Source organism: Cupressus sempervirens, chromosome 7, assembly GCF_028749045.1.
Source record: "Cupressus sempervirens isolate cs-2001-9-10 chromosome 7, ASM2874904v1, whole genome shotgun sequence".
Classification (NCBI taxonomy): Eukaryota; Viridiplantae; Streptophyta; class Pinopsida; order Cupressales; family Cupressaceae; genus Cupressus; species Cupressus sempervirens.
This window is the reverse complement of record NC_143124.1, coordinates 416,004,673-416,076,761: the sequence shown is the minus strand read 5'-3', so window position 1 is coordinate 416,076,761 and position 72,089 is coordinate 416,004,673. Positions and strand designations below refer to the sequence as shown.

Genomic DNA, 72,089 nt, shown 5'->3' with positions numbered 1-72,089 from the left:
CATTATGAAATGTACCATCATCAATGTCAATAGAACAATTCCTACATATAGTCATAACAATGTTTTTCCCCATAAAAATGTGCAGTAGGAGAAGCCTCAAATGAAGAGAAGAAATCTCGAGAAGATTTCATATGGTGTGAACCATCTGAATCTAGTAACCATTTAGAAGAATGAGGAATAGTAGTTGCACATAATGCATGACCCTTTCCTATATCTTTACCATCTAACTGAAATGATGATGATGATGAAGATCTATGAGAAGTAGAAGGAATATCAATGTTGCTCTTCTAAAGGAGAGTTGCCAAATCTAAAACTTGTTTGGCATAGGCATCTAACTTTTTCTCATAGAAATGTGATTCATCGTGATTAGGCTTATTACAATAAGAACACTTCAATCTTTTTGGCTTTGGTTTACCCCCCTTAGGATGAGGTGGCCTTGATGAACTATGAGTGCTAGAATCAATTTGAGACTCTGTAGAATGATATTTTTGTGCCTTCTCCTTCATCCTTGAAGATGGTTGAGTTACCAATGCACAAGTCTATGAGCTCGTGAGAGAATCCAACTAAGAAAGCTTAGCTTGTTGTTGAGTCAAATGATCACAAAAAAACTCAAAGGATGCATGGAAAATCTATTACCCAAAGCATCTTTGGTGAAATAGAAGGTAGAAGAAAAAATCTAAAAGTTTCCAAAAAGCTTAGAAATAATAAGATAAATGCACTCAACATCAATCTTGGTCTTCCCACAACCTTGCAATAAAGATTTCTATTAATTAAACTTCATCAAGAAGTCTTGAATGGATGGAAAGGAATCAAGTACAAGAGAGGTAAGCTCAGCCTCTATCTAAAGTGCCCTAAACTCATTCACACTACCAAACAAGCCATGAAGCTTGGTGCACATAGCTAGATGAGTATTGTACCCATCCAGATGAAACTATAGATTGTTTGATACCTATAAAGAAATCAATCCTATTGCCTCATCCATCTTTCTCTTGTGTTGCATGACCTCAAAAGTCCTCTATAAAACTAATTGCACTACATCTAAACAAGACCACAACTTTTTTGACTGGAGAAGCCATGTCATCAAGGCCTTCCATGTGTCATAGTTATGAGGGGTTAGAAGTTCTAGATAAGAAGAAGTATCGACCATTGTTTTAGAAGGTGTTAAATTATTTTTGAATGAATTTTTGGATTATATAGGTAAATAACATAAATAATATGGAAAAATACCCCCCACAGTGCAAAAAATTGAACCCTAGTTGCTAGTAGGAATATGTAAATGAGAAAAGAGAAAAAGAAGCTTCAAATATGAAACAAAAATAATATTTTTTTGTAGGTCCAAAAATGGCCAAATGTTGAAAATACTATGTCCACTCAATATTACTCCAAATTGATACTAGATCTACAAAGTAGACAATAAATCATGCACTTTTTAAAAAGATAGGACTTGAATATATGTCCATATAAGCTTGAATAAAGCCTTTGAAGTTGCCAAAAATGGGATTTGCAATTTTCAAAAACAGAGATCACAAACAACCTCCACGAATGTGTAGATCACGAAATTCTACCCCAAAACAAAAACATTGCTTGGAAAAAGGAGACCATATGAGTGAAATATTGTTGTTTGAAAATTGCCTCTGTAATTATATTTTCTAAATCACCACCATCGCACCTCTAAAACTTAAAGAAAAATGCCCAAAATTTTTTAGATTTGTTGTTTCAAACCCTTGTTCTTCTTTTTTCCAAATATTGAATAGGTTACAACAAATTTGGCTCTGATACCATGAAAGATTTGAGCAATACAAATCCACAAAGCTCAAAGAATACCTGCATGTAAAAACCTATTACATAGAAGAAATAGACAAGAAGAGGCAAGTTTTTGGTCTAAAAAATATTTCAATTGTATTCTCAGAAATGAAAAAGATGAGAGATAATTACAAAAGACCAATCCTTATAGAAGGAGATCGAAACCCAAAAAAGGGTAATCAAAAAGGTAAATGTCATTTAATAATTACTAATTAATTATTAATTGTAAATGCAAAAGTGCATAAAGTGAAATCTTAAGAAGAGAGTAAGGTAATTTAATAAATGAAATTAAATTAACACTTACTCTAACAAGCCCCCCATCTTTTGGCTATTATATAATACTTCAAAAACATAGTCATGATTTCCATCCATGCTAACATTTTACCAATGTCTTGAAAAAACCATGATTATAATCAAGAAAATCGACTAATTATAGGGTTTATTAAGGGAATTAGTGTATAAAAATGGTATTTAATTACTTCATATTTCTATTGAATTTAACAAAAAGATAAAGGGTGTTTTGGTGTGAATTATTCCATCGCACATAGGATTTTTCTCATTCATTAGTGGCCTGCTACCTCTCTTCATTGATAAACTTCTTGAAGGTCTTTTTATTAGATGCAATATTAATTCCTCTAAAGAAAATAATACTCAAAAAGAGGTACAAGGAAAGATAACATTTTATAAGATAATAATTAAAACATCAATCCTCTAGACAAAATTTAAGCATATAGAATGCTTGACAATAAGTGAACACTCTTCTCAAATGAAAAACATGAGATATTTGTCATTATATGAGGGTAAGTGCACCAAGTTGTGGTGCCAAAAGGGGGGTATAAGTGGACACCTTTTTCCTAAAATCTGCAAATTTTGAACTTCAACAAGAGTTTGAAGATAGTTACATTCAAAATTTTAAGATATGACAAAAACAAAAGTCATAGTCCTTTGAATCTAGTTTCTAAACTACTATTTTTTTTTCAAAATGGTTTAGTTTTAGGTCCTCAAAAAAGGGGGCCACAAAAACTGGTATTGTTTATTCCAAAAAAACATAACACAGTACAAAGTGTGGCCCCCCTAAATTTTAACTTTTTTTTTGAAATTCTTTAATCGCTCTGATCAAAAGTTACTTAACACTATTTAGTTTATCCCAGATTTTTTGGGTAATTTTATAATGTGTATTTTTTTTAATGAATTTTTTAACTAGACACATCCCAAAAATATGAAATATTTGTGTGCTCCCCCTAGAAATAATTGAAAACTAATCTAAAATCAAAACCTTTTTTTTTCAAAGTGTCTAGAATGGAGTCTAGTTTCTAAAAAACTAAGTTGTTGCAAAATTCAATGAACGAGCTAAAATCTATAGCCCAATTAGTACATGGTGGTTTTTGACGAACATACATTCAAAAGAAATAATAGATGAAAGGCTTGAAATAGTTCAAATTAAACATAAATTATATGGTTAAATAGCTAACATAGAGACCTATAATGCTATGTAACTTGATCTTATCAATACCCAACCACGAGGAATCTTGAAGGGGAGCACACAAGAAAAATCAATCATTTTTGGTATGTTTGTTGCAAAATGCATCTTAGACCTATTTATAAACTCCAAACCTTTGGGTTGGATCTCCAAGGAAAAACCAAGCCTTAGGCTTGGTTTTAATACTAAGCTTTCAATAGTGCATGACCCAAGAGCAAGAGAGATCTAGGTGGGGGGTGCCGGGGGGGGGGGGAGGGAATGGCTATGTGGGTCTGTGAGAGAGACAAAGAGATAGAGAGAAAGTAGGGTATGGGAGAGGGGAGAGAGTACAGGATTGGAGAGAGTAAGTGAGAAAGAGTAGGGTGGTAGAGAGAGTACAGGATGGGAGAGTAGAGGTGGCAAAGAGAATACAAGATGCGAGAGAGAGGAAGTGTGAGAGAGAGTACGGGTGGCAAAGAGAGAGTACAGGATGGGGGAGAGAGATTAAAAGTAGGGGATGAGAGAGAGAGATTGAGAGTAGGGAACGGGGGAGAGAGAGAGAGAGTAGGTGGTGGGAGACAGAGTGGGAGAGGAAGAGCGAGAGAGAGGAGGATGGGAGTGCCTGTGTGCAAAAGAGAGAGTAGGGAATAGTAGAGGTGGAAGATAGAGTAGCACGAGAGAGAGTAGGAGATGGAATAGAGAGTAGGTGATGGGAGAGGGAGAAAGGGGGGGATGGAAATGTGTAAGAGAGAAAGAGAGAGAGAGAGAGTAGGGGATAGGAAAGAGTGTGAAAATGTGAGAGAGAGTAGCGGGTAGCAGAGAGAGAGTAGAGAGGGAGAGAGTGAGAGTGAGAGTCAAAGTGAGAGAGAGTGAGAATGTGTGTGTGTGTGTGTGTGTGTGTGTGTGTGTGAGAGAGAGAGAGAGAGAGAGAGAGAGAGAGAGAGTAGGTTGTGGGAGAGGGAGAGAGAGTGAGAGACAAAGTAGGGGATGGGATAGGAGAGAGCAGGGATGGGTGTGTATGTGAAAGAGAGAGAGTAGGGAATGAGAGAGGGGAGAGAGAGATAGAGAGAGTAGGGGATGGGAGAGAAAGAGAGTAGGCAATGGCAGAGGGAGAGGGAGAGGGAGAGAGAGGGGGGATGGGAGTGTGTGTAAGAGAGAAATTAGGGGATGGGAGAGAGTGTGAGAGTTTGATATAGAGTAGGGGTGGTAGAGAGAGAATGAGAGTAGGGGATAGGAGAGAGAGAGAGAGAGAGAGAGAGAGAGAGAGAGAGAAGGGGATGGGAGAGAGTAGGTAGTGAGAGAGGGAGTGGGAGAGAGAGAGAGGGGGGAATGGGAATGTGTATAATAGAGATAGAGTAGGAGATGTTAGAGAGTGTGAGAGTTTGAGAGAGAGTAGGGGGTGGCAGAGAGAGCTCGTACGGGATGGGGCACAAGAGAGAGAGAGTAGGGGATGGAAGATAGAGAGTGAGAGTAGGGGATGTGAGAGAGACAATAGAGAGGGAGAGAGAGTACTTGAGAGAGAGAGAGAGAGAGAGAGAGAGAGAGAGATAGTAGGCAGTGTAAGAGGGAGTGGGAGATGGACAAAGAGGGGGAATGGGAGTGTGTGTGACAAATCTAGAGAGTAGGGGATGTGAGAGGAGAGAGAGGGGGGATGGGAGTGTGTGTGTCTATGAAAGAGAGAGAGTAGGGGATGTGAGAGGGGAGAGAGAGAGTAGGCAATGGGACAGAGAGAGTAGGCGGTGGGAGAGGGAGTGGGAGAGGGAGAGAGAGGGGGGAATGAGAATACGTGTAAGAGAGACAGAGTAGGGGATGGAAGAGAGTGTTAGAATTTTTGAATATTCCTTGTATAGAAAAGGTTAGTGCAATCCATTTTAAATATTGTTTGTCGATATATAGATACAAATTTGATTATAATTTGACATGTTGTTTAATATATAGTGAATTCATTGAAAATTGTATGTTTGAATGAAATGTTATTTTGAAATGGTTAGAAATTTGACAAGTCGTTTGATATATATTGTGTATTCATTCAAATAATTATAATTTTTATATGTATTTGAATAATTTGACATGAAGAAATCATCATCATGCCCAGGAAGAAACCAAAAACTCAAATAAATGAAGATAGGGAGAGAGATTTGGCAATTAAAAGAGATAAAATCAAATTACTACATGAACAAAGAAAATTGCAAAGCAATAATGAAGAATTAAATTTCAAAGAGGATCAAGAACCACCAGTACAAAGAAATAAAAAGGAACAATTAGAAAGACAAAGAGAACGAATGAGACTGTTATGCTCAAGAAGACAATTGAATTGTGAAGCTACACCATCTTCCAATGTTGAAGTCATATCGTCCGCTACACCATCTTCCAATGTTGAAGTCATATCATCCTCTCATGTTGAAGAGACACTAATTTGTAGATCTGATGATATACACACTCCATCATGTCATGTTGAAAGCCCAACATCAACACATTAAGTAGGTGACATTACATCTTTTGAATCTTATTGCCAAGGCACATCATCTTTGGTTCAAGGTATGCAATACACTTAACCTTATATTAATGTTGAAAATGTTGAGAGAATTGAAGATATTAGAACACCTTCTAGAATTCATTTTAGAAGACCAAAATATTTGATTGATATTGATACTAACATTTTGAACTCAATGCCTGACAAGATTAGCAAGCGTACTTGTCAAAGAAAAGTTAATCATATGTGGAGATTATTTTTTGAAGAATTAAATATTACAGGTCAATACCAATTATTTGTTTAAATGATGAGGAATTTGAAATTTAGGCCTATCATGAAGATTCTTGGGCTAAGAATGATGGACAATTCAAATGAAAAGAGCATTGTAAAGAATCTAATGAATGCTTACGACGAAGTGGGTTCTAAATCACGCATCAAAGATAGTAATATCACAAGACGAGTACTTACATTGACAATAGTAAGTAGCCAAATGAAGAAAGCTCGACTCATGAGAAAGACAAGAAAAATATTAAAAATTGGTAGAGGTACTCTAAGGAGAGCCATGCTAAGGCGTGAGAGATTGGAAGATTCTACAAAAAATGAGTTATGGATATTTAATGGTAGACTACCATGAAAGGATAAAGAAATTACTGATCACAAAATTAGTGAAGCCTTGAAATTGTTGATTGAAGATTTTTCAAAAAATAACACACGTGTTTCCCCTAATCAAAGAGATGTTGTAAGAAGGAGGATTGGTAGCCAAAATTGCAACTCACATGCAAAACATTTATTGGTATGTATCCTCAAATTAGAATAAGTCAAAGAGTTTTTCAGATGGGTAAACCTTTTTATGTGAAGATAGATCACACACGCACAACTTGTTGTTGTAGGATACATATTGAATTTTCTAACTATTTTGATCTTTTTAGGCATATATGCATAGTTTTGCATTCTTAGTTTGTTTTGTAGGATTGCGACATGAATGAGCCACCAAGATCTTCAAGGGAATTCATATCCAACATTTTATGTGAAATAGAGGATGGCCAACAATTTTACAAGACATCATGCTTGGATGGTACGTGCCTATTTTGTGGTTCTATGCAACTTTTATCAACTTGTCAACATATGGATAGTACACATGCAATTGGAAATGAAATAGTAGATTACAAAAAATTTAAGATAGTGACATATGCTCTAAAAGGTGGGAAACATGGTAAAAGATGTGATTTAGTCATTGAAAAGATTCCAGTGTATGAGTTCATGAAGATTTTTTGTGAAAAGATTATTTACAAGTATGCAAGGCATAACCATAGAGCTCAATGGTTGGATTTTCATTTCAAGTTGTGCAAGGATACGTTTCCACTGGATACCATTCTTTTAGTTGTAGATTTCACAAAGAACTACACACTACAACCACAAAATGAGGTGCAAGAAAAGTATTATACTTCTCAATAGATTTTCATATTTTTTCACATAATATTCATGCATTCACCTACAAGTACAAAGGATGATAGGAAGATTTTGAGGGAGTACCATTTTTACATTAGTGATGATCAATCACATTCTACAGAGTTCGTGCATGGTTGTTTTCAACTATTTTATGGAGATTTGGCTAACAAGGGAAAAACATATCATCACCACATTATTTGGTCAATAAATTGTGCATCTCAATTCAAGAATGCACAGATGTTCTATTGGTTGAGTAGGATGCACAAGTTGTGTAGAATTCAATGTATGTGGAATTTCATAAAGGCTAGTCATGGTAAGGGAGAGAACGATGGTGCAGGAGCATGCATTAAAAGAGCCTTGGCTCATGAAGAACTAAAGTACAAAGATGGAGCAATATTGATAGATGCAAAATCCATCATCCAATGGTGTAATGCTACAATGGGTCTAGGTAAGAAAGGTGAGTCTATGGTTCATAGATTTTTTTGGTTGATAGATAATACTAACATTGCACCATATCAGGATTGTTCCACACTAATAGGATCTAGTGAGTTACACTCTTTTAGAAGATCTGATGTAGGTTCATGAAGTATCTGTTGGAATAATGATACATTTGTCATTAGTTACAACATTTATTTGATTTTGAATGCTTACCGATTTCATCACTCAGTTTACAGTTCATACCGAGCATTCGTTGGTTACCAAGTATGTTCAGCAGTGTTTACCAAGTCAAGAAGGTAAACAAAGGTTTTAGTGTTTATCGCGTCAGAAAGGTAAACGAAGGATTTGGTGTTTACTGAGTCAGAAAGGTAAACGAAGGTTTTAATGTTTACCGAGTCAGAAAGGTAAACGAAGGATTTAGTGTTTACCGAGTCAGGAAGGTAAACGAAGGATTTAGTATTTACCGAGTCAGGAAGGTAAATAAAGGTTTCAGTGATTACCAAGTGAATCGAAGGAGTTAGTTTCTACCGAGTGACACAATGTTTACTGAGTCACCAGTGGTTACCAAGTTCCAAGCTACTCAGAGTGATTAGTATGGACCGAGCCCCTACCTCTACCGAGTGCATGACGATGCCGTGTAATGTAGTGGATGCCAAGTGTCAGAAGGTCATTGAGTAAGTTTGAGGAACCTGAGTTTTCTACTATCTGGCCGACTCAGTAATGTTTTGTCCACTTGTGTTTGGCCGACCTTGTTGCTGTAAATATTGGAATGGTATATATGTAATGTATTGTGCCATTTGCAATATAGAGAAATGATGAAGAGTAGTAATAGTGAAGTAAGAGCGAATTGAAAGAGAATCAGCAACAGAGTATTCAACAAGGTTATCAAGGAGCAACAAAGATATATCCATCACATCAAGTGATCAATACATAAGATCTAATCAGCAAACCAGTTGCAAGCAGATCGACTGCTTCATCCTAACAGGTGAATCAGTTTTGTAAATCCTTTAACAAGGTAGACTTAACAGTCTTTTGTAAATCTCCTAACAGAGTGCGTATGTTTGTAAATCCTCTAATAAGGTTGATCTAGCAGTCCTACTTGCTCCTAACAGGGCAGATCACCAGAAGTGATCATTGTAAGCCTTAACCGGCCAACTTTATACTGCAGTATTGAAGTTTCATGGGCATCATCCCCACCCCAGTTTTACTTTTAATTTGAAAGGTTTCTGGGTCACCAAATCAGTGTGTTAATCTTTTTCATCCGTTCAGTAAAGTAGATGAATGAATGGTGAATTTGTTATGCTGAATTGGTTTAAATTTCAAAGCTTACTGATTCACCCCTCCCCTCTCAGTAACATTGTTAGTCCTGAATATTTCCAACAATTGGTATCAGAGCTTTGTGGTTCTCAGGACAGAGCTTGACAGCTTGAGCAAAGATCAAGGACAATGGAGATATTGAGACTTGACAAAACTATTGAGAATGAGAAGCTAGATTTGGAGATGGCCATGGTTCAACTCAAAGAAGCAAAGGAACATCTTTCTCAATCCCTAAAAAGAAGAAAGGAACTTGCAAGACAAATAAATGACCATTTTTATGTTGAAGAAAGGATTGAAGATTTGTTACCATCAGGTAATTCAGAAGAAGCTGACAAAGCAATCAAAGAACTTTTAGAAAAGAATGGATCTTTGCAAGAAGAGGTAAGAAACCTTAAAAGAGAGCAAGAAATATAGCCAATCAGGCTATGTGAAGTTTTGGAACAAAGAAACAAAGCACAAGAAGAATTGGAAGATAGAAGTCATGAAACTCAAAATCAATCCCTTGAACATGAAGATTGAGTAGATCAACTATCCAATGCAAATGAAGAAATCAGGATTCTCAGAGCACAAAATGAAACTCTACAGAATGACTTAAGAACTGAGAGACAAACCAATGAAAGCTTGAAAAATGATCTAAAAATTGAAAAACAAGTCAATGAAAGGATGATGAAATCTCAAGCAGACATGAATCAATTGAATCAGCAAACTGAGCAGAATTTCTATAAGCAAAAAGGTAAAGCTGGTCTTGGATACAAGGAAGAAGGTGAATCTTCTGACCAAGGTACTCAAAGGAATCAAAGACCCACTTGTAATCATTGTGGCAAGATAGGTCATACATCTAAAAAATGTTGGAGTAATGGTAAAGGTAAATTCAATGGCAAATGTTTCAATTGCAATCAGCATGGTCACAAAGCCAATGAATGCAAGGAGAAACCAAAGTTTGAAGGCAAGTGTCACAAATGCAAGAAACAAGGACATAAGGCATCTGAATGTAGATCAAAATCACTCAATCCAGCAGAACAAATTGTCAAAGCAATATTTGGTTGGGATTACAATACTTGGTGTAGATGTCACTATTGTGGAGAATATGGACACATAGGAACAAACTGTAGAAGGCATCACCTAAGGAAGAAAAATACAACCATAAGATGCTATACTTGTACTGAACTTGGTCATATAGCCAAGAATTTCATGAATATAGGAAAGGTTGAAGATGAAAAGAAAACTAGAGCTGATAATATTCGAAAGCAAATGAAACAACAGTGGATTCCTAAGTCTACCGAGCAAGACAATTCAAATGATGGAAATGTCACTCTAAGAATGGGTGACTCCACCATTCCTAATTAGACATATCAAGAAGGATAAGGGACTGCATCTTCAAGCCATATCCTAAGCAGTTCCAAAAAGAAGTGGAAATGATAAATCAGTATTGCAGATACAAGTCATAATTCACAGTGTTGCATCTACCGAGTAAGGTTGATTTTCAGACTTTACCGAGCTTGGTCGGGAAAATAAGAAAGGTTTTGTGTGTTCACCGAGTTGCAAGGTTTATCGAGTAAGTCGGTGACTATTTATAAAACCCTAATTCTCAGCTACCTTCATACCCGAGCATTAATGACAGGATTTCAATCAAAAAGGCAGAATTTGATCTCATTCTTCACCACGAATTCAGAATTCACAGAGAAAATATATTTTCAAGTGCATCCAAGCGAGTTCAAGTGATTTGAGGCAATTTTTCAGCAAAGAATTTGTGTTACAAAATCATTCTCTCACCAAGCAGCAATGGCATCTGCAAGCACCAGTGGCAGCAAGGCAAAGAGAGGTTCTCAAATGCTTGTGAAGGGAGTCGAATGGGAGGCGCCCAATTTCAAAATTGTTCCTGCCATCGCTGAATTAATCGACCCGCATGGAGCTCAATCGCAGATCCCTCCAAAGGTACTTCTTATCAATGATATTCGTACTCATTTCAAGTGTACTGTGCAAGAAATAGGGACACTAGATATGGATAGTACTCTAGTTGAGTTATGCATGGATGGAACCCTAAAACCTGAGTTTAAACATTTGGAAACCAAAGGTTTAACCCATATCCTGCATCTGCCAAGAAGTTTCCAAGTGAAATGGGTGAGGTATATCTTAAGCCATGTGCATAATGGACAATTATGGTTAGAGCAACCCATCCTCATAACAAAAAAGATGATCCACAAGATCACGGGCTTACCAATGTTGACCAAAGCCAAAACCACCAAAACCCTAGGTCGAGATGACCTCCAGAAATTAACCCAAGCTGAATGGGATGGCAGAGGTTTAAAGCTCAACAATGTTTCAGATATAGAACTAAAATTTGGTATTTGTGTTATTGCATACAAACTGTATAGTTCCAGCAAGCTGAATAGTGTACCCTATGAGGCTATAGATTTGGCATATAAGATTGTAAAGAAAAATATGGAGTTTGACCTAGCTGATGTGCTATTAAAACAATTGAATAAAAAGATGGATAGCATAAGGACTGCAAAGACAAACCCTTGTAAATTTGGCTCTTTGCTAGTTTGTTTATTTTTCTATGTACAGAAATTCTTTCCATCTAAGGGTGCAGTTGTATGGAGGAAAGATACTCCAATTTTGTATCAAATAAACGAATTCATAGCAAAAATGGGTATGAATTTTGATAAGGTTATGGATAATTATTTTGAAGATTTCAAGGAAAGGATGAACAACATATTCAGAATACCTCCAAAACTTGTTGAAGAGTATAAGGATGATGTCTGTTTCATGGTTGACTATGACAGAGTCTACATCCAGGCAGTCAAACCCTGAGTGGCATGGCTAAAACCATTACCCTATGAACTAAATATTGATGATGCCAGAGATATCATTGAGGCACTGGTAAATGAACTAGTGGATCCCAAGTTGCCTACATTTGGAACCTATGAAGAGGCAAAGGTTAGAATAGAGCTTGAAATCAAGCTTCCTCAAGAAATCTCTAAAGGAAAGAGAAAGATAAAAAAGCTAAAAACTGATACTGGACCTCTCATGATAACAGAAGGGAGAGGAGAAGATGAAGAAAAGGAAGAAGAAGAGCCTCAACAAAAGAAAGGTAAGGTGACTATAACCAAACCTACAAAGCAAACCACTACAGTATTCTCTAGGAGAACAAGACAGGGAAAGAAGGAACCTGTATTTGTTAAGCCTCCACTCACCTTTGAAGCAAGAATAAAGCAATTAGATGAAGGAGGTAGCTTCACAAACTTCAAAGCATTAAAGTTCGAAACCAGAACAGAACAGGAGAAAATGCAAATTGAGGATCTGGTACTGAACAAAATGGGTAAATGGAAATACTCCCTAGACCAAGTAGCCTCTCAGATCTCCAAAGAGCTATTGGAAAGATTGCAACCAAGATGGGAAGTTGCAACCAAGACTATCAAAGACATCTATGAGCAGAACCTGAGGAATCTCCTGCCAAGTCTCTCTAATGCTGAAGTGAAGAAATCACTGAAAGATCACGAAGGTAATATGATGATTAGATTCCACACTTGTTTGATACTTGTCAAAGACATTGAGCATGTAGTAAATGATGCAACAAACATGTGGAAAAATATCTATCATCTACACAAACCCAGTGAGGATACTGTTGAAATCACAGACAATGACAGTAGTGATGATAATGATGATGATGATGAGGGTGATGACATTGAAGACATACCAGAAGACTTGCAATCAATAATGTTAGAAGTTAAAGAAGAAGCTAGAAAAGAAATTGAGGAAGAAGAAGCTGAAAGAGAAATGGAGGAAGAAGCAGCCTCTACTGGTGAGATTGTGAGCTCAATAGCCTCATCAATTGATCAATCTCCACCTGTCTCCTCTCAGCTCCAAGTTTCTGCAATGCAAGTGCCAAGCACTTCATCTACCAAGCTAGCAGTCACTTCTTCAGTTACCAAGCTTCCAAGCACATCATCAGCCACCGAGTTATCTACTGCAGCAGTCACTTCACCGAGTATATCTCTCCCACCTGTAGCTTGTACAGTAAGTCTTCCCAGTTTCTTACCAATTTTGTCTTCCTCAGCCACATTGGCCCCAATTTTTGCTCCAGTCAGTTCTCCAACTGTATATATACCAGTATGTACATCATTTTTGAGTAGTACATCATTTTTGGGAAGTATATCAAGTTTTGGTATAGCCAGCACTTCCTTTAGTTTACCTTTAGTTGGTCCCATTCCAGTTTTGACAGCCAGTCCAGCATCATCAACTATTGTTTCAATTTCAAAGGGCAAAGGTGCAGTCTCTGCAGAAAAACCAAAGAGATACATGTTTTCCAGTAAGGCAGTAGATGAAGAAATAGATCTGGATAAAGACATTGTCATTCCTAAGATAGATCTAGATACTGCATCAGTTGATGAAATGAGAATGATCAGTCAGCTATTAGAGCAGAAGGCTAGGCAAAAACAGCTCAAGCATGAAATAGAGCAGGAATATAGCATTATTGAAAGTGCTAAAAATATAATAACAGAGGCTATAGGTGTTGAAGTAGATTCTACTCAACACATTTTGGTTCAGTTGGAAGAGGCAGTATATAAATTTAATGAGGATATCTCAGGACAAGAAAAGTTAATAGAGAAAGCAGAAAGGAAATTTGACAACAAGGTGCTTGAGCACATTGCTCAGCATATTGCATTAAAACAGGTAGAATTGTCTACAATTCTGAGTAATTTTGAGAATTCTTTTAATAATGTAACTTCACTTTTTGGAAAACTTTGTGATGTTACCGAGTATACCAAAGAAATCAGAGAAAAGTTGAATAAAATTGATGAGGACATGAAGGTCAGTGCCCAAATGCTGCAATCTGACCACAGTGCAAGTTCATCCCATCATCTGAGAATCAAATTTTTGTCAGAAAAATAGGCAGAATTGCTGAGAGAGGAAGCAAGGATCAGATCTACTCTGATTGACATCCAGAATATGATCCTTCCTATCATGAACACAATGCAGAAGCACATTGCATATTCATAAAGATTGATCCATGACAATAATTTCTCTGTTGCAGACCATGGGATTGAACTTTCTGTAGAAGTTCAATTAGCTCTCTCCACATGTAAAATCCTGCAAGACAATTGGGATAAAACTCTGCAACTAATTCTTCAAGTACATTCTGAGTTTATCACACATTTTGGTGTCTCCATATAAATACATTCTTTATTCTTTGGCATTATTGTCAAAAAGGGGGAGAAAGCAATATATAGAGGAAATCAGAAAATCAGACACAAAAGGGGAGAAGGTAATAAAGTAATAAAGAATAAAGTCATATAACTCATGTAAAAACCTTGTGTATATTGTATGGGGGAGTTATATGTAAGGTAGCCCATGTATATTCAGCACAACAGAATCAAATCAGTTTTGTCAGATCTTGTATATAAATTTTGGCTCATAAGTGTTTTTGTCACTAATGCCAAAGGGGGAGATTGTTGGAATAATGATACAGTTGTCATTAGTTACAACACTTATTTGATTCTGAATGCTTACCGAGTTCATCACTTAGTTTACAGTTCATACCGAGCATTCGTTGGTTACCAAGTATGTTGAGCACTGTTTACTGAGTCAGGAAGGTAAACAAAGGTTTTAGTGTTTACCACTTCAGAAAGGTAAATGAAGGATTTGGTGTTTACCGAGTCAGAAAGGTAAACGAAGGTTTTAATGTTTACCGAGTCAGAAAGGTAAATGAAGGATTTAGTGTTTACCGAGTCAGGAAGGTAAACGAAGGATTTAGTATTTACCGAGTCAGGAAGGTAAATAAAGGTTTCAGTGATTACCAAGACAGAAAGGTAAAAGAAGTATTCAGTGCTTACCAAGTGAATCGAAGGAGTTAGTTTCTACCGAGTGACACAATGTTTACTGAGTCACCAATGGTTACCAAGTTCCAAGCTACTCAGAGTGATTAGTATGTACCGAGCCCCTACCTCTACCGAGTGCATGAAGATGCTGTGTAATGTAGTGGATGCCGAGTGTCAGAAGGTCACCGAGTAAGTTTGAGGAACTTGAGTTTTCTACTATCTGGCCGACTCAGTAATGTTTTGTCCACTTGTGTTTGGCCAACCTTGTTGCTATAAATATTGGAATGGTATATATGTGTATTGTGCCATTTGTAATATAGAGAAATGATGAAGAGTAGTAACAGTGAAGTGAGAGCGAATTGAAAGAGAATCAGCAGTAGAGTATTCAACAAGGTTATCAAGGAGCAACAAAGATATATCCATCACATCAAGTGATCAGTACATAAGATCTAATCAGCAAACCAGTTGCAAGCAGATCCACTACTTCATCCTAACAGGTGAATCAGTTTTGTAAATCCTTTAACAGGGTAGACTTAACGGTCTTTTGTAAATCTCCTAACATAGTGCATACTTCATTGTATGTTTGTAAATCCTCTAACAAGGTGGATCTAGCAGTCCTGTTTGCTCCTAACAGGGCAGATCACCAGAAGTGATCATTGTAAGCCTTAACTGGCCAACTTTATACTGCAGTATTAAAGTTTTGCGGGCATCATCCCCACCCCAGTTTTACTTTCAATTTGAAAGGTTTCTGGGTCACCAAATCAGTGTGTTAATCTTTTTCATGCGTTCAGTAAAGTAGATGAATGAATGGTGAATTTGTTATGCTAAATTGGTTTAAATTTTAAAGCTTACTGATTCACCCCTCCCCTCTTAGTAACATTGTTAGTCCTGAATATTTCCAATAGTATCCATACACAAAAAATGGCATGCTATTGTCCATCATGTGCAGAGAAAAATTGGGATGACTGTGAGTCAACTAAATGGGTGGACAAATGGGATATATGAGTTTTGGAACCAATTGACACCTATCGTCCCCCACAAGCACTAGAAATGGTAGAGATGGATTCGTCTATTGACTTTGACCGCTTGTCAGATCTAGTGCAACTTGGTAATACATATATATATATATATATATATATATATATATATATATATATATATATATCTTTGTAATTTCAATATGTAACTGTATAGCTTTTACCCAAGTATTTTCTAAATTAATGACCACATTTTGTACATTTGTCATTGTAGGCCATGTTTTTGTTGTTATTGCACCTAAAGACAATGAAGAAGGGATAGATTATTATTTGTGTCGTTGTGTTGAAGCCAAACAAAAATTGGATCACTTGGTTATAGATGGTGAAGGTTTAGAGTACCATGTCAGTGTAGTGGTTGTAATTGGCACATGGCTTAGATTATATTCTATGAAGAACCATAACTTCTGGTTATTCGAGCATTGGAAAACAGAGAGGAAGATTCTTCATTATTCAAACCTTTTTGTCACATCTAATGTCCACTTGATAAAATATGTTGGAAAACCACATAATAAGATTCTTTGAAAATTTCACGAGTCAGACCATGAGGCAATACTTGAGACATTAAAATGTCGAGTAGATCTAGTTGGCTCATTAGATTGAATAGGGAGAGAGAGAGAGAGAGAGAGAGAGAGAGAGAGAGAGAGAGAGAGAGAGAGAGAGAGATCAATTGGATCCAAATACAATGTTGCAACCTCTCCCTCAAGACTATCCACATGACTAAGGTAGACCATATTGTTATGATGTGTAAGTGATGAGATTTAGTTTAAATCATAGATTTTATGTTTTGATTTGTTCAGAATCTAGATACATTATTTAAATTTATATTAGATTCTTTAATAGGACCCATTTTTAGATTAGTTGTTTGAATAAGTGAAAGTTTAGAATTTGTTGTTTAGATAAAAATGTAATGAAAGAACATAAAAAAATTTAGAATGTGAGTGCTTTGTGATGTAAAGTCATGATTGTGTGCATGTAACTAGAAACTTCAAACTGGCAAAAGCAAGGATACAATGGGAGAAGTTTTCAATACTCATCAAGCAAGGGCTACCATATAACTTAGAAAGCAAGGATTTCTACAAATGAATAATTCTTAATGACAAGCCAAATTCAATTTTTGTCATTCTCTAATTTTAGTAGATTAATCTTATCTTAGATTTTTTACCGTGCTAATTCTTCATTTGTAGGTCACCAAAGAAGAGGGCTAATAAAGTCAAAGCACCAGTAATAAAGGGCGAGATGCCAAAATCATCTGAAAAATGGTATTATAAATTCACATCCTCAATATTTATTAGTGTTCTTTGTTCAAGTACCATTGTGTGTTAAGCATCTTATGCCTAGAATTGCAAAGGATCACAATCATCAAAAAGTAAAAAGGAAAATAGGGCTCGATCTAATGATAATGGGGCAGTTATAGATATAGTTCTCTCTAAGGATAATGTTTTTCAGTCGATGTATAAGTTGAGAGAACCAAAAGACTATTTAGGTCTTATATTAACAACTTTTACTGTATTTATTGATTTTGTTCCAGCATTTAATGTGATTTAAGTGATGTGGGTATATATTGGGTAGGTTCAACATATGCTTTGAATAATTTATCCATGATCATCATGAGATGACTATCTCAAAAGTGTTTATTGAGCTCATTTTCCTAGCTACAAGACTAATACTCTTAATTTTCTTCCAAACCATGGTTTCTTGTAATAGATACCCAAGAATACATGCAATCATTGCATTCCAATTTTTTGGACTTTGACTCATTATTATCATAAAGTTGGAATGTTGGAAAGGGTTAATACTTGATTATGTATATTCATACCATGTGTGCTCCATGAGGTTTTTACTATTGTAACATTTTAAGATTTAATTTTGTGGATTTTTCCCTCATTTTTTACATGATAGGTTTGTTCAAGTGACATATGATGAGGTTGTCTATATAACGTAATGATTGAGTTGAAATGATTTATGAAGTAAAGGGCTATTTAGTGTAGCTATTTAAATCATGCATATTTGATGGCCATTTCCCTCTATTTTGTAGTCCTTTTTCACAAAACTATTTCTAACATGGTGTTAGTTGTTCAAGTTCATGAATGATCACAACATCTATGACTATACAACAAGTGTGTGTGTTTGATGCAAAGCCCTCTTATATTCCCCTAGGAACCACAACTCAACTCTGGGATTCTCTTGTATTCTTGGAATCTACCCAAGGAATTAGACTCTACTAGGGTTCAAGAGGAGGTCTTTGACTTGGTAACATCTTCCTACAACCATTTCTAAGAGTTTGTAACCCAAATCTTCAATTTGTCTTCTAAACACTCACATTGTTCACCATGTACCTAGTGTACCTCGGTGCCTCCAACATATCAAAACTCGTCTTTGGCTTCATACCATGACCCAAAAAACTTGGATCATCTTAAAACATCCCATATAGAATGTTACATCTCCTTGTACACTCTTAGCAACTCATCTCTTACACTTTCTCAATTTTGCCTCTTCTAGGCTTGTTCCTACTAGCCCTTACCAATCACTAATATGTTGTTTTCTCCAAAATTTCCCACATAAATTCCTAAAATATTGGGTGATTAAAATACCCTTTTCCTCACTCTAAAATATACTCCAAAACCAACTACACTTGTTTTGTAAAATATCAGTAAAAACTGGCTATTTCAGTTTGCCAACTAGGCCTAGTTTGAGGCCATTTACAAAGCAACTCACAATCCCTTGACTCTTAGAACTCCCATGACCCAAAAAAGTCTTAATAAATGACTCAAATTCAATGATAATTCTATTTTCTAGGTCTCATGATCAACTTTAAAATGGTTTTTACAAAACCCTCCTTTCTAGCCCCTTTACCCTAGGGCTTTCTAGAAATCTTACTTTGCAACATCTCTAGAACCCAAAAATGGTTCAAACACCTTAAATTTGGTTATATTAGATGAATTTTGACATAAAATTCAACTCTTGTTTGGAGAAAACACTAAATCCACCTTTGGAGTAGTCACATACCCCTTTTTGTGCACTTTTCTCACTCAACCCCATACCCTTGGGCATCAAAAAATCAACTTCAAGTTCTTCCCTACACATGAATTATTAAAGAAAATATTTTACAATATTCTTGATCCATTTCACAAGCCCCAGTAACCACATAAAGTAGAATGGGTCAGATTCACCAAATGACTCTCAAACCCCTCTTAAATTGTCACCTACACCAGAGTTTAGGACAGTCAATATGAAAAATATAAAAAAATTGACTAAACCTTCATACCATTGCTAAATAAAAGTTAAAACATTTCCCTATCACCTCCAAAAAGAATCAGATCAAAAGGTACTATGAAAATGAAATTACAACAGTTACAAGTTTAGATTTTTTATCAAAATTTTAGGGAAAACTATGCATTCATTGCTCAAACTTCAAAACTCTTACATTACCAATCAACTTCGACCATCCAAACTTTTCTCCCACATGTGGGAATGAGGATTTAAACTCATTTATACTCTCAAAACCAAATGAAACCTCCCTAACTACCCCTCTAACCACCTTTGTGCATTAATCACCTTATTTTGTTGTCAAATTGACACTTTTAGTTGTCAATTGACAAGTTTTTGATATTCCTTGCTACATAACTATTTCATTACATTAATATGGTCATTTGAGACTTTATTAAACACAAAAAATTAAACAAAAATCATAGCTACCCTTTGGACCCCTTACATGACTCGATTAAGCCCATTTTTGCTTATATTGCCAATGTTGGCAATTTTACAAAATATTGCACTTTTAGTGCCTTTTACATTTTTTAGAGGCCTTGATAGGCTTAGTAAATTATTCAAGACATTTATAGGTCTTTTCTATCCACCTGTAACCTAGGATCAATGCAAATCCATTCCTAGTGACCCCTAGGTACCTTGTAGGCTCAATAATGTCATTAAGGCTTACATTAAAGATTTGATTACAATATGATCAATCAATGATCAAAATAAGATCACATGTCCATGATTAAACTCATTAAAAGTTTTAATGATCTTAGAAGGCCATTTTTCTTCCAATCCACCTAAGGATTTCTCATCTTGCCTCCTGCTTGTGACCTTGGTGCTCCTACACTAGTGTTGGCCAACAATTGGAAAATTTGTGTTATCGATTGAGCTACTAGATCTTTTCATTTTTCATTTTTTTCCTTGAGAAAATTCTTATACTTAGCATAACTACTATCTTTTCTTCCTTATCCTTATAAATATTGGATTTGAGTGTACTTTCAATATTTGGTAGCTTATTAACAAGAGTAGTCATCTCATAGAAAAACAGTCTTCCAACCTAAGCTTCTCTTGAAACTAGTTTTATAGTTCTTAATTTCAAAATAGATATGACTTTTTCATTGTAACATGTAGGCACAAATCTCATAATTTTACTCCTATTCATCATCATTGCTTAATGGTGTAGGGGCACCAAGGTCATTCTATGAAGATACATTCATTGAAGACACCAAGGACTAAGGATCCAATGGACTTCTAATATAGGGAGTCTCTACCCTACAAGTGGACTCCACTTCACAAGTCCAATCCTCAAACCTAGGGTACTCAAACAACTTGGATCAACACCTAGGAACTCCCTGCCATCAATAGGCCTATAAAGGAAAATACTTCTTAAATAGTTTCAACACTCAAATTTTCAGATCAAAATGGTTATTAGAGATTCAAAACAACAAGAAAAGTCCCAAACTTGAGGTTTCTCAACAAACAACAATCAAATTTCAAAACTATTACCAGCACTTCCTACTAGGACAATTTCTAGTTTTAACGGTCAAACTCCCAAATCATACAAAGGACCCCCCACTATTTTTTCATTTTTAAACACTCTCCAACAACTCCTAAAATATTCCAAAAGATTAACCACCAACTCGCCTCTAGCATCAAGTTATGCCCACTTTGTGTCACAGTCCTAAATGGCTAGTTTAGGCTGGGTTACAAGGAAAACTTAAAAAAATGGGTTCACAAAATTGGTTCAACCCCTTGGATCTCTGATATACATCAAAATTGTCCTTCTACACCCTTCACCTAGGTCAGATTAATTAGTTTGGAAGCCTGATCCTTCTTTTTCCTTCAAATCTAGACTAGACATAAGATTATGTTCAGTCTAGGACTTGCTGGTAAAAATAGATGCCATGCTCCTAAAGCCCTAAATATATGCCATCTCAAATAACCCTCTCCTAGCTTGTATTACACAAAGTGGCATTGAAATCCCATGGTGTGTTTGCAAGTTAGGATTCCATCTTGCTGAAACTCTCAAATTTGGAGTAAATTTGACCTATCTGCACTAAAACCGATATAACTTTTGTTGTATACAAGATAAAGTCCTCAAACCAATTGAAATGGAATATTTACTCAACTCTCTATCCAACCATATAAGACTTGTACCACCACCAACCCATACATGCCATACAAAATTGAAAAAATAGTAAAAAAGACATAAAATCTAAATTTTTTATTCACCAATGTTGTCCACCATCTAGAAAATGACCTTTCCCACATGTGGGGATCTTAAGTACATGCCTTTGAATAATTTTAACTTCCATTTGGATGGTTGTAACACCATACAACCTCATTTTCAATTTGACAACTATTATTTGCAAAAATTGCTCTTTAGCAACTTTTTGCATTTTGCAATTTTTTGCACTTTTTTGCAAGTTTTTGCACATTTTTAGGTTGATTTAGTGGTTTTGAGTCCTATAATAATCATTTAGAATTATTAGGATTCATTTTGGTTTGTGGTTAGTTGAAATTTCAAAAAGTGCAAAAATTGCAAAGTTGCATTAGCAACTTTTGCAACAATTTAGTAACTTTTAGGAAATAACCATAAAAGTGTCTTTGGATAGTTGAAACTATTTTTAAATGCCTTTATAGGCCCTTTTAACTCAAATTATAGGCATAGAAGGAGTTTGATATTTTTTGCTTCCAAGAATCTAATAAAAAACCCACTGTTCCAGCATTTTATGACTATTTTTGGCTATATAGTAGAGATTTCTCAAATTGAAAGGGTGATGTTTTGCATTGATCAGTTAGTGTATCTAATTTGAAGAATTCTAGAGGTGATTTGAAGGAGAGATCAGTTTCTGTTTGCAAGTTATACATTTTTCCTTCCTCATTGCCTGTGAAACCCTTGAACCTAGGGTTTGGCCAAAGAAATGGCCCTAGTTTGAGTTCCCATAGTTTGAATTTCTTTGAAACTTGCATTGGGTAGGCTAGGGCTATATATTTTCATATTTTGATGGTTTTGGAATAGGGGGTTGAATTGGGAATAAATGGGAGCAAGCCCTAGGTCTAATAAGACCCATGTATTAGACCTAGATTTGATGTTTTGGTTAAGTAATGAAAAGAATAAGAGTTGAGTACTTGTCAAATTAGGAAAACACCCTCACCTAACCTAGAAGAATGTTCTAGAATTGAAGAATGAAGTCCATGCACCCATTTCTTGGTCTTTTCTTTGTAAACCACACCTAAACTTGCTAATTAGGCCTGTGTGCAAGGTAGGGTTAGTGCATGTTGGAGTGGAGTGGAGTTTTGAAACTGTGGTGTCTGTGGTGTCAGTTTTCATTAGATGCTGCATACTGAGGTTCCAACCATTCATACACCTTGTTTTGGTCATTTTAAAGTTGATTTAAACCATCTTTAATTGTGTGGGGAATCTTGAAGTTCCAAAGTCTCATTCTTGTCACTTTGTGTGAAGAATAATGCCAATTGCTACATTACTGGTCTGTGAATAATAATAGTAAATCTGACCATTGTTTTATAGTTTGGATTGTCTTGGATGATTTTAGGTCTCTGTTGATGTAGGGGAGGTTGCAATTGCAGATGTCAGATTGTGTTAAGGTTGAGTGAATGAGATTTTGGTTGGTACAAGGGGGAAGTAGTTCGGATTCAATCTTGAATGAAAATATCTATACCAAACAAAGTACCCCATATCTATAGTTAGATCTTACTTAGTACACGTGTATCACTTGGAATATGAAAATATATCAAACTTCCAAATATATTGAAGCAACTAACATCTAGCTTCTTTCCGATGAAAGCTTCCCCTAGTGTCAACTTCCCTAGCATCTTGTGTTAGCTTTCAGTGGCTGGGTAAACCTTATCCCCAACCTCTTCTTGTCCCCTTTAGCACTCGAACGTTCTCAAGCACGCCGAACCGAAATGTCCCTAAGGGTCACTAAATGCCATAGGGCTATGATCTTTGATGGGGCATATCCTAGAGTTTGTAGAAGGTATGGATGCAATTCCAATTCCTACAAGAATTTGTTGTGGAGACCTACAATAACCTCTCTCACTTTTTGGAGATCACACTCCATTTTTATTTTAAGATGCCATCTCGGGTGATGTTGAAACTTGTAGTGTTGGCCAGTACAAAGTTGTCAATTGCCAAATCTGTCTCACCTTTTGTCATGGGATTGAACTATCTACTCTGTTAGCTCCAAGTGGCTGAGTAAACCCTATCCACAACCTCTTCCTATCCCCTTCAACACTCGAACATTCTCGGGCACGCCGAATCAGAATGTCCCTAAGGGTCACTAAATACCATAGGGCTGTGATCTTTGATGGGGCATATCTTAGACTTCGTGTGAGGTATGGATACGATTCCAATTCCTACAGGACCATGTTGCAAAAGCCTACAATAACCTATCTCGCTTGTTGGAGATCAAACTCCATTTTTATTTTATGATGCCATCTTGTGTGATGCTGAAACTTGCAGTGTTGGCTAGTACAAAGTTGCCAACTACCAAATCTCTCTCACCTTTCATCATGGGATCAAACCATCTACTCTGTTAGCTCTAGGTGGGGGTTAAAATCTATCCCCAACCTCGTCTTATCCGCTTCAGTGCTCAAATATTCTCGAACACACCAAATCGAAACATCCCTAAGGGTCACTAAATGCCATAGGGCTGCGATCTTTGACAGGGCATATCTCAAAGCTCATGTGAGGTATGGATGTGATTGTAGTTCCTACATGACCATGTTGCAGAGGCCTACAATAACCTCTCCCACTTTTTGGAGATCACACTCCATTTTCATTTTACGATATCATCTTTGGTGATGCTGAAACTTGCAGTGTTGGCCAGTACAAAGTTGCCAACTGCCCAATCTGTCTCACCTTTCATTATGGGATCGAACTATCCACTCTATTAGCTTTAGGTGGCCAGGTAAACCCTATCCCCAACCTCATCTTGTCCCCTTTAACACTCGAACACTCTTGGGCATGCCGAATCAAAATGTCTCTAAGGGTCACTAAATGCCATAGGGCTGCGATCTTTGATGGGGCATATCTCAGAGCTCATGTGCGATATGGATGCGATTATAGTTCCTACAAGACCGTGTTGTTGAGGCCTACAATAACCTTTCTCACTTTTTGGAGATCATACTCCATTTTCATTTTATGATGCCATCTCGAGTGATGCTGAAACTTGCAGTGTTGGCCAGTACAAAGTTGCCAATTGCCAAATCCCTCTCACCTTTCATCATGGGATCGAATTGTCTACTTCGTTAGCTTTGGGTAGCTGGGTAAACCCTATCCCCAACCTCATCCTATCCCCTTCAACACTTGAATGTTCTTGGGTATGCCAAATTGGAATGTCCCTAAGGGTCACTAAATGTCATAGGGCTGCGATCTTTGATGGGGCATATCTTAGAGCTCGTGTGAGGTATGGATGTAATTCTAGTTCCTAAAAGACCATGTTATAGAGGCATACAATAACCTCTCTCACTTTTTGGAGATCACACTTCATTTTCATTTTACGATGCCATCTCGGGTGATGCTAAAACTTGCAGTGTTGGCCAGTACAAAGTTGCCAACTAACAAATCTCTCTCACCTTTCATCGTGGGATCGAACTCTCTACTCTGTTAGCTCCAAATGTATGGATAAAAACTATCCCCAACCTCACCCTATCCCCTTCAACACTCGAACATTCTTGGGCATGCCGAACCAGAATGTCCTTGAGGGCCACTAAATGCCATTGCGCTGCGATCCGTGACGAGGCATATCTCAAAGTTCGTGTGAGGTATGGATGCAATTCAAATTCCTATAGGACCATGTTGTAGAGACCTACAATAACCTCTCTCACTTTTTGGAGATCACATTCCATTTTCATTTTACGATGCCATCTTGGGTGATGCTGAAACTTGCAGTGTTGGCTAGTACAAAGTTTCCAACTACCAAATCTCTCTCACCTTTCGTCATGGGATCAAACTGTCCACTCTATTAGCTCCAAGTGGCTGAGTAAACCCTATCCCCAACCTCATCTTGTCCCCTTAAGCACTCAAACATTCTCAAGCACACCAAATCAGAACGTCCCTAAGTGTCACAAAATGCCATAGGGCTACAATCTTTGATGGGGCATATTTCTGAGCTCATGTGAGGTATGGATGTGGTTCTAATTCCTAGAAGACCATGTTGCAAAGACCTACAATAACCTCTCTTTCTTTTTGGAGATCACACTTCGTTTTCATTTTACAATGCCATCTCGGGTGATGCTAAAACTTGCAGTGTTGGCTAGTACAAAGTTGCCAACTGCCAAATCTCTCTCACCTTTCATCGTGAGATCAAAATGCCTACTCTGTTAGCTTTGGGTGGCCAGGTAAACCCTATCCCCAACCTCATCCTATCCCCTTAAGCACTTGAGCATTCTTGGGCATGTTAAACCGAAATGTCCCTAAGGGTCAGTAAATGCCAATGGGTTGCAATCTTTGATGGGGCATATCTCACAACTTGTGTGAGGTATGAAAGTAATTCTAGTTCTTATAGGACCACATTTTAGAGGTCTACAATAACCTTTCTCACTTTTTGGAGATCATGCTCTATTTTCATTTTACGATGCCATCTCAAGTGATGCTGAAATTTGCAGTGTTGGCCAGTACAAAGTTGCCAATTGCCAAATATCCCTCACCTTTCATCATGGGATAGAACTATCTACTCTATTAGCTCTAAGTGGCCAGGTAAACCCTATCCCCAATCTCATCCTATCCCTTTTCGAGCTTGAACATTCTTGAGCACGTCGAACCGGAACGTCCCAAAGGGTCACTAAATGCTATAGGGCTGTGATCTTTGATGGGGCATATCTCAAAGCTCATGTGAGGTATGGAAGCAATTCTAGTTCCTACAGGACCGTATTTTGGAGGCCTGCAATAACCTCTCTCACTTTTTGGAGATCACACTCCGTTTTCATTTTACAATGCGGGTGATGCTAAAACTTGCAATGTTGGCCAGTACAAAGTTGCCAACTGCTAAATCTCTCTCACCTTTCAACGTGGGATCAAATTGTCTACTCTGTTAGCTCAAGGTGGTTGGGTAAACCCTATTGCCAACCTTTTCTGGTCCCCATCAGTGCTCAAACATTCTTGGGCACACCGAACTAGAATGTTCCTAAGGGTCACTAAATGCCATAAGGTTGTGATCTTTGATGGGGCATATCTCAGAGCTCGTGTGAGGTATGGATGCGATTATAATTCCTACAAGACCATGTTTAAGAGGTCTACAATAACCTCTCTCACTTTTTTGAGATCACACTCCATTTTTATTTTGTGATGCCATCTCGGGTGATGCTGAAACTTGCAGTGTTGGCCAGTACAAGGTTGCCAACAACCAAATCTCTCTCAACTTTTGTCGTGGGATCGAACTGTCTACTCTGTTAACTCTAAGTGGCTAGGTAAATTCCAAAAGCATGTTTGAATCTACCCATAGAATAGTTATATTTCAACCTAAGAGGAATTTAAGTCCAGAAAATTAGAGTAGGAGACCTACAAGGAATTCTATGATAGTCAACATTTTGTATTGTATGACAATTGGAGGGTTAAACCAAGAGTTGATTCTCAATCAGTTCAACATAAGGAAGGTGTCCCAATAGAAACTTGGGTTTGGTGAAGCCATTGGTGAAGACTTACAATTATTGGCTTGGAATAGGGCTAGTGTCCCTAAAACAAAAAGGTGCAAGATCTTGATTGGACTAGTACTCGCCTTAGAGGAGCTCACAAATGACCCTATCACTTTGGATAGGCCACAAAAATGATATCCTAAAGGAGTAAGATATTAGCAAGGCCACAAGTTTAGTTTGGTAGATTAGGAAGAAGAAATTACTTAAACCTCACTTCTTGCTCAACATCTCTGCATTAGTGAGGGGGAGATAAAGAGGATAGATGGCTACATAGATATGGAAAAAAAATAGATATGGAAAAAATAGAAATATAAAGAGGGGTGGAATAAGAGAGAGTGAGATACAAGGATAGAGTGAGATACAAGGATAACATTAGCAAGGACTACCAAATTGCAGTGCTTGAATCCTTCATTAGAAAATCGACACCCAAATTTGAATACGAGTCTACAAAACAACATTTTCCTTCCACTTGTCATACTCTTTTATTTCCTTTTAAAGATGCTCTATGATTTTCCATAACATGCATTGTAAATTCGTTAACAAGTGTAGCTCCCTCTTACAAATATCTTATGTGTCATCTTAGATTCATCCCCCTCTCATGTGAGATATATCTCTTTCCTATACATCACAACTATTTATTAAACTTTTATTTTTACCTTAATCTAGTTACTATAGAATAATAAAAACACATTCCAATCAACTGGTGATTATGTTACAATCATTAATGTATGAAAATACATAAAACTATCAGTGATTATGTTACATTTTTGAATTTTAAATGACTTTTTTTTGCAAATAATCCATCTTTTCTCTACTAGCTCTGACATTTTTCAATTGATGATAAAGAATGGTGGTTATGTATTGAAGCTCAACAAGCTAATTGTGTTTTTTCTTCTTGTCTATATTCTTTTTGTAACAATGATTTTTTTCTTCTACACAAACTTTGTGACCACTTGTGATCAAATTTTTATCTTATTTTTAACATAAATGTTTAGATAACTTTTGATCTAATTTTGTTGGATAGAGAAATTTCAAACAAAGATAATTGTCTATAGGCCATTGATCTATTGATGAAGTTGAAATCTCTTTAAGCATCCAACAAATATCAATTTTATTGAATGTAAGACAAAATTTTTAATGAAAAATCTTCCATCAAAAAATTATTTTCATAAAAGACTAAAACTCTATTATAACAAAATTATTTATTATTTATAAAGATTATAAAAATAAGTACTAGAGAAGAGCCACAAGTGACCATGAAGATTCATATTGTAAAAATTGTATAACTAAGCCTATAATGAAAAAATATTTAGAGCAAAGTTGTATCCATTAAAATCTTTAATAATAAATTAAATCAAAATCAATACAATTTATCACTTAAAGATATTCATAGTTCCATCTAACCACCTCCCAAATCAAAAAATCATGGAGCCAAGATTGCAATCAAGGGACAACAATAGACTTATTCAAAATAGCATCTGCATATGAATTGTCATATAGCATAAGACTAAAATGACCTCTACCTTGGACAACCTCCATGCAAATGTGTTGATCATTAGGATCATCATAATAAAATTCCCACTTATCAACCATTAAATCATCCTCAGCTTCCAACTTATAGTACACCCTTATTTTCACCTTCTCACCTCTCTTTGCAACATAAGCATGTTTCTTAACACTATCCCTATAACTCCAACGCTTGCTAAACATGGAGAAGATGCATAGAGATAGAGGGAAACAAAAGGTGTAGGTAGACATGAAGATTAAAGGAAATAAAAACATAGTGATAAATGAATAGAGATATAAGAAGAGGATGAATGTGAGATAAAATAGAGAGAGTTAGGGAGACGCAGAGAGACATCTAGATGGTGATATAGATTCATAGAGATCATCATATTAATACTTAGTTTTCTCTAATTCAAAAAATATTGAAGATATCATGCTAGAACTCTCTTATTGATTTTGTATCGACTTTATACTTAATTTGTCTTCTTTAGGTCATCCTTTTTAGGTTTAAGTGTATATGCATACATTAATGATTATTAGCAATTGTAAAACTTGATCTTCTTCCTATGTAACAATATTTTTATGGTTAGATGAATACACTATTTATTTGATTATATATCTATAAAATTGGTCTATACAATGAAGGCCAGCTGTCTACAATCCAAGGTTTTAATTCAGCTAACAAATGGAGAGCTTCTCAAGCTACTAATTTCTTTCATGGAGTTTGTAATAAATCTCAAGGTTCTCATTTAGGTGACCAATTGCCAGGAGGTCCACGAATATTGCCTGATAAAGTTTATTGCCAGGAGGTCCTAATCAATCTTGATTGATAAATTTTATTGCCAATCAATATTGTATCAAAAATTCAAACTAATTAGGTATTGAATTAAACTTGATAAAAAAATGATAGAGAAGGAAAACTTTAAACATGAACAAGATCATAAATCATATGACGATGACATATTGCAAATGATTAACTTATGCTTAAACAATGATAAAGTTTATTGTTAATCAATATTCTATCAAAGTTTCGAACATATTAGGTGTTGAATTTAATGTCATACATAAACATATCTAATTTAGTGTCATACATGCACATATCTAATTTAATGTCATACATGAACATATCTAATTTAATGTCATACATGAACAAACATATAATATAAAATGATAACCAATAATGTCATGTACATTAACAAACACATAATATATTATGATAACCAATAATGTCGTATATGAACAAACATATCATATATTAACCAATAATTTCATAAGTCGAATAATGTCATACATCAAATAAATGTCATACATCAAATATAAAATGTCATATACATCAAATGTGTATTGAATATGTCCACTGATGCCTATATATATATATATACATGTCTAGATCAGCTATATTTTTTCCTTCCCACGAGGGGAAGGAAACAAATCTCTTGACGTCTTCTGTCGTCATGTGGAGAGAGACGGTGGAGATGATGGTGTCCTCTTGATATGCTTGCTCATCCTCTTGTTGAGGCTCTTCTCTAACTCAAGCTGATACAAAAAAAGTAGATATGAATCAATATTTATTATACATTGAAATCAAATATATGTACACACAAAATCAATTATTTTCTTACTACCATCAAATAGTCACTCTATAAGTCCACCTCGAAGGCTCGTGGACGATCAGGCATGACAAGACCCTACAACAATTCAATAAAAATAATCACTTATAAATAACATTAGAAATTTTGAGACTAATTATTATAAGCAACAACTAAAATGAAGAAAATTCTTTCATACCTCAGTCAATGAATGTGAGCTAGCCATAGCTACGACCACTCCACGATCAATAGACTGTCAGAGATGAGGAGGGGTGTCTCACATCATGAGATGCATGTCATACAATACATGTTACATGTAACATGAAAAAAATATAATCAAATGAATTAAATTAACATGAAACAATTGTACTTGTCCGAAGCTCGTATAATGCCTATGCTCCGAGTCCGTAGTAAAGGTTGAGGGTCCTGTAGAGAACTGATGCACACACATAAATTTTTTTGTCAATCCTTAATATTATTACTTAATAAATATATGTATTAATTAAAATGATTAAATTGATACATACCTCTGGACTCGTGGAGGGGACAAAAAATGGACCCAAAGGATCGCTGCTAGGCTCGACAACACTCTGACCCTAAATTTTGAACAATGTCAATAGATGCTAATTAATTAATCATTCACTATACATATGAAATGTGATCAAATTAGTAAATTATAATTGTAATTTACCTGTGTGTTAATGCCAAATGTGTCATTCAAGAACTGATCAGTGACAAGCCCATTATTTGCACCATCTCTAGCATGAGTGCCAAATGTGCATAGGGATCTGCATGAAGTGCACATGTGACCACGATACATAGATGGCTCCCTCTCAACTAATGGGCATGTGGAATGGATGAGGTTCTTTGTCAAAGAATTAATGGTCCCTAGAGCATTGACCTCTACATGTTCCTTCACAAGTGAAGGAATAGTCACATGCTCATGTTGTGGCTTGACCACAGGTGCCCTAACTACATTAGGGTCACGACGTGCTCCCGACCTCTCAAATGATGACCCCTCACCTCTACCCTAGGAGTCTAATATATCAAAATAATTAGGGATCTCCCCAAGGACAAACTCATAATATAATTTCTTCAAAAAATACATGGGGACCTCATGATTGTTGCAAGGAGGGGCATCAAAACCCATCCACCATCTATCTCAAAAATTATTTCTAATAGCATCATGTATGCACGAATGGACGGGGAACCATTTAGTACCCTCTCTAACAGTATTTTGCTTACCGGGTTTTCTAAATAATGCACATTTTCTACCTTTTGGTATTTCCTTTTTTTTAAACATCTTCATATGACAATTTATTTGCATAAAATCTTTTTTGTTCATCCCTCTTAACCCACCAAATATCTAACTGACCACTAACTGAGGCTATCTGGGTCTTAATAGATTCGAGGGATGATGCCAATTGAGCCCTCATTGGATTGGTTTGTCCAGATTCTTTTAACCGAGCAATGAGTCCTTCTAATTCAGTTTTTCCTCTCTCTATTTCATTTATTATATTTTCTTGTGTGCCTAGGGAGGTCTTGCAATTTTTTTGGGTTGTGAAATTTGTTGTTCTTCTTGGGGAGGGTTTTGGTTTTGAGGGTTTTGAGGTTCTTGTGGATTTTCCAGTTGATTATGGACATTTCCTAATAAAAAATCAATTGAAATCCAAATAAATAAACAAATTTAAATAAAATTTGTAAAAACCCTACAAAACAATATAAAAAACCTACAAAACAATATGAAAAACATATCAAACAATGCAAAATGAAGTTAAGATCACATATGACATGAGCATGGGCATGCTTGTAATCTCAAATTTTGCTGGTGAGGAGGCATATTGGCAACTAGGATGGCAAAAACCTTTGTTTCTTGAACTCGTGTATGTGCTATTGGTGTAGGAATGCAAAAAAATAGAGATGAAAATGATGGGCTGTGAGTATGTAGCCCATCTATAAAAATTTAATTTTTTAAAAGCATGTATGCACTATAACACGTACATGCTATAAAAAATAGAAAAAGAAAAAAGAGTTGTCACCTTTTTGGCACCACAACTTAGTGCATATAACCATGAGGTTCTCTACCTCACCCATTTTCTATAATATATTATCTTTATTATATGAGAAGACAAATGCTAAAATTTTGTTTATCACATTACATGATCTTATTAGAAATTACATTAATGAAATCAGTAGTGTATAAGAGTCCACATCATTAACTTGGAAATGTAATATGAAAGTCGAGATTTATCAAAATACATAAGGACATGATGCATAAAATTCAAAAGGTGCAATATTTTGTTCCATTAAAGCTCCAATTAGAACTTTCTAGTCCTATTTCTTTTATTCTTTTTAAAAAACTATTGTGAATTTTGGCTATAATATGAAAAAAAAAATCCCTCCCACATTAACATATTCTAAACTCAAATTTAGTGAGTGTTGAATTTCAAAGGATACTTGACCTAGCTTGAGTCCAAGGTTGTGCATGAGCATTTCTATTTGAAAATGTCAATTTGAAGGTCAAACCTCAATATTAACAATGTAATACCATTAATTATTAGTTTTTTTGTGTTTGAAAACCTTATTTTCCTTCTTATACTTTCAAAAAAATTATTTCATATCAATGGTTGGAAATCATTAAATGCACTTCATAGACCTGCAAGCATACATAATATTTTATATACACAATTATTACCTTGATTCTTTACATGTTTAGTAGTAAATTAGAATTGAAATTAATCTTTTCATATTGCACTACTCACAAAACATAATTGCAATTTTTTATTATCAATATATCACTCTATAAATTATGATACATAGCTATAGATATATTTTCTGAAATGATTTTCCTGTAATGAAAGTGAACATAAATAAGTTACACTAACTTATTCCCTAAATGATAAATACCTAGCAAAAGGATATAAATCCTAATATAATTATATAAAAGAGACATATATTTGCAAGATACTATTCATAAACATTAAAATAGGTTTCTTCTTTCAACAATTAATAGGACTACAGAGGGGCCCATATTATCCATTTTTTAAGCAATAATATTATTTTGTAATTTGCATTATTTAAAAAAAAAAATCATTTGCATTTCTTAGCTAAACTTATACTTTTTGTAGTGCTTAAGATAAGCTATACCAGAATATTTGTACGTATGTTTTGTCTAATTATCTAAGAAGTGTCATTGTTATGCTTTCCTTTGATCTTCTATGTTCCTTTTTCTTTTAATAATAGAAGTATTCTACCAATGAAAAAATAATCAAAGACATCATAATAGGTTTTGAAAGGGAAAAAAATATTTCATAAGAAAATAGTTGAGAAAAACAAAACCGTAGGAAAGCATAAAAAACATAAGGAAAAAATAGTAGACATCAAAACAACTTAATATTTTAACCAAAATTTAATACTTTTAATTAGATAATAATTTATGTGCTTAACCTTAATTACAATAATATAAATTTAGGCTTAAACCTTTTTCTATTTACGACATATTATGGTCAAAATGGGAACAGAATCGAGAGCACCTCAAAATCATTCTTCTTCTTATTTGATTTAACAATGGTTGTTGAAGTTTTACATGGGCCATTTGGCAAACCTTGTATTAGATGTACCTATTAGTTTAGATTTCTCTTACCAATTATACCTATTAATTATGGATAACCACCACCAGAATATTTATTTCTTTGTGAATTTCTAAGGTTCTAATTCATTGTTCATGTCCCGCTTTTTAATTGATAACACCGTTAGCTATCTCTTATGTAGTGAGAAAGGAATTTTATCTGCAATCTACACATTACAATTTTGGATACACATGTCCTTTAGGGAATTATTTCCTAATATTATCTAGATCAAAATTGAATAATAACCATGTATGGTTTTCTTAACATTAGTTCCCATATTGGCAATGTCATAAAATGATGATCCCTTTTCCATATTAGTATCATTCCCAATAATAAACATGTATGGTTTTCTTAACATTAGTTCCCATATTGACAATGTTTAGTATCATTCCCCAAAGTGATTTTAATATCTTAGATGAAAACATAAAATTTTAGGCACCTATTGTTGATAATTAGGTCAAACTATGCCATTTGTATGCATGTATATAAATCCTTGAGGCTAGTTGGATTTCTCCATTTTTTTATGAATTATATTGTTGACCTTAGTGAACAGGTCAAATAGAACATTAAGAAGACATGGATCCTATGGCATTGTTGTGATTGTAGGTTTGGTTTGTTGGGGACACTATCTTATCTTGTGATTTAAAATGTGTAGCACAAGATAGCATACATCCTCTTTTACTAAGCTACTTGTGTTCTTTTATGATAAGGGCATTGAAACCCATGGTTCAAGGGTCAGGATTCACCAAGCCATTTTTTTTTCATTCATATTGGCATTATGTGAATTTCTTTGTAAAAGGTTAGAACTAGAGAACCATGTATACTTCTACAAATGAAAACAAATTCATGAAAAAGGAGATTTCATATACAACGTGAAATGGTATCTAGCTTTGTCATGTCCTTAAAATAATATTTTACAAAAAACATAATAGAATTATGCAAAACCCTATTAGACCTCTCCACCAAGCACTTTGAATTGTAATGGAAATGTTATTTTAATATAAGAAAATCATAACAACCAATTTGAGGAAATAAGAAAAATATAAAATAAATTGAATAGATAAAAAATTAGAATTGATAACTCTTCCCAAGTCATTGCTTGTGGCCATGAGACTTGCATATCTGAATGAAATACATCAAGATAGGAAAACATCACTCTCCTGTGGCTACCATCTTGCCTAGTATTATTGTTGGTAATGAGATGAGAGTGGAAGAGAAAAGCTTTCTAAACAATACATTTATTAGAGTTATCAGATTTCCACAATTCATCAGTGTTGTAATTTGTTTTCTGGATTTGATTGTGTGAACAAACTTAGATCACATTCTATGATCCATCATTAGGATGCATGCAAAATAAGAGAAGGAGTAAGGATGCATGCATGCATCTTGATGATGGATCACAGAATGTGATCTGAAATGTTAGTTCACACAATCAAATCTAGAAAACAATTTACAATACATTATCGAATATACCTAGCTTTTGGACGTAGACAGAATACAACATGTTGATGGAAATGTCTACATGCAGACAACCATGCCAAACACTTTCCACAGGACTCTCCACCAGTTGCCACCACTTCACCCATTTTCATGGTTGTTGAGATCAATTTTAAGTGGAATTTTTTTAACATAAATTTAAAAGATCATCAAGAAAAAACATCACAACTAATGAAAAATTATAAATTTAGTAAGGGGAAATTCATTTTATTACACATTAATCTTACAATCATAATATATATGAAATCTTTTACTTTTTTCACAAAAATTGAAGTATGAACTATTGAATTTTTTGAAAAAAAAACTATAATCTCCACCTATAAAAAAAAGGGAATAATAATGGTTTAATGGAATAATATCAATTAGACATTACAGTTTTGTTTCTATAAAATCTTATTTATATTTAATAAATATTAAAATATATAATAAAACATGTGAACGAAATCTAATTTAACTTTAATTGAATACAATTGAGAAGAATTATTGTATCACGCATAAAAACTATTTACTGGTGTTCATTTTCCCCAACATTTGAAAAGCTTTGATGAACTGCCTAGAATGATTAATAATTCAGATATATAGTTTTATATAAATAGAAGTACTAAATTCTGCACAGAACGTTTCAATGAATAAAAGCAATGAGATTTACATGACTCCACATGTACTTACAAATTGCCCTCTGCGTTGAAACAGTCGTTGTCGCCTTTGACGATGTAGAAACCCTCAAATGGGGAAGACATTCACTACCCATCAATGGCAGCCTAGAAAGACCAATCCTCAGTACTCATGTCCTCCTACTTTGATGGCTTCAACCGAATCAGCAGGTCCTCAAAATTTCAGCTGGTCCATTATTATCTGACTTTAGATCCTCTTTTCTAGTCTTGTTTTTTCAGGGGAAAGTTAACCCCAACGTCGAAATTTGGAAAAAAATATTATTCACATTTTTTTTATGAATTTTAATACATTGTAGGTAAAATCAGAATATCTGGAACTCATGTGAATGGATTTGTTACATCTTCTTTGTTGGCTATTTCCTCTACTTTTGATAGGGTTTGACTAGAAAATAAGAACAAGGGATCATCTTCTAGACAATACAGAAGACAAGGCGGTGTAGGACACCGCCGAAAGAACAGGTTTTATCATGGATGGAAACGGATTCTCTAAGGGACCCGACGAAGTAGGGGGCAACTCTATCGTCCCCTCTAATGTCTTCACTACAATTGACATGGTTGGTCTCCTCGTCAAATCATCCTATATACAAAGAATCCCCACTCTCAACGTTTTCACCTCCTTTGTCTGCATTGTTGAGAAACATGTGTCTCAACCTTGCAATCCTTTCTTGGAAATTCCAGAATTTGTTTGTGGAAGTTTTCCACTTGTATGCATTGGAAAATGGTTAGTGAGTTGTTAAAATGAGTCTTGTCCATAGTAGAATATAGGTAGGTCATTTTTAGAGCCTTGATGACTCATTTTGTGACTTTTATGGGGGTCTAGACTAAGAGACAACATTATGGACGGGATTACTATTTTAACCTGGTTGTTTTTCCATATTGGAAATGTAAATGTCAAAAAGGGTAACATGTGGCATGATAGTTTTGCCCATGGTTTTGTAAAACCATAAGTGGTTTCCAAGTTGTAGAATCACTATAAAAGGAGGGCTTGAGGAGGTGTTTGTGTAATTGAGTTTAGTTTGCAAGACTGGTGCTAGAAGGAGTCTCTTCAAGTTCGAGTTGTGGTGATGCACTCCTGTAAGAACTTGCATTGCAAGTGTATTGTAATCATCTTGGTTTGATAATACATTGTGTGAGTTTTGGAGGGTGGGTTTTTTCTCCCGGAAGGGTTTCCCCACGGTAATCACTGTGTTGTATGTTATTTGTTATTTTGATTATGTTATTATGCATTTCTTGAGATCTTTGCAATAGTTACTTTGATTTGCATCATCGTCCTCTCAAAGATTAGCGTAGGAAGTGATTTCGTGCACCTTTGCTTCCTTACAAGTGGTATCAGAGCCTGGCTAGTTTTGGTTCTATTTCTTGGGTACAGGGTTTTTTGAGCTAATCAAGGTTTGAGTGGGAGCTTGTGCAGAGCATTTCATTTCTGTGCTGCAGTATTCAAAAGATGGCAAGCATGTCAGGGAGAATTGATGTTGAAAATTTTTCTGGCACAAACTTTGAGATGTGGAAGCTGAAGATGGAAGATCTATTGATTGATCGAGATCTATGGAATGCAATTGATGAGAACAAGCTGAGGCCCACAGATTTGACTTTAGCTGCACAATATGATGTGACTGATAGAAAAGCTAAAGGTCTCATCAGATTGTGTCTTGCAGACTCGATTCTGATTAATGTCCATGAAGAACCTACTGCAAAGAAGCTTTTGGAAAAAGCTTAGTGAGATTTATCAAGCAAAATCACTTGTGAATAAGATTTTCTTGAGGAAGAACTTGTATTCCTTGAGAATGGAAGAAGGTGGACAAATTTCTGAGCATCTGGAAAGGTTTAATATGTTGGTGACTCAGTTGACCTCAATAGGGTTGCCAATGGATGAAGAAGAAAGGTGTCAAATCTTGTTATGTTTGTTGCCAAACTCATGGGATAGTCTTGTGATGGCTATAGGGAGCACTTCAGTTGTCTTGAAGATGGAGGACGTTGTTGGTTCTCTACTTTTTGAGGAGATGAGAAGGAAGGTCTCTTTGAATGCCAAAGAGGCTTTGAGTGTTTGCAGAAGACCAAAAGAAAGAGGCAAGAATGAAAAGCAGCATGGCCATTCTAAGTCCAAAAATAAGGGGAGATCGAAATCCCCTAGTAAGTCCAAGGCAATCTGTTGGAATTGCGGCAAACCTGGACACTTCCGAAAGGACTGCAAAGAGGAGAAGAAAAAGAAGAAGAAGAAGAAGCAAGGTTCTAATTCTGAGTCCGAGAAGGAAGATGGAGATGCTTTCATTGCAGCTTTGGCCACTCATGCAGGTGAAAATGCATGGTTAATAGATTTAGGTGCATCTTTCCACATGATTCCTAATAGGAACTGGTTTAGTAAGTATGAAAATTTTGATGGTGGTAAGGTATATTTGGGTGATAATTCAGTACTTGATATTGTTGGTCATGGAAGTATTCGTGTGAAATTTTCTGATGGTAGAATTAGAAGATTTGATGGTGTCTTACATATCCCTGGACTAGCAAGGAATTTGTTATCTACTAGTAAGCTAATAGATGCGGGTGTGCATGTACAGTTTTCTGAAACAGGTGTAAAAATGGTGAGAGGCGCTATGGTAATAGCAAGAGGAAGTAGATTGGGTACATTGTACCAACTTGATGCATGCACAGTCGAGTGCAATAGTACTTCTGATAAGATTGTGAAAAAGACTACTCAGTTGGAGAAGGAGAGAGTTTCTCTTTCAATAGATGGTCATGGTTTTTGGGTACCCAAGGGTGCTCTGTCTACCGAATCAAAGTTTCCTGCAGAGAAGACTATGTTATGGCACCAGAGACTTGGCCACATAGGTGAGAAGGGCCTACGGACCTTGAAAAATAAGAACCTTGTTGATGGGTCGAATGACTGCAATCTTGAGTTTGATTTTTGTGAGCATTGTATCTATGGTAAACAAAACTGCATTCTGTTTTACTCGAGTTCTCATAAGTCTTCATGTATTTTGGATCTAATTCATTCAGATGTATTTGGTCCAGTTGATGTTCCTTCTATTGGTAGATCAGTTTATTATGTTTCTTTCATTGATGATTTTAGTAGAAGAACATGGGTTTATTTCCTTAGGAGTAAAGCTGAAGTTTTCAGTCATTTCAAAGAATTTAAAGCAATGGTTGAATTGTAGACTGGAAAGAAAATAAAATGCTTGAGAACTGATAACGGTGGTGAATTTTGCTCCAATATTTTTGACACATTTTTTAAAGATTGTGGTATTAAAATAGAGAAGACATCTCCATATTCTCCATAGCAAAATGGAGTTGCAGAAAGAATGAACAGGACCTTGATGGAGAAGGCTAGGAGTATGCTGAGTGGTGCTAGACTAGAACAAAAGTTCTGGGCTGAACCTATAGCCACTGCCTGCTACTTGATAAACATGTCTCCTCCATCAGCTCTTGTTGATAAGATGCCAATGGAAGCGTGGTCGGGCCACAAGCCTTCACTTAGACATCTAAGAGTGTTTGGTTGTGAGGCATATGCTCATGTGCCAAAGGAGAAGCGAACAAAATTGGACAACAAAGCTGTCAAATGTATCTTTATCGGATATAGTTATGGTGTGATGTAGTGCCTACCCTCGTTCACATCTTTTCTGGACACATTGTTGTTGTTATTATCAGACTACGATGGACTAGTTTTATGTTGATGGATTAGTGGTATTGTTTTGACACTATCAGACATTATGTTATGGATTTAGTGGTTATGTGATGAAATTATTTAGACTTTACATTTCATGCATACATGATGATCATTATATTGTTTTCAGCCATGGTTGATGATTAGTTGATGGTTATTATCTCATGTGTTTTATTATGGATACTTACCCCATACTTGCATGTTTATGGTGTGTGTGTGTTTTCTTATTGTATGGTGTTTCTGATGTGGTTAAGGAAAAGAGTCGTAGTCACCTGCTTAGTCGGGATCTACACGATGCACCACTTCCTGCCATTGTCTGTTTAGCTTAGCATTATATATATTGTATGTATATGCATGGTTTCTCTGCAGGTTGCAGGTACCGGGTATCAACTTTTCTGAATTGCTAGGATGAGCGTACCCTATTATACTATCTCAATGATAAGAGAAGGGAGATAAATTCTGAAGTCCGAATCCCAAACCCTTAAGCCAATTGTCCTAGTGAGGTAGGACAAGTATCTGGATATTTTATCCACCGAATGTGTCAGATGACATGATTCAAGATTTTTAACCCTTTAGACTGATTTTGAGTGATTTGCTCTATGATGGGTTTTCATATTTCATTTTGGAGGTCTATGGTGAATTTTCTATTAATTAAGTCTTAATAAATAAATTTAATTAATAAATTAATTATTTGAGAAAATTAATATAAAATATCATGTGATTTGATATTTTGATTATAATTAATTAAATGAGAATTAATTGAAGGAAAAGAATTAAATAAAAGAAAATTAGAAATTAAAATTAATAATAATAATAAGTAATAAATAAATAATAATAATAAAAGTTATAAAAATTAAAATGGACGTTATAAATATTTAAATAGAAATTATATAAAAGTGAATTGGAGTTATAAGCTTGCATGGGAGTTAACGCACTTTTCTATTTCCCATGTGTCAACAACACGGGGATTAGTGCATCAATTAAGCACATGGTGTCTACAACCCTATGGCTCATCTTGAAGGTTGGAAAAAAACCCATGCTTAGTTGGTGACACCTTCCAACTGTTTCTAGAAGCATTCTAGATGTTTCCTAAAAGCTCTTTATATTCAGGCATTCATAGAAGCTTAGATATAGCAGTTGGAGTGCAAATTGGAGCATTGGAGGACTCGACAATGCTGAAGAAGGGAGGAGCTTGCTCTACGGGTTTCTGAGGAAGAGCGAATTAGCATCAGAATCCGAGTAGATTCTTGTGATTTTACTTATGCTATTTCTGCATCATGCATTCTCTGTCTTCTTCGTGTCTTCCATATGTCTTCTGAAGAATTTCATAATTTATTGTGCATTCTCAATATGGGAAGATTAATTTATTTGAGAATTTTTATATGCATGGATCTAAAAAGAACACGGGGCTAGGGTTGAGATTTATAGTCAAACCCATTAGATTAATTATTGGAAATTTTTGTAGATCAAAAATTTATGGGAGAATTCTGAAAAAGTTGAAGTTGTATTGTTATTTTGTCAATTTGCTTATACATATAGATATATAGATATATATATATATATATATATATATGTATGTATATATAATATATATTTGTTAAAAAAATGGATAACATACTTGTGGGCGAAAACGTTTTAATAAACATTTTAAATCAAATCGCAGATGGAAATCGCGTTAGCAATTTTAAAAATAATATAAACATTTTATAAACATTGAGTCGGGGGAGGGACGAGACCCTCACCCCCCACTGCGGTCACAGTGTACCCCGTCGTAGGTACTGCGATGGCAGTGGTACGAGTACCACTGATGTCGCAGGCCCTGCGACCACAGGGTCCTACGTACCGGCAGTCATATTATATAATGAGTGTTGTTCTTAAAAAAGTTTTCCATATTTGATTTTGGCATTAATCGAATTTGATTAATTCGATTTTGTTAAATGATAAAATAATTTATATATTCATATATGTATATATATATATATATATATATATATATATATATATATATATATATATATATATATATATATATATGTAAATACGATTATATGTTTTATAATTGTAAATTGATAATTGATTTATATCTAACGCTCATGATTAAAATTAATTGTTCTATTAAGTATATTAAATTTTGATTTGGTGGGGGACGTTTGGATTAAAATTATAATTAAAATATGGATTTGTATTCATGTATAAATGTTCCTTCAAATTCTTTCTCTAAACTTGGAAACGTAAACCGAGACTTTTGCATTTAAATTCAAATTGTAAATTTAGTAAAACCAAAACATGTGTTTGCATTGTGTATTCTTTATTGTTTTGGGTTTTGGGTTGACTAGTGTTGACCAGCTATAGGACGTCTACCAGAGGCTTGGGAGTTATGTGATTGTGATGTCATGATGATGTTTTAATCTCAATCTTTATAAACCCAGTCATGGTTATGTGATGGAATGCTCTATGTATTGTTTGTAATTACTGATTGTTATAGTTGAGATTCTTATGTATGAGACACTTGACTTAACCATTATTTTTGGTCATCGATCAGTTAACCTTGGTTATTTTATAGTTGCCATGATGGGATTGTAATGTAGATTTATTCTTGATGATGTCATGATGTGACATGTTTGACTCAACCATTTTTGGAGTCTTCGATCAGTTTGATTGAGATATATTTTGGTTATTGATAACCATTGGATATTTTGATTATCAGTGACACCTCAGTTGCCAATAGAGAGCTGTTGTGATCATGATTTTCTATGGATGTTTGCTCGTGGAGATTTGATGCTTTTATGCATATTTGATGATTTTATTATGGATTATCTTTTGTGATTTTGAGATTTATGAATCCATGAGCATTAGGGTAGGATATCTGTATGTAGTGACGGGAAGTGACTTGCAATGGGGGCCAGGGCCCTAAGAGGCTGCCAGGGTAACTCATTGTAAGTTGGATTAATAAGTGATAACATTCACACCTAATACTAACTGAATCAACCTAAAAAGATAAGAGTTTTGTTCTCGCCCATGCCTTGAGTGCTTGTACAGGCTAGGATGGGAGTAGTGAGACGCATGGTTGCGACCTTGCATTTCGTAGTATGCCTCATCAGTATGAGAGGATACTAGTGGCCACATGAAATCAGTATGGACCCGTGGAGTTTAGCTAACTGCCAGGGTAACTTGTATGTGATAATTGGATTGACACTTACCCGCTTGCATAGTAGGTTCCTATATGTCATTGTGTGCCTCCGGGATTAGATGTCGGATTTTGTGTTTGGAACCTTTGAGTTAGTATACTTTTAGGATTCCTGGACTTATGGAGATTTGTGTATGTGTTATGGATAGCCTGTTTGGGATTTGAGGTTATCTCCTCAGGATGGTGGGAGTGGACCACTTTGGTACCATGCGGTTGGGTGGTAGTGTATTTTCCACTCTTATCAGTTTGAGATTTATTGAGACATCATGGCTATTGCATCCTTCATGATGGTGGATATGTATCCTTTTCATTGATAATTAGCATATGTTAGATGATGTTATCTTATGCTTTTATTTGCATGTTAAGACTACTTTCTACATATGATGTTTTAAATATTAGGAGTAACATTCCTATTATGTTAATATCGATGATCTCTTCGGTGATTTGGAATGTTAGGCATGGAGGGATGGCTAGGATCCACAATGGTCTAATGATGCTATTAACGGTTGGGAGGAACCATGGACTTAGTTTATTATGTTTGATCTTTATGATGGATGTATATATCTTCTATGATGATGTATCATGTATATTACGTGATTATCTTTACTTTGATGTATCGTGGATTAGAATAGGATGATGTACCTTATTCTATGTATGTATTTTCTTTTGAGCTTTTCATACCCTGTGACATGTACCGTGGATGATTGAGTATTTGAAATGTAATGTATAAACATGGACTTATAATTATTATTTCATGTGGATGTTGTACTAGATGGATTCATGTATGTTAGATGTTTGTAGATGTAATCCAACGTTAAGGGATCTTTAAGAATGTAATCTATTATGTATGTTATGTTTACTTTTAGATGGGCATTACTATTGCTTCCGTTATTGTGCATAAGTTTTATGTGGTATTTACTTTCATGAAAAGAAAAAATGCTACTAAACTTAGTGAAATTCTAGGTTAATTCTTTGGATCCCTTGGCGGGGCATTACATGTGAAAGGATACAAGCTTTGGGATCCTATTGCACAAAAGGTATTTTATTCTAGAAGTGTTATTTTTAGAGAAACTAAGCCTTCTTCTATTACAGTGCAGCCAGAACAAATTAAAGAAAAGAAAGATGTGATTCAACTTCCTACTACACCTAAGAAAGTTGAATCAAGGCCCTTAGAAAGACGAGATGTTGAAGAAAGCTCTACAAATTCTGAATCATCAGAGGAAGAGTGAGAACCTAATCATGAACCTGAACCTCTTGAACCTGAACCAGATCTTGTTCGAAGATCTACTAGACAAAGGAAACCACCTGAAAGGTATGGGTATTCTCCTGATGATTGGAGGTGCATATTTGCATTGAATGCTAACATTGATGAACCGAGATCTGTAGAAGAGGCTCTTGGTATGAATGATTTAGAGTCTTGAAAAATAGCCATGGATGAAGAAATGGCAGCTTAAGAGGAATCAAACATGGGACCTTGTACCATTGCCTGAAGGACAGAAGCCTGTTAGTTGTAAATGGGTGTTCAAAAGGAAGATGGGTTCAGATGGAAGCATTGAGAAGTATAAAGCACATTTGGTTGCAAAAGGTTACTCTCAAGTTGAGGGAGTAGATTATGGTGAGATTTTTTCTCCACTAGCCAAAATGACATCCATTAGATTTTTGCTTTCTATTGCAGCAGCTTATGATCTAGAGATCGGGCAAATGGATGTGAAAATTGCCTTCCTTCATGGAGATTTGGAGGACGAAATTTACATGTCACAGCTAGAGCACTATGTGGTGAAAGGTAAAAGTCATTTGGTCTGTAAATTTAAGAAATCCTTGTATGGTTTAAAACAGAGTCCTAGGATGTGGTACCAAAAGTTTGATACATATTTGTTGAGTTTGGGATTTGTGCGATCTAAATTTGATCACTGTATATATTTCAAATCTGATGGTGATGGTTTCTTGGTTATTGCCTTGTATGTTGATGACATGTTGTTTATTGGCAAAGGAAATGGTTTGATTGTAGAGTTAAAATCTCAACTCTCAATAAAGTTTGAAATGAAAGATCTTGGTGCAGCTAGGCACATTCTAGGAATGGAGATTATATGAGATAGACGGAACATAAAACTTTGGCTAGGCCAAAGTAAGTATGTTGGTACTATTTTGAAAAGATTCAATATGCAGGATGCAAGACCATTGAGTATTGCTGTTACTATGGGAACAAAGCTTTCTAGCTCACAGTGTCCTACATCCCCATTGGAGATGGAAGAGATGAGTTAAGTACCATATCAGAGAGCTGTTGGAAGTTTGATGTATGCTATGGTTTGTACAAGACCAAACATTTCCCAAGCCGTGGGAGTACTTTCCCGTTATATGTCTAATCTAGGAAGAGCACATTGGGATGCAGTAAAAAGAGTTTCCAGATACTTGCGGGGTACCTCAGAGTACTCAATATGTTTTAATGGAATACGAAGTGAGCATTCCTTGGATATTCGAGGCTATGTGGATTCAGACTGGGCTAGTGATGTTGATAGAAGAAGATCCACCAGTGCATATGTGTTTACATTATTTGGTGGTGCAATCAGTTGGATGAGTAAGTGACAGGTTGTGGTCGCTTTGTCCACTACTGAGGTAGAGTATATGGCAGCTACTCATGCCTGCAAAGAAGCCATCTAGCTAAAGAGATTGTGTTCAGATATAGAGTTCAAACAGGGTGCAGTGATAATTTATAGTGACAGCCAAAGTGCAATTTGCCTAGCAAAGAACCCAACTTTTCATGCGAGGACCAAGCACATTGATGTACAATATCATTTTGTGAGAGATATGATCGAGGATGACAAGGTGAAGCTGGAAAAGGTAGAGACTTTGGTGAATGTTGCTGATGCATTAACTAAGCCCGTGAGCACAAAGAAATTCAGATGGTGTTTAGAGTCTATGGGCCTCTCGGCCCCTAGCAATTAAGTCCATGATATTTTAGATCCCCTAACTCTTGCAAGGTGTTTGACAAGTGGGAGAATGTTGAGAAACATGTGTCTCAACCTTGCAATCCTTTCTTGGAAAATTCCAAAATTTGTTTGTGGAAGTTTTCCACTTGTTTATGCATTGGAAAATGGTTAGTGAGTTGTTAAAACGAGTCTTGTACATAATAGAATATAGTTAGGTCATTTTTAGAGCCTTGATGACTCATTTTGTGACTTTTATGGGGGTCTAGACTAAGAGACAAAATTGTGGACTGGATTACTATTTTAACCTGGTTGTTTTTCCATATTGGAAATGTAAATGTCAAAAATGGGTAACATGTGGCATGGTAGTTTTTCCCATGGTTTTGTAAAACCATAAGTGGTTTCCAGGTTGTAGAATCACTAGAAAAGGAGAGCTTGGGGAGGTGTTTGTGTAATTGAGTTTAGTTTGCAAGACTAGTGCTAGAAGGAGTCTCTCCAAGTTCGAGTTGTGGTGATGCGCTCCTGTAAGAACATGCATTGCAAGTGTATTGTAATCATCTTGGTTTGATAATACATTGTGCGAGTTTTGGAGGGTGGGGTTTTTCTCCCGAAAGGGTTTCCCCATGGTAATCACTGTGTTGTATGTTATTTGTTATTTTGATTATTTTATTATGCATTTCTTGAGATCTTTGCAATAGTTACTTTCATTTTCATAATCATCTTTTCAAAGATTAGCGTAGGAAGCAATTTTGCGCACCTTTGCTTCCTTACATGCATCTCTTCATTTTCAAGCACTGGATCTATCATATCTGACAATCTGCCTTCTTCAGCAAGAATATGTAATACTGATAACAATGGATCATTTGAAATTTTGCGGCCTCTCTTGTTGGAATTTAATGTGGTGGTTGTATTGCCCATGGAGCCTAACGCCCACCTACCACCTGACGGATTGATGAATGTCCAAAAAATATTTAATTCTGGTAGGTGAGTTTGAAAAATGAGAGGGAAAAACATTTTAGGTCAGAAGACAAAAATGGAATGATCAGATTCATTCGACCTAATAGAGAGAAGTTGAAGAGAGGAAGAGCAGATCAGAAGTTGTAAAGAAAGAAGAAGAAAGAAGTTGATTAGGAGATCCAGTCGTCAGAGTGCAGAGAAAGAAGAAAGTTCATTTCATGCCTGTAGTTGCACGTGTTTCTTCTCTAGTCATTCTATAAGTTTGTAGTTTATTATGTGGTTTGACCCGTGAAGCAGTGATTGCTCCAGGTGCTATTGTATGCAGCCATTAGAGCTACAAGTTTAAAGTTTAAATATTGAAGTTTCATCAATTTGAATATTTAGGGTTATTTTAGGGTTTTCTGGTTGAAGCCGAATGCTCTCAAATTTTGTAATGGTTTTAATCAAATTTGAATAGAAAGCAAGCAAGCATACTTGAATCTGTTGTTCTTCCTCTATACATTGCATTTGAGAAAATTATTGTTGAATATTTTAAGTTTTGGCTCTCTGGTTTTAATAGTGAAAATATTCACGTTATAAACCTGGTCACTTGGCTTGGTCCTTGTTTGAGTTTTTATCTCAGCAATTTTTGCCGAGCTTACTCGACACCTTCTTCTACCGAGCTCCACCTTGCAGTGGTCACCGAGCTCACTCAGCATTCACACTACCGAGTTCACTCGGCATCCATAGGTGCCGAAATGCCCTTTAGGTGCTGAGCTTACTCGACTCCTTCAGGTGCTGAGCTCACTCGGCACCCTCCTACCACTCGGCTCCTTAAAGTGCCAAGCAAAACCGTCACTCGGCACCTTTACGTGTCGAGAAAATTTTAAAGTTTGTGATTTGATTTATTTTATTTCTCTCACATCTCTTTCCACACACAATTTCTACCAACATGATGTCAAAACTGAACACATCTGCCTTCATAGAAACATGCTGGTGTCTTAATAACTCAGGTGCCATATATCTCGGTGTTCCTCTAATCATTGTTATCACTTCACCTTGCTCTCCCTCGATCAACTTTTGCCAGCCCAAAATCCGCAACCTTGGCGTTCAAATTTCCATCAAGAAGAATATTTTGGGGTTTGATGTCCAAGTGTATAATTTGCTAGTTGCACTGCTCATGTAAGTAGGTCAATCCCCATGCTATATGAAGAGCTATTTTGGATCTGGTCTTCATGTCAAGAAAATTCTGATGGGTATCGAATTTTCCAAATACCCATTTGTCCAAAAACCCATTTGATAGAAACTCATAAGCAAGCAGTAGCTGTGACTTCTCTGCACAAAATCCTTTCAGTCTTACCAAATTGAGATGATGCATGTTGCCTAATGTCTCCACTTCTGCCTTGAATTCCTTTGCTCCTTGTCTTGTTCTGTCAAGCCGCTTCACTGCGATCTTTGTGCCATCAGAAAGAACCCCCTCATAAATTGAACCAAATCCCTCGCTGCCGAGCTTCACGGAGAAAGCATCTTGCAATTCCTAGAATGAGAAACACAAGGGCAACCTTGTCTAGAAGCTCAAAGGATCATCCTCTTCATCATCCTCACTGTCATGTCCTTTCTGCTTCTGCTTAGATTTTCTAGATCTCGCTATCTAGACCCACGACATGACAATCAGTACAACCATTTCACTGACAACAGAAACACTGATAATTATAATCGAGAGCTTAGATTTGTTAGGGCTGCTTCTCTAGAATTTAATATAAGCAGTGGAATTGTAAAATGTATCACTAGGAGTATTCATTTTGAGAGTGTAGAGATTGGATTCCAGAGAGCAAGACGCACTAGAACGATTGTTAGAGATATCATACCTGAAAAAAGCAGCCTTACAAGAACAATTTTTTAGGCAAAGAGCTTTACATTCATCTCTTGAGTTCAAACCTTGAACTGAGACATTTCGTTGACTATAGCTAAAATAGGAAACATGATATAGTTCCAAAAACAGATGTTTTCTTGTGCTGCTCATCATTGGTTTCCCTAGGTAGATGAGAGAATTGGCTTGAAGGCAACCCAGATTGGGTTTTGAGGCGTCGATCTGAGTAAAAGCATTGGCCTCTTTTGGACAGCTGTACTGGCCATTTGTGTAGATGCCATAGTACCCACATGCTGTTGGGTAGTCACATGTACTTAACGCACTAGTAAAGCTTGACAAATAGTCGTGAAGAGACTTTTTAGTTTTATGTTCGAAGGAATAGAATAGCATATGCCCATATGAAGCAATATTGAAATCTAGGGAATCAATGGGTATTGGAGCACTGCCTGCAATGGGATTGGATGGAAATCCTTCAGGATGGAAAATGAACGACTCATTGTCAAACTGCAAATACGCTAGGTTTTGAGCAGTTGGCAGGGTGGGATACCTAAAATACATTTGAGGAGGTGCAGGGCCTGTATACAAGGCAAAACCGTTTACAAGCAAAGTTGCATAGATAGTCCCTTGGCTTGTGTTAGTTGGGGAAATGTTTGCAACAAGCTTCTGTCCCACCTTGAATTTCTGGCTGTGGAGGATCATATCAGTGGGATGGTCGAAGGAGTCCCACATGGATACGTTGGAGCTGTTCAAGTGAACTAGTTGTCCCATTTCTTCCATCTTTATTCCTTCAAAATCTTGGGAGAAAGTATCTGTAGACCAGACCAGACTACCATCGGCATCCTTCAATTCAAGATTCCCAGTGGAGGTGAGTCCAACAGATGCGTTTTCTTTCACCAGATGCTCTCTATTTGCCGTCCACACTATTTGCAGGTCATCTAGTTTACTATTATTACCATCATAGATAACAAAGAAAACTACAAAAGAGTAGCCCGTGTGACAAGGAATGGAGTAGTAGAAGAATCTGCAACCAAACCGCAGGTTCTCGCCGCCATATGAGATACTGCTGGTGAGAAGAATTGGCCTGACTGTGAGCTCGCCTATGTATACTGATTGTGGCGTCCATGATTGTAAAGACTAGATATTATTGATCCATGTTGTTCTTCTATACCCATTTGATGAAGACAGAACAAATGGAAATACAGAGAGAAGGTACAATATAAGGAAGACACTAAAAATAAATGAAACAGAGATAGAAGAGGGGACGATAAAAGACTTGGCTATCATACTTTTTCAAACTACGAAAAAACAAAATTGCAAATGACAGGGCAGGGCCAGTGGGTACTAGGTAGAAAGATATATGTAATAATAGATTTCATTAGAAGCGAACCACATAATGTTGGAATTTTGTTTGTCCTTGATGCTCTTTGCACGCGTCTTCTATTAAACCATGATTAAAACAGTGCTTGACCTTGAGTTATTTCATTTGTTCATGATATGCCATTGTTGACTCAGAATGGTGGACTTCAAAATAATTATAGTTTGCTTAAGAGAATCCATATTTTGTCAAGAAAGATGGAAACTTCTTTTTTAATCATTTTCTTCAACCCTAAGAGGGTTTGACTGCTATGGAAGAATACATATTTTTGTTCAAGAAAATCTGATGAATCTCCCAGCAAGGTAACAACATTGAAGTCATTTTTGATATTCAAGTTTCTCTTTGCAAGTTATATTCAGCTGTTGTGGTTTGTGTGTTACATCTACGGAGAATCGGAGGTTTTGCAATATTTCTACAAGGATGGAATCTAAAGAAAAAGGAAAAATATTTTCTCCTGAATAAATGTTGCTTCTATATCTACTATGGAAATGATTTTTCACACTATGAGAAGGTATGCATCATTTCCTCAAATATTTATGGGTTTACTGTGAAAATATAAGAATGACAAGAAGATTGACTCACTTATTGCTGCATGAGGTAAAAAAAGTTTAAAGGAGATTTAGTTGTTTTGGAACATATATACTGTGGCAATTCCTATCATTCAATATCAGTGATTGAGACAAATTTCTTTTTGAATGGGAACAATAGTTATAAAGGAATTTTTAAAAAAAAATCAGTTTAAAAGGTGTGTTAATACGTTGAAGAGTTCTCAGTACTAGTGAGCATTATGAGTCCATTCTTTTTATCAAATCTTCAATAGGGGTTTATAAACATTATACATGTTTTTTTTTCAACTGTCCAATGTACAAACAGTTACAATTGACAGAGATGTTAAATCTATTATCTCAAATAGTTTCTCAACTATTTAAATACGAACAGTTCTTGTAATGGATTTTATTGTATATCATACTTTCCTATATAAGGAAATGTGTCTGTAGAAATGGTGTGAGAGGCATATTTTTTCATGTATGTTTGAAATGCATAACTGAAACTTTGAAAGCAAATTTTTAAGATTGGTTAGATGCATAAATGTATGTATTAACAACAAGAAATTGTGTGTAAGCAATTTATAAAAAGTAGAAGCCCAGGCAGTTGAAGTTGTTGTTGTAAAAGGGATTTGTTACTCAAGAAAGCTATGGGTTATGGAGTGGTTTTTTCTGTCTATGACGAAATGGTAAGGATGTTTGAGGGCTTTCCACTTAGCACAAATCTTATGTATCTTATTTGAATTGTAATATTTCCCTTTGTTGATTAAGTTTCCATTCATGATTATTTATTTTGAAATGAGAGTTATGCTTCAGTTTATGGTCAATCATTTTTAAATAAAAGATTTTGAAAGTTATATTTGGTATTTCAATTTTGTCATAAAGGATTAAAACTCATAAGGAAGCTTACTGTGGGGATTCATCCCCTCTCCGAAGAGCATCAACTTCCAACACTTAATACATATTCAATTGTCAACGTTTATCTTTTGGAATCTAATATGCAATTAGCAAGTTTTCAACAATATGAGAAATATTAAAATTTCAATTAAAACTCACAACCCTAAACCTAAATATTTTCTCGACACTCACAATTGCGGAGTGATAGTTTTGCTCGATAAACACTAAAAAACTGAGTGGTAGGAGAGTGCCGAGTGAACTCGGCAAATGAAGAGCAACTCAATAGATGAAGAATCAACTTGATAAATGAAGAACTTGGTAGACACTGGATACCGAGTGAGCTCGGTAGTGTGGATGTCAAGTGAACTTGGTAGCCACAGGAAGGTGGAGCTCGGTAGATGAAGGTACCAAGTGAACTCGATAGAGACAGCAGAGATAAAATCTTTTAACAAGACTTCACCGAGTGATGATTTATAATGTGGACAACTTTCACCATTAAAACTAGAAATCCAAAACTTGAAGCTTCCAAATAAAACTTTTCAAATGCAATGAATAGAAGGAGACAAATGGATTCAAGTATGCCTACTTGCTTTCTATTCAGCATGGATTAAATCATTACAAAAATCTGAGAGCATTCAGCTTCAACCAGAAAACCCTAAAATAACCCTAAAACTTCAAACTAAAAAAATTTCAAACTTTAAACTTCAAACTTACAGCTCTAATAGCTGCATACTACAATGCCTGGAGCAATCACTGCTTCAACATATCGAATCAAAACAACAAACTATGAACTTACAAGATGACACAAAGAGGCATGTGCTACTGTAGTCATGAAATAAACTCCTTCTATCTCTGCAACGACAAGATCTGCTAATCACTTCCTTTCACCTTTTCTTTGCAACTTCTCTGCTCTACTGAACTCTCTCTATCTCTCTAGATCTTTGAATCTCCAAATGAATGAAAAAACATTCCTTTTTATCTTTGGTAAAATATTTTCCCCCTCATTTTCGATTTCAAAATCTCACTTACCAAAATAAATGTTTATGACTGTTGGCAGGTCGCCAGGGATGGTAGGTGGGCGTTTGGCTCCAGGGAGAAACAACCTTCTGCAATTAATATTCCAACAGTCCCCCTTTATCTCGAGCCAAACAAACAAGGATCACTACTGATCCAAATCAACTACACCAAGACACTCTCTTAGGTGTACAAAAGTCCCAATGCCTAATGGCTTGGTAAAAATGTCTACTAGCTGCTGCTCAGACTTACAAAATTTTATTTTAATATCCCCATTCTCCACCAACTCTCTGATGAAATGATATCTGATCTCTATATGCTTTCTTCTACCATGGAAGACTAGATTCTTGGACAATGCAATTGATGAGATGTTGTCACAATGAATTGTGGTTCCATCCTCTTTCTTTTCATTCAAATCTGCCAAGATCCTCCTTATCCAAATTGTTTTACATGCTGCTGCATTTGCTGCTATATATTCAGCCTTTGCTATAGATTGAGCAACAATAGGTTGCTTCTTGGATGCCCATGAAATTGCACCCGATCCCATATGAAACATGTATCCGAAAGTGCTCTTTATATCATCTATACTTCCAGCCCAATCACTATTAGTGTAACCAATCAACTTCAAATCTTTATTTGCAGTATACAAACTTCCAAATCCCTTGGTACCTTTCACATACCTTAGGATCCTCTTTCCCACTTGCCAATGGGAATCCTTTAGTGTTTCCATAAATCTGGAAATCAGACTTACTGCGTGCATTAGGTCTGGCTGAGTTGCAGTCAAATACATTAAACTTCCAACCATACTCTTGTATAGTGTTGGATCCACTCTTTTGCTCCTATCTTCCTTGCTCAACTTCAAACCTACTGCTGTTGGTGTGGGGGTTGGCTTACTATTTTGCATTTTGAATCTCTCCAAGATCTGCCTTGCATATTTTTCTTGAGAGATGAAGATGCCATCATGCATTTGTTTTACTTCTATGCCTAGAAAGTATTTTAAGAGACCTAGGTCTGTCATTTCAAATTTACTTTTTTATGGCCTCTTTGAACTCACCAATTAGAGCTTTGTCATTACCAGTAAAAATTAAATCATCTACATACGAAACAACAATCAACACACTTCCATTTGTTGCCTTGATGTAGAGAGTAGGCTCACCATTGCTTTTACTAGAGCCATTTCTCATCAAATATGAGTCAATCCTATTGTACCATGCCCTTGGAGCTTGCTTGAGCCCATAAAGAGCTCTCTTCAATCTATATACTTTGTTCTCTTCACCTGCAACTTCATAACCAGGTGGTTGCTTCACATATATTTCTTCTTTTAATACACCATTTAGGAAGGCAGACTTCACATCCATTTGAAATGCCTTCCCCTTGTTCTGAGTTGCAATTGCTATGACAACATGCATAGTTTCCATTCTTGCAACAGGGGCATATGTCTCATCATAGTCTCGTCCATACTACTGTTTGTAGCCCTTGACTACCAACCTTACCTTATGCCTATCAATCTTTCCTTCAGCATTGCATTTGGTCTTATAGACCCATTTCACTCCAATCACTTGCTTCTTTGGAGGCAATTTAGTTAGCTGCCATGTCTCATTCCTTTCTATGGCATCTATTTCCTCATCCATGGCCTTACACCATTTCTTTTCCTTAATAGCTTCTTCAAAATATATTGGATCACTATGAGAAAATAATGCAAAATTAACTCTCTCATCATAATCTTCATACCTTTCATCTTGGTATATCTCCCTAAGACTCTTGGTCTTTCTTGGTAATAGGGAGGAGAGTGTGGGATCAGAATCTTCACTGCTACTGCATTGCCGACTAGCTCAGTTTTCACTGGTACTTGGCACTGACACTCGGTCATGCCTAGAGGAGTTGAGCAAGAACTGAAGTTGCTTGCGTTTTCTTCTATCTGCTCTTTCTTGATGTTCATTAGCATCCTCTTCACTTATAATTGGCACTTTACTTGATGTGCTTGGTGACTCATCAATTGAACCATACCAAGATTGATTTTCAAGAAATTCCACATCTCTTAAAAGCATCATCTTGTTGTTTAATGGGTCATACAATCTGTATGCCTTTGATTTTGAGTTGTACCTTGTGAAGATGCACTTAACTCCTTTGTCATCCAATTTCTACCTTTGCTCTTTAAGCACATGTGCATATGCAACACATCCAAACACCCTTAGGTGTTCAACTATCAATCTTCCTCGTGAGCATGCTTCCATTGGAATTCTATCACAGACTACCTTCGTAGGACACCTATTAATTAGGTAAACTATTGTTGCCACAGCCTCTCCCCAAAATTCAGTTGGGAGACCTTTCTCTTTCATCATGCTCCTTGTCATTTCAACAATGGTCCTATTCTTTCTTTCAGCCACTCCATTCTAGTGTGGTGTATAGCTGGCTGCGAGCTCTTTCTTTATGCCATGTTTCTTGCAAAAATTTACAAAAGAATTGGAGGTATACTCCCCTCCTCTATCTGATCTTAGGACCTTGATATAATGTCCACATTCTCTTTCAGTTTGGGCTTTAAATTCTACAAATCTATCAAATGCTTCAGATTTATTCTTTAAGAAACACACCCATGTCCTATGACTAAAATCATTAATAAATGTCATGAAATAAGTACTCCCCCCAATGGAAGTAACTTGCATAGGACCAACTAGGTCAGTATGCACTAACTCTAATGGATATCTAGCCCTCCTAAAATTTCTAGAATTGAAGGGAAGCCTGTGTTGCTTACCCAAAATACAAGCCTCACACTTGTCACAAGAATTTCTTATACGTGGCAAACCTTCTACCTTTCTTTTATTTGACAATAAATTTAAACCAGCATAGCCAAGATGACCATACTTGAGGTGCCATAGCCGTGAGGGGTCTTCAATCACACTCCTTAGAGCTGATTGTGTGGGAGGTGCAACACCAACTTGAGATGAGAAACATGTCTCAATCCTCAAGGGAAACATTCTGTTCTTTGTCATTTGAACTGCTACAAGTAAGTTCTTGCTCCCATCCTTTTCTTGAATGACACACATGTCATTCTCCATCAACACTTTGTATCCATTTTGAATGAGTTGATCAATGCTCATCAAATTGTGCTTCATACCAAGGGTGCAATAGACATTTTGTATTTCCTTCTTCTCACCTTTCTTGGTGCGGACCATAATAGATCCTTTGCCCACAACTAATAGGGTTCCATTGTTACCCATTTTAATCTCAAATTTGAAACTCTTGTTAATGAATGAAAACAAAGTTTCATTACCACTCATGTGGTTGCTACATCCACTATCGAGGTACCAAACCTCAGGGCTTCCTTTTTCACCAACATTATACATGATGAAGGCAATGGCATTCTTTCCACTTCCCATGTTCACATCAGCCACATTTGCTTGTCCTGATTGATCATTTTGCTTTTTTCAACATTCACTTGCATAATGCCCATATTTATGACAGTAGTAGCATTCTACATTACTCTTATTTGAATTGTAGTTTTTCTTACATCCTCTTGAAGTATTTTGTGAGCTACTTGCTCCATTTGCTCTTCCTGAGCTTTCTTCTACAACATTTCTTTGTCCTCCATTACCTCGGCCTCTGCCTCTGGAGTTTCTGCTTGAGCCATTTCTTCCTCTCCCCCTTCCTCTTGGATTTGACTGAGCCTTGAATGCTTGCTCTTGGGAAGAAGAAGAAGTAGATCTATTGATCCTATGCTCATGGGTTTGAAGAGTACCCATCAATTCATCCATTGTCAAAACAGTGAGATCTTTTGCCTCTTCTATGGTCATGACCAAATTGTCATATTTATGAGGTAAACTCCTCAATATCTTCTCCACTATCCTCTACTCTTGGTAGTCTTCTCCATTTGACTTTAGTTGGTTAATTACATTAGAGGTCCTTGAATTGAAGTCTGCATCTGATTCATTTTCCTTCATCTAAAGGTTCTCAAACTCCCTTCTTATATTTTGTAGCTTTATAGTACAGACTTTATCATTCCCCTTGAATTTTTTCTCAAGGATATCCCAAGCTTCCTTTGCATAATTTGCTGCTGCAATTTTGGGAAAAACTATCTCTGTCATTGCTGCGTCAATAAGACTTAATGCCTTTGCATCTTTTCAAATGAGTCTTTTATGCATTTGTGAGGGCAGCATACTGAGCTGGGTCTATGACATCACTGAACCCATTAACTACAAATTCTCACAAATCATTTGCAACCATAATGGTTTTCATTTTCTTTGCCCATGTATCATAATTTTGTCCATTGAAGGGTGGTGGTTGCTGCCATATCTTTCCTGCATCTCCTGCCATGATAAATATTCCAAGAAAATAAATGCCCTAACTCACTATGGATGTGGGGCCTCAAAGCTCTAATACCATGTGATAAATATTAAAATTTCAATTAAAACTCACAACCCTAAACCTAAATATTTTCTCGGCACTGACAATTGTCAAGTGACAATTTTTCTTGGTAAACACTAAGAAATCGAGTGGCAGGAGAGTGTTGAGTGAACTCAAAAAATGAAGAGCAATTCGGTAGATGAAGAATCAACTCGGTAGACACTGGATATTGAGTGAGCTCGGTAGTGTGGATGCCGAGTGAACTCGGTAGCCACAGGAAGGTGGAGCTCGATAGATGAAGATAAAGAGTGAACTCGGTAGAGACAGCAGAGATAAGATCTTTTAACAAGACTTTACCGAGTGATGATTTATAATGTGAACAACTTTCATCATTAAAACCAGAAATCCAAGCCAATAGTGGCATGTTGTGATGGTTAAGTTGTTGCGTTGTTATCCTTGCCATCCAGGTTCAAATCTCATGGGGATGAGGTCCCCCGTTTGTGGCCTCACTGGTTCATAGCTCCAGGTCAAAGCGTTGGTGGTACCGGTGGGCGTGTCGCGCCAGCGCTACCGGTCACGTTAAAAAGTTTACCAGGCGCATTTAAAAAAAAAAAAAAAAAAAAAAAAAAAAAAAAAAAAAAAAAAACCAGAAATCCAAAACTTGAACCTTCCAAATAAAACTTTTCAAATGCAATGAATAGAAGGAGACAAATGGATTCAAGTATGCCTACTTGCTTTCTATTCAACTTGGATTAAATCATTACAAAAATCTGGGAGCATTCAACTTCAACCAGAAAATCCTAAAATAACCCTAAAACTTCAAACTAAAAAAACTTCAAACTTACAACTCTAATGGTTGCATATTACAATGCCTGGAGCAATCACTGCTTCAACAGGTTGAATCAAAACAACAAACTATGAACTTACAGGATGACACAAAGAGGCATGTGCTACTGCAGTCACGAAATAAACTCCTTCTGTCTCTGCAACGACAAGATCTGCTAATCCCTTCCTTTCACCTTTTCTCTGCAACTTCTCTGCTCTGCTGAACTCTCTCTCTGTCTCTCTGGATCTCTAAATCTCCGAATGAATGACAAAACATTCCTTTTTTGTCTTTGGCAAAATATTTTCCCCCTCATTTTCGATTTCAAAATCTCACCTACCAAAATAAATGTTTATGACTGCTGTCAGGTCGCCAGGGATGGTAGGTGGGTGTTTGGCTCCAGGGAGAAATGACCATCTACAATTAATATTCCAATAGACAAATAAAAGCTGTAAAGTTAGTGCATGCACAAGTTCAGGGATGTTACGCAAGATTAGAAAACTTATACAGGCCCCATGTACATTTTCTTTTATGCGTTTCTTCGGGGAAACAACACTTGTTTTCCTATATTTGACATTTATACCTTTGAATAGGATATTGGATTTCTTCTTCCACATTTTCTTCCTTGTGTCTTGTTAAATACTATCAACAAAATATAAAAATCCTGGGACAAAAATAAATCTTAGAAATGTAAAACGCTTGGCATAAAAGATGGCCCTTAAAAACCATCCAATATAGCATCAATTTCATCATCCTAATCAGTGATTTTGCGAGTCAATTCTGCCGTCCTAAGAATAGTTGTTATGGATGTTGAATTGCAATAACTCATAGACAACATCAATTGCATAATAATGGATATTGAGTTGAAATTGCACATCCTTCATTCCACTTCACCACCATTGTTGTTAGAAATCATCGGACAAGGACTCTACTCCTATGTCCAATAAATATACAAATTCAAATAAGAAAAAATTACTTTTTTCGGTAGACATTTATGTAATATATTTTTTCAAAATGTTTTTTTTAATATATCAATTATTTTGGGAATCATTCTTAACTTCTAAAAGTATAAAAGGTTTAAGGATAGAAAGATATTAGTTTTGTAGAATATCACAATCACAATTAAAATTATTAATGTTGTTTAAATAAGATAAACAAAATGATCATTGTATAATATAAAAATTATTCGTAAGAATGAATAATATATTTTAATATTATTTTATTTGGATGTTTTGACAATATTTGAGTGTAATTAAAATTATTATGAAAAAATCCTATTAAAGCTTATATTACTAATTATTTAATAGAAACACATCCAAACTTAATCTAAGTTAAATCATATATTTCCTAAAAATAAACAATAATAAAATCTAATATAAAATAGACTTTTGTAAAATTATGCATAACCTTGAATGATTCTAAAATCTATCATACAGCTATAAATTTAGTTAGAGTACTTTCCTGATTTAATATTTGTTAAAACTTAAAATTACAAATAGTAAATTGATTTATTTTTTATATTTTATAATTATATTTACAACTCTCGAAGAACTTTAAATTTAAACAATAATATATAAGTATAATTTATTTAAGTTTTAATTTTAAAATTAGAAATAAAATTGTATGATCAGAACAAACAAAATCATTAAACTACTCCATTATTAGTAGATTCAACGCTAAAATTGAGAGAAAGAATTACCTGCTAGTTTCTTCTATTATTGATACATCTCCAGAGAATTAATGTCCAATATCATGAAATAAACCACTTTGCCCCTGTAAAATTGCCATCCTCCTCATACTATTATTATTATTATTAGTCTCTGCCTATCTATAGGCAGGGTACTAATGTTTTTTTTTACCCCCCTTTAATTCTCTATTTCTAAAATTATTTCTAAAGTTTGACAAACTTTCTATTTTAAAATTAGTTTATATTGATTTATTACCTTTTTCTAATTGGTCTGTTACATTTTTGGTGGGTTTTATTTTATTTTTCCACTTCAAAAAATACAATATTTTCTAACATGCATTAATGAATTCATTAATTGCACTCTATCTTTTCCTTATTTGTGACAAGTTCATTATTAATTACAACTTTATCTTTTGCATATTTGTCAAAGTTCATTAGATTTACAAAATAATTACAACTTTATCTTTTGGATATTTGTCACAACTTCATTAGATTTATTAAAAAGTCATGTTTTTATCTTTGACAATAAAAATAATGTCTTATCAATATTAATATCACAATTTTTAGTTTTGAATATAGTATTTAAAAATGTTAAGATATTTTATATTATAATAAAAATTAGTTTTATATAAATCAATAATTACTAAATTTGATTTTTTATAAAATATATTATTGCTACTAAGAATTGTATTGCTCTATATATAAACTTTAGTATATATTAATTAAAAAGCTAAAAAACAATTAATCTCCAAATTTAACTTATGTAATAGAATTCTAAAAATCTTAAATTTCTTAGTTAAAACTTTATTCATTCAAATCTCACAATTTTACAATGTACTACATTATGTTGTATATTTTTAGACAATTGCTAGTCACCATATTATTCTATAAAACTAAAATTTTAAAATATTAACTAAAAATCTAAATTAAATTTGCTAAAATTTATAACTTCTTTTCAAAATCATAATTTTAACAAATATTACGTCCAATTTGCTTCCCTAGAAGCAGGGACTCCAGCTCTCAAAGAACTCTTGTATCTCTTCTTTTCTCCAGCAAGGAATTACTACCTAGGCTGCTTCTCTCCATTTCCTTGCTTCAAAACAACTCCAATCTCTATGTTTTGTTAAAATCCAACTCTTTCTTACAGCTTCAAAAAAACTTCAATTTTACTATAATCTCGTGGCTAAGGATCTTAGATTTTCTCCCATATAGACCAATTGTCGAAGGTTCTGAAAGATTATGTTTTGGCTACGGAAATGATTTTATTCTGCGATTTAGTTTTATGCAGAAGGGTTCACGACTTCGAATCTCGTGGTTTCTATTTTTTTTTGAGAAGTCGAGTTTAATGGGTTGCATGTACTATAATTTGTTAAACAATAATACGTTATCATTTATTATGAAATACTAAAAATCTAAAGCCTCTTTTGTGGAGAAAAAATGAAAGGAATCAACTTGGATTATCAAATTGTACAGTCATAGTGTAACAACGAGTTCATATACCTTGTGGTTGTCCTGATTCGTCTCTTTGTTGCATGATATCTGGAAACCAACAATTTTCCTTAGGCAAGAAAAGATTTTGACTGCCATAAAAAAACTAGAATTGAATAAGGGACAATATCCGAAAATGGGCGGACAATATTTTTCTCTCCCAAGGCTTGTGTATTTTGGCCTCCAAATGGCTTGAATGGTCTCTCTTATATCCTGGCTGGCTATCCTTTAAATCCTATATTCTAAATAATATGCAAGCCAAAATGATACCTAGAAATGATTATCCTTGTCAACTAAGAATTTTTATGCTCCTTGAGAAAAATATTTCTTGTCACTTGAAAATTTCCGCCCTTGAGGATTTTTTTTTAAATAATAAAGTGGAAGAAGAGTGGAATTTTCTTGCCCACTAAGAACTCCCATCCTCGATAAGTTATACATCTTCCTTATACCCCTAGAATTTCAATTCTTGGATATTGATAGTTGGTGAAGTATGAAAGCAAAATGGAATCACAAGGAATGTAAATCTTCTTTAAGGATTAAAACTTCCTTAAAACTCTTACCCTTTCAACAAGCTGAGAAAGTGGAAATCATCCTTGTAGGGTTTGATTTTCCACCCTTCTATATGGTGAATTTCATTTTTTGTGTGTGGTAAATTTCCACCATTGTGTGTGCTGAATTTACACTCTTGGACAAGTCTTGAAAAATAAGACCCAAAATAAAAATGTTAAGAAAACAAAGTTAAAATCTTCCTTGTGGCTTGAGAGTTTACACTCTATTTAGGATGAATTTTAAAAAATAAGAGTTAACCTTCCTTGTTATAAGCAAATTTCCACTCTTCCTTGTGTAAATCAAGTTTCCACACTTTAAGGAGAAAATTTATAAGGTTACAATAGTTAATAAACTGTGCTTCATTTTTCATGAAATTCGAATAGATATAAGGTAAAAGCTAAAATTTGACTTTAAGAGTGGAAATTCAATCAAGAGAACCTAACAAAGGCAAGGAAGATTGGATAGAAAATTTATAACCACCATTCTAAACAAAGTGTGAGTGATTTCCAGATCATTAAGGGGAGGCAAGATGTACCTACGGAGCAACCAATGTATCCCCTTCATTGTTTGTCAATCCACTGCCATAATTACAACACATTCATTGTACTTAGGTTTCTTGAATTAAATGTTTGTATTTGTTTTGTTGTATGTTTAGAATTATTTTTGAATGGTTCATTTTACTAGCATCATTGGATTACTTAATTTTGCAACACTTGTGCTCTTTATTCTGATTTTGGAAAGAGGAATATGGCTTTCAACTAATACCTTTTATTTCATACATTGATTACAACCTAATTAAGTTTTTAAAGTCATTATTTATGTAAATAACCCAAATATAACCTTTTATTACTTAACATATAAGTACATTATTTTGTTTAATCTAAGTCTAATAACTAAATTAATGTAGTACTCCAACACAACATGCCTCGTTAATGGACCAAAGAGGGATCATTCTCTTCACTCTTCTAAGGAAATTATAAGAGTCAATTTGGTTCTCCACATCTAGGATGGATCAAGATTAATTTTGATGATGCGTCAAAAGGGAAACTAGGTCTATCAAGAATCAAACTTGTAAGAAATAAAAAAGGAAATATTATTGCGATCGAAAAAAAGCAAGTGGCAAGTAGAACCAACAATTAGGAAAAATGTTTGGTGGAAGTTGAGGTAGTCCTGATGGTATCAAACTTAAGGCCTAAAATCTTCATCTAGAAGGGGATTCGTAGAGTTTGGTCAACATGACTCTCAAAGGGAAAACAAACATGTGGTACCCAAACATATAAATTAGACAAATTCATACACTTTTGGATGAAGTGGATGAGTTTAGAATTTCCCATGTTTGAGAGAAGCTAATTCATTGGTTGATAAGCTCTACAAGGTTGGAATAACAAGACCATTATGAGACCAGTCAGAACGTTTTGAGGACTTCAATACAATCCACCGAGAGGACTTAGATTAAAGGACTTGTAATGGCCCCATGCTGGCTAAAACAAGAAAGGTGGTAGCCTCACTTATTATATGGCATGTGTAAAGAGCATCGGTGTGATTGTGCAGACGATGGGGAGATGTAGATTGAAAGAAGGCTTTAATGGTAAGGATGGCCCCTTTTACTTAAAAAAAATTGAAGCTCATTTTTCTAGAGAATTCGACTGCAAGTTTTTGTTGGGCCTTGAGTCAATGAGATTGCCAAGACAATCATTCCCTGTGATTTTGGTGAAGATTGGTATGCAGTGAGGTAACTGATGGAAGCCAACTTTTCAATGCACACTATTGGCCAGATTCTATCACTTACAGAGGAAATAAGTATGAAACGTTTTTGTAATGTTTTCAGACTGGGCAATGACACTTTTTGGGAGCCCATTTTTCTAATTTTTGGGGATGAATACTACGTCCATGATTGGTGCCCTTGGTCAAATCTAGACATTTCATCTCTTTTCCTTGCATTAGCTTTTATGATCGCTGGAGGGAAAGAAGAGGTGATCTGTGTAGCAAGGGTGTGCCTTGAGTCCAAATGGACCGTAGGTCTAGAAGATGTAGTGAGTAGAGTGGAGGTTGGGTTGGAGGGTAAATGGCAAAGGAAGAACACTCATTTCTACTTGCAAGCCCCACTCAGTGCAGATGGTCATCTGACGGTGCATCAACAACTACCCCAGAAAGGAGGAAGAGCACAACATGGCACATGGTATCCAACTATTAGCAGTGGTAAGTAGTCATCTTGGCATTTTATTCATTAGTTAAACTAGCACTTGTACCTGGGGGGCCAAGATTACATCGATTAAATGCAGAGAATCAGGTGTATATGAAGCATCGTAAGATTATTACTGGAATTGCACATGGAAGTGTGCGACTTAAACATATGTAAATGACATGGTCGTGTTCTGTATAAGTTTTGTTACTTTGCATTTAATAAAGAGCAGATTATGTGCCATCTAACTGCAGTAACAAGCAATTAAGTCTAGAATAGCCATCGTACGTTTTTCTCTGCTGTAAGAAACAGAGTTTCCTCTGTTGGCCAAAAAATAAGAGAGTTATTCTGTTCTTTCGTATATCCTTTGTCTAACTAGTTGAACTTTCTTTCTTTTATTGTGCATTGGCATGCAGGGGAAGGCAAATGAAGTCCGCTGTGCCCAAGCCAATGTTTGCATATGCTCCATTCTCACCATACAGCTCTGTATTAGTGTCTATAAACACTTTCCACTCTCCTTCAGCATTTTGAAAGGCACTGCGTAACAAAATAGCTAACTTCAAAAAGCTCATTCAACATACAAATTGACACAAATTATCAAAAATAAATTAAAAACTCCTACTTTCCACACATATATATATACAACCCAGAATTGTGAATATATCCCAATTACTCAGCAGTGGGATTAAGAAAACTCACTCAAGCACTACTGCAATGATGTCTTGACGCTGAGTGGTAGAGAAAGAAATAGAATGCTCAATGTCCAGGCCACTAGGGCAGAAAAACATATTGGAAGGCACTCTTGAATTCACTTGCTTCAATGGGATACCAAATTCTCCCAAATCAATCCTCTTCATCACCTTGGCCTTCTGTAGTGGACTGCTCTCAACAGACTCCTGCCACACCCACAACAAGAATCTTTTGAACAACAAGAAAAACACAACCAAGTTGAGGGAAAAAATGCCAAAAATTAGGACTTTCTTCATACTTTAGCAAGAGGCATCTTTTGAACAACACTGGTAAGAACACCATCTTCATACTCCTCAGCCTTCAATATATCTGTAAGAGAAGTGGAGGTGGATGCCACTAAAGCCTTCAAAAACATCTGTGTTACGTTGGCCACTGGTATTAAGCTCCTCAACATCTCACACCCCCTCTTCTCATAGATTCCCCCCATTAACATCTCAGACAAATCTCTGCTCTGTACAAAACACCATTATCAGAAATCGCAATAACTCAATCTAAAATAGAAATGCCCATCAACACCCAACTATCAAGTCACTAACCTGGCTAAGAACAGGAAAAAAACGCATCGGCACAAAACACTCAATATACTTTCACAACAATAACGAAAAACAAAGGTCCAAAGTCACTAATATAACTAAAAACAGAGAAGAACCATAAGCACCATCTACAACAATCCAATGACTCAATATACTACTATTTTCGTCATTGTCCTTAACGGCATAAGACAATTTTACAGGCATATGACATTTTATCGGCATACGACAATTTCCCCCACAGTGAAAAGCCTACCGGCTTAATAATTAATTAATTAATAACTACCACTGTAAGAAACATGGATTCCTCGGCACTTCCAGCTTCTGGACAGGAATTTCATGCTAATCTCAATATGCATAGTGTTAGATCTTCTCTGCCTCTGCCCTCACCATTTCCTCTGCTACATATTCGGTTCCAGTTTTCCTCTCCAGGGGGGGCCAACTCCCTTACTATTCATAGGGGATTGATGCGGGTGCAAAGGAAGGCTAGATTGATGCTCGGACCGATCAGTTGTAGGATAGTTACCCAGTTCTATAATGCCGGAAATCCATCCGGACCCCATAGAGCTCACTCAACCGTGGGTGGAGAGGAAAGGGAGGAAGGACCCCAGGTTAGTTCTACCCTATTCGGGCTTTCTCGCCCATCAGGGAGGCGGGCAGTGGCCCGGTCATTCCATCCTGCACATATTTTCTTAGTCCCTACCGGGGGTGGAGGATAGATCTTCCCGCTCTTTCCAGCAAAGCGACTAATCCAAGCAATTAGAAAACAAACGGTGGAGTTCTGAGCGCAAACTGGCAAACGATGGAGCTTGAGTTTGAGCGGTGGAGTCGGAAATTGAACAATAGAGCTGCAGATATCAACGACATCACTTATGTCAACACGAGGCGCTGTTGAAGGCGAACAGTGGACAACATCTCTCTCCTTTCCACGAAGCAGCCCAACTCGGCCACAAAAACAGCTCGGTGCCCACATCGACCTCTTCCCGGCTGCCTCTCTATCATCCGCACTGCTGCATCAGAAGTTTAATTCCGACTGTCGTGAAAATGGAATTCCGTAGAGCTTTACATTCTCCTCTTGCAACTTTAAGAAGTTCTGTTTGAAAACTTGCAGTTGTTGAACATTAACCTCTATTTCATCCCTCAGTTTAGTGTTCTCTGCCACAAGACCATATATTTCCCTTTGCAATTGCTCTATTGTCAAGTTCTGTTCTGATACGCATTCTTCTTTAGAATCTCCAGCAGTTTCAACATTCTTTTTCTCATTTTTACTTTTCAGTTGGTGTTTTCTGCTTTGATGGTATCTAGCTCTAGTTCCCTATCACACACCTCGCCTTGCAATTTTTTTACTTTGAAACTCTGTTCCAATACCAGATTTTCTTTAGCTTGCAATATGATTTCAGCTTTCCTTTACTTGTCCTTCTAAATCTGCACAACACCTTGACGTTTATTGCCTCCATACATTTCATTTCGCAACCTCACATTGCTTGTAGCCAACCTTGCAGCTTGTCCATTGACACAGCCAAGAACAAGTGACATCCTCTTGTAGCTTTTGTTCTCCTTTTGCAGGTTGCTGACCTTTTTTGTAAGAACTTTCAGCTGTTGTCCACTAATCTCATTTTCATTTTGCAGCTTGTTGTTTTCATATCTGATGAATTCTAGCTCCTTGTGCAAATCATTCCTTTCCCACACATCAACCTCATTTTCCTTCCTGAATTTTGTGTTCTCCAATTTAATGATTTTCAGCTCCTTTTGCAAAAGATTCCTATCCTGCACAACCAAAGACATCTCTTGTTTCCAGAAAGCCTTTTCCTTCTTCAATTTATTGTTTTCTATCTTCAGATGTTTAAACTGAATGATTTTTGCTGTTAACTGTTTGACAAGAAGCACATTCTCATCGTGCAATTTGACTTGCATTTCTCTCAATTTGCTTCCAACATTGTAAAATTCTGTGGGCTCTACAACATGGCTGGCCACTTCAGAATCTGAATAAGATAATGTGCTTTCAGATTCCAGATCAGAAGGTATCAGTCTTATAGATTCCTGGTCGGAATGTTTTCTACTCCTTCGGTTGCAATCCTCTGGTTCTGGATCGTGTACTTCTGATACTTCTGAATCAGATTCATGTGTTTCTTGCCTTTTGATGAGTTCCTTAAACGGCTGATTCTTATCATCTGAAGGTTGTTTTCTAAATGGACTCTCCCTAGGAGTTTCACAGGATAATCCATATTTAACTTGAAAGGGTTTAGGGACATTTTGTCTAATTTCCCCCTTGAGATGGTCTAGCTGCTCTGCCAATGAATGGTATGCCCTATAGTACTCTTCAATCATGCTAATGAGCTGCGGTCTCTTATGGTACTAATTTTCAGCTCGTTGAGCGAAAGAATCAGCATCTGCTTCTATAAGACTCAACATGTTCCAAGTCTTCTCGTCTAGCTCTGGCAAATTGTCAACAAAAAAATAGCTTGAAGCACTGGTTCAAATTGAGAAATTGACACAGAAAACAAAATTTTTATCCTAGCACAATCATGTCAGAATGACCCCTGCTGTTATTACTCAGATTTATAATTCCTAAAAAATTATAAGCACCTTCTAGAGCATTACGAAGCCATGCAGATTGGTTTGGACTGTTGCGGCTATCCCTCCACCAAGAATAGGAAGAGCTTCGGGAAAGTTGCTTCATCTTTAACAATATAAGGACTTATTTAGAATCACTTTACTTGGGTTTTTAAACCATCATAGAAACTATTAAGAGGCTATTAAAACTACTAGAGCAGAAAAACTGAAGAGATTCTTAGACCAATTAAAGATCATAAATTTCCTAAAATATTAAAAGAAACAAAGTTTATGCAGAGGGAAAAAAACATAAAAATGCATTCTCTAATATCTAAATAAACAAGAAGACCTTAATAATAGAAACCTAAATGTATGCATGTCCATAAGCCAAACAATCAAATAATCATGAGAGGTATAAGAAAGTTCGCTACGATTTATACAGATGAAGCTTCAGGCAAATAGCAGATGATTCAGGGCATAAATAGATTGACAACCCGAAAGATATTTCCTTTAAAAAGATCAATATGGACTGGAAATTTCATGCATCAAAGTTTCAAGCCCGATAGAATCAAAATGCATTACAAAATGAGAAGGAATGACATCCATGCCTTACAAAACCAAAGAAATCTCACATTCACGCTTAGTCTGCGAGTCTGTATTAAACTCAAAAAATAGAAAGATGGCTTCTCTGTACAACAAACTGCCTATTCCAGTTTTAGAAAATGCATTTTCCCCATTTTCTCATCTATATGCAAAGAACGCAGAACAGGTCAAAATCTTCACAACAGGCATAGCAAATTTCCAAGAGATGAATGAAAGATGCCCGCTTGAACATCAAGCTGCCTATTCCAGATTTAGAAAATGCACTTTCCCCCACTTTTTTATCTAGATACAAAGAATGTAAGCCACTTTAAAATCTTCACAATAGGCATAACATCAAAAAATAAAATGAAAGATGCCTGCTCTCAACATCAAGCTGCCTATTTCAGTTCTCGAAAATGAAAGTTGTTGAAAATTCTCCGTAATGGCACCGACTGAAACGGTGGTTGCCCAGCCCACATTAATCTTGCTGCCTCCGTGCCCAAAGCATGTATCGCATGGTTGGAAGCAGTAAAAATCCTAACACCACGGCGACAACAGTAACAATCCAAGCATTTCGGTGGCTTCTGGTGGCAGGAACAATGGCGAGACGGCAGGCCACACAAATCTGTTCCAAGCAGCTCCGTTTCGAACTCCAGGCATTCAAATCTTGAATTGAACCATTTGCAGGGCCAAACAGGACACTACCCAGCCCCCAGAGAAGTAGCCTATCGGCTAACTTAAGTGTACATCAAAACACACTAATCATAATATCGACACTATTGGTGGTGAGTAGTTGAAACACATACAATTCCTTATTGATGTATTGTATTTAAGATTTTCTTTGAGAAATTGATGTTATAAATGCTAAAAATACTGCCACGAACTTATAAGCTACTATGGTATAAACATTTCTCACATGTGGACTCTAGGCCAAAACTTTCTAAGAAGATTTTTATATTTTGTTACATTTTACGAATACATGATCATATTTAAAGACATTGTAGTTTTGGTTCTCTCCATTCAAATTAGGTGTCCTCTTAATAGCAAAAATTCTATTTTTTATTAATTCATTTGAATTGCTAAAATTCTATCGCTATTTTGGTATATACAAGAAAATCAAACATTGTTATTAATTTTTTTTCAAGGAATTTAATCGTGGTTTAATATTGATAGATTCAAGCAGAAAATCAAAACAAATATCACCGCTGATCTTTCATTGCTGTGTTATGTACATTATGATAAAATGATGAATAATTTTTGTGTTAACATTCTTCTTCTTATTTATGAATAGTGTGGTTGAAAATGTTGATTATTGTTGGGATGACTTAAATATCATATACTAGAACTTGATTTCTAGATTAAAAGTATTAAATAGTCAAAGTTGATTTATTTTTCCAATTTTAATCTCTTCTTTAATGTATGATGTTTAAATGCCACCATCATTGCTAGCCCATAGACGATAAATACAGACTATGATGCCAAACACAGAGCAAGTGAAATGAATTTTTAATTTCTGGATTGGAACATGAAATTAAAATTTCCATAGTTACACCCGGCCTTCAAACTACACCAGGAGCAAAATGCAGCACAACTTTGAAACAGAAATAGATTTGATGGAATGGTAGGAGCAGTTTAGGACCTGCGGAGCTCTCCAAAGCAATTGAGATGTTAATGAAATTGATGAAACTTTAAGAGAAATGAACATATAAACTTTGCGACGCTGGGAAATGCCGTCGTTAACTACAAAGAGCATCGGCATGGTCCCTTATCCAGCATCATCTGCGACGAACCGAAGTTTGTCCGGTCAAACATCACCACCATGTTTAAATGCGTGGTGGTCATGTGCATTGTAGAGATGCTCCATGCATGGTAGCTGATTCCCTTAATTTAAAACAGGATTTAATATTCAGTTTAGGTAAAGCATTTTTTCTCAACAATTATAATTCATAAGCAGTTCATAAGCAGATGATTTCAACATGTAAATATGAAACGAGCATGCTCTAGTCAAAATGTGGCAAATAAATTATCCCATACAGCTAGACTAGCAATTATGCTTGGTCTGATATAACTAGTCTTGCATTTTTAGAGGGTGTATGGGTTAAGCTGATCGTTTGTATATTTTTGATGATTCTCTTGTCAACTTCAAAACTTCTTTCCTTAAAATCTTATGGACAATTTTAATAGTTACATAGTTCCCTCTTTTACAAAAATTGCTTAAAAAATTATCGCAAATACTTTTTGTTAAACACTGAAATAAAAATTGAAAAAAGTTGCAACAAATAGACACTATTTCAATCTTTATCATGTTGGTCTTATAATTAGATGATTTTTTAAAATTAAACAATTATTGAATCCACTAAAATCTTTCAACTATTAACTTTTGATCTTAATTTACAAACTTGGCACTATTTCTCGAATTTTTCCTCCCTATTTGTTTTTTTTAATCACTATCAATCTCTTCACCTCGCTATCTCTGTGTTCTTTTCATATTATTCATCTTACTTGTTCTCCATGACCTCCGTGTCTTTATCCATTCTATATCTCCCGACCCATCTAATTATAATTTCTTATATGAAATGAACAACCTAGCACTTTGAAACAAACACATCGAATTTAGCTTTATCTCATCATCAATTATCATCCTCTCTCTCTCTCTCTCTCTCTCTCTCTCTCTCTCTCTCTCTCTCTCTCTCACACACACACACACACACACACACACACACACACACACACACACACACATGCCCACAATAGATCATCTTAGTCTAAAATTTATATGATCTTCATGTTTAGCTCAAATAAAATTAACAAAATTATGAACTATAGTAGTTTATGTCTAGCTCAAAATGTAAAAACTACCAGAAATTTAGAAAGGATACTGCAAATAAAAAATATTTACAACACAAAAATTAGATGGTTAGGACCTGCATGCATACCGCAAGTTCTTGTTTGGAGCACATGAAATATTCCATATGTTACAAAAACTGCCACATGTCTTTTGCACCCAAGCTTTTATCTCTTTTAATATCACTCAAAAAGTGCTTCATCAAATAATAGAAAGAGCAAGAGATATACTTCGATCCAAACTATTTATTTAGATTCTTATATGAGCATCCTCCAAAGCTTTAAACTATGACTCTACTTGTATTTGCAAGATCTTATTTTTATGTCGCAAATTGTCAAGGATGCAAATGGAAAGAACGACCAAAGGCAACTATTGTCAGTGTTTATCCAAATTTTACATTAACACATAACTTGAATCAAAGCACTATGTAGGAATTAAATATACATGAGAAAATTGATAATATAATTAAATTATTTTTAAATATTTAGCAATTTTTTTAAGTTTTTAGTCTACAATGAAAAATAAATAGAAGAGAGAGAGAACAAGTGATATAGAGTAGTAATTGAGGCCATAATATTTATGTTGAGGAGAAATAATTGAACAAGCCTTGTCTCTTAATTGAATCCCACCCCTATTGAATCATGACATTTATTTTACACTAACACTAAACCTATATATTATACTATTATTTTATTTTATATTTAATTTATACATCATGATTAGTCTAACTTATTTATTTACTTAAATATTTCTAAACACAGTTACATCAAATATTTATTTACTTTTACTTATTTGAAATACATTTCTATTTTCATTTTTGGTAATCCAACTTATACCATATAAAAGTTTACTTCCATTATAATTAAGTATTTTAATAAAAAAATTAGTTTTACTTTCTCAACTTGAATGCTTGAGAACTTGACCACTTGAGTAATTAAACATATGAGTGATGGATGGATACAAAAGAAGTGAAATGAATTATTGTATAAAGGGATCAAAATAGTCTTTCTCCCGCATGTGGATTGTACCTTGCATGTAATGATCCCATCTTTTGGCCTTCACATTCTCCAAAGTCTAAGTGGAGGATAAGAAGAAATTAAATTAATTTCTTATAAAGTCATTCAATTAAAAATTAAAGGTGACTTTGTATTTAATTAATTTAATTTTTTCCAAGGGAGTAGATTCTAGGATATGTATTAATTATTGGAAGGACGGAAGCCGCTCGTGATTTAATTAATTATTGCCAGGGAGGAATTTCTAGGGTATGCATTAATTATTGGAAGGAGGAAGTTTCTAGCTCTTGCAATTAATTAATGTTTTAGTTCTTTCCAGAAGGATGAAGAAAAGGATAAATAGGTTTGAAAGTCATATTGTTGATCGTAAGATGATTATGACTTGCACTTGATAAGAGCTTGGATGTGTGAATCACACTCCTTTCTTTTGGCAATAGAGGACGCTCATTCTTTGTTGTAACATTCTAGACGTCATTCCCTTAGGGTTTGGCCTTTGGAATACTCTTTGTAATTGATTGTAGCATTCTCAGCATTAATATAATTTCAGCCTTGGTTCAGCTTTTGGGCATTCTTGGGTGTCCATTACATTGCATTAACACTTGAGATTAATCCAAACACGACACCTAAGAAATAGACCCAAAATAGGTCTTGAGAAGGGATGCACTACATCCCTCTTTGGCCCATTAAGAATGCACTATTTCCTTGCATTAACACCTAAGATTAATGCAGGCAT

The 72,089-nt window shown here is 35.6% G+C and overlaps 2 protein-coding genes and 1 pseudogene across 4 annotated transcripts; all 3 read right to left on the bottom strand.

The window, feature by feature from the left end:
- Positions 1–36,010: 36,010 nt before the first annotated feature.
- LOC149547308 (G-type lectin S-receptor-like serine/threonine-protein kinase SD2-5) lies at positions 36,011–49,466 on the bottom strand (annotated as a pseudogene).
- A 13,776-nt stretch (positions 49,467–63,242) lies between these two features.
- LOC149547306 (uncharacterized) lies at positions 63,243–67,944 on the bottom strand. 3 transcript variants are annotated; one of them, XM_089791589.1, is made up of 4 exons: positions 67,549–67,944; positions 64,072–64,284; positions 63,783–63,979; positions 63,243–63,620 (listed from the first exon to the last, which is right to left on the bottom strand). In XM_089791589.1, exons 2-4 carry the CDS (start codon positions 64,264–64,266, stop codon positions 63,479–63,481), a joined length of 534 nt encoding a protein of 177 aa, XP_089647715.1. In that variant the 5' UTR covers positions 64,267–64,284; positions 67,549–67,944; the 3' UTR covers positions 63,243–63,478. The 3 variants fall into 3 exon arrangements, with proteins under 3 accessions (XP_089647715.1, XP_089647714.1, XP_089647713.1); XM_089791588.1 differs by having other exon boundaries at positions 67,525–67,873; XM_089791587.1 differs by lacking the exon at positions 67,549–67,944 and adding an exon at positions 64,650–64,767.
- On the bottom strand, positions 65,473–67,550 carry LOC149547307 (uncharacterized). The gene is made up of 2 exons (XM_089791586.1): positions 66,950–67,550; positions 65,473–66,798 (listed from the first exon to the last, which is right to left on the bottom strand). The coding sequence occupies exon 2, from the start codon at positions 66,689–66,691 to the stop codon at positions 65,783–65,785; it is 909 nt and encodes a 302-aa protein (XP_089647712.1). The 5' UTR covers positions 66,692–66,798; positions 66,950–67,550; the 3' UTR covers positions 65,473–65,782.
- Positions 67,945–72,089: the final 4,145 nt, after the last annotated feature.

Bases quoted from the DNA above. Each gene is read 5' to 3' on its own strand.
- LOC149547306 (XM_089791587.1), bottom strand. The intron at 63,980-64,071 runs GTATGAAGAAAG...TGGGTGTGGCAG, and splicing joins AAAAGATGCCTCTTGCTAAA to GAGTCTGTTGAGAGCAGTCC. The intron at 63,621-63,782 runs GTGAGTTTTCTT...TTTGTTACGCAG, and splicing joins ATCATTGCAGTAGTGCTTGA to TGCCTTTCAAAATGCTGAAG.
- LOC149547307 (XM_089791586.1), bottom strand. From the start codon at position 66,691: ATGATTGAAGAGTACTATAGGGCATACCATTCATTGGCAGAGCAGCTA.